Genomic DNA, 72,089 nt, shown 5'->3' with positions numbered 1-72,089 from the left:
AAGGCCCAATGTTGGGCCAATTAATCAAAAAGCACCCCTGCCTCAGTTGCCGGGTTTGTACGAGCCATAAGTGTCCCTTTTTCGCACCCTCGCACCCTCGAAAGTCCCTCAAAGGGATACAAAAACCATTAAAAACAAATCAGTCTCTGCAAGGGCTCCAGAATTACCAAAATCAAAAATCGACTTCCTTAAATTCTTGAAATTTGGAATAAAATTTTAGAATTTCGGCTGAAATTTTGGAAAAATAATCTCTCTAAGGGTGGCAAAAGCGTAGAAAAATGGATAAAATTTTCGAAATTCTGTCTGCTCTCTAAGGGTCGATTTTCGAACTTTTGTTCGGACATAATCGTTATCTCACAAACCTAGCCCCACCGGATAGACATGGGCAATTTCATTGTAGTGTGAATTTTGGCCATGCAACCATTTGTCAATGCAATTTTTTGAGTTGGAAAGTTATATCATGAGAAAACTCAGATTTGACCTCCGAAATATGCCAACAATGCTTTGCGCGGAAAAAAGTTCACGGTGAAATTTTTCCCGCACAAAGCATTGTGGGGAATTCTCGGAGGTCAAATCTGAGTTTCCAAGTTAAGCCGATATCGTTTATTGAAAAAAAGAAAAAGAATCGAAATATACATAATCATAGATTTAATTAAGCATGCCAACTCTTAATGATATTGAAAGCAATTAATCTTATGATAATTGCTGTTTAAGGAGAATTGAAATGAGGCCAGTAACTATACCACTAATTAATACGTCTAATGACCCTTAATGACTTTTTTATGACCGCCAGGTATAATTACAAAGGCAACCTTGGAACAATAGAATTTCTATCCACATTAGGATTTCAATAGGAATTTCACTGTGAGAGAGGGGTGTAATATCTAGTTTAACATATATCTCTTTTACACTATCTCTTCTTCAGGAATCATTAGCCGTTTTGGTCATTTTCATCCAAGTCATATCTCCAGCATACATTTTCCACAAACAACAAAAGGTTGATGAAGATAATTTTGATAACGGTCCTGGTCAAGTTATAAGAATCAAACCAGCCATCAAAAGTGCATCTCCGTGTCATATGACCAAAATTAGTTTGCCAATCTCTATCGATAACCAACCATATGTGTTTGTCGAAGTCAATGCTTGTTCAGGCAGCTGTCTATATCTCAACATTCCCTCTTCCAATGATACATTCATCAGTCCTTTATGTCGACGATGTAGAGACACTGGGTTTGTTATGAAGTCTGTGACTTTCCCCAACCAAAAGTCAAACTACACTAAAACAGAACTCAAATCTGTGACTGGATGTAAATGCCAAAAGTGTAATTAGAGACAATGTTTACTGGTTCAACCAAAGGATAACGTAACACATTTTTTTGATGAATTGATTTATTCAGATTTTTTATTATCAGGCTTTATCATACTTGGGGATCCCGTCTTCAGTAAGATCTGACCATAAAATTTAATGAATTCTTAGCCCAAATTCTACGAGTCATTATTATGGCTTACTGAATCTTGCCATCCCTAACCTGATCTTCAAGCGAGACATAGTTGTAATCTTTGAATCTCGTCATCGTAAAAGAAAGAGGTTTTCTATTTTCATTGATAACACGCCTGTCTCACAGCCCCTGTGGAACTTTTTCCCTCAGTAGGGATAAAAATTCCTATTGAAATCCCAATGGGGATAGGAATCCTGAAAAATCCAGTTGGGATGGTTTTGGATTGCAATTTTTAAACATGGAATTTCGAGTGGGGCTGAAATTCCAGAGTATTTTCCTACCGGGAACGAAATTTTTGCCAGATTTTCCAGCAGGTCTGTGACACGGGGGTGTTTCATATTTAGTTCATTCATACTTAAGTTGTAAATAATTTTTATTTTATCAGACGTTCTTTAAGATTTTATATTGTAAATTTTTATTTTTCTATTTTACATTGAAAACATATATCATTGGTGATAATTTGAATATATGCATTTTGACCTTTAGATAAATCTGTCTCAGTACCCCATGAGATAGATAAGGTGGAACTCGACGAGAGCTCTTTTAATGAAATCTATAAAATTCTAAACCTGGACATAAGTTGGTTGAATTTTATTGTTTTGAAGGATATCGATTGAGAGATGAGAATGTCTGAAGACAGTTTCAAAATTATCTGTATTGGAAACATAAGTGCTGTAACTTTGGATGGATTTAGAATTTGAGACCTGCTCGTTGAAAATATAGTCAGGAGTGGAATATCAACAAATTGGAAAATGAAGATAAAAATTGATAAGGGAAAACCAACTTCTTGTGCCATAGTTATCATGCTTACAAGAGGAATTCTTATATCTTCGGCCATCATCAATGGTGGGAAAACAAACCTTCAAAACTATTAAATTCAATCATATAGGGTGTCCGGTGTATTGAGTCGTAGCATTTCTATAGAAAGAAAGCTCTTGTGTGTGTATGAACATATAAACGACTGGACATCTATCTTTTATTGTCTCTTTGAAGTTAGCTTCGTTGCCGCCTGTATTTCAAAATTGGTATGAGAAATCCGACAATTTAGCGTCATAATTTCATTTCTTTGAATTATTTAGGTAGTAAAAGGATTGATAGAGCTTGAACATTACTCCTAATGCATAAAAAAATTATTTTCAAATTTGTTCACAAGTTTGCAATATATTTTATCAACATTTTTCAACTCTGAAATTAGCCTGGATATCCAGACCGTAAACTTTTTCACCGTCTAGTTCTTTTTCATATTTTTTCTCTGGTTTACGGTCTGGTCAAAGTAACTTGTCTGCAGGGATATCTGTCCCTGCATATGCGAGTGTCTCTAATTGGTCAGTACGCGCCCAGTCACTGAGTAGAATTTTCGCGGGGTTTGTGATATTTTTCGATGCGCTCGCATAATTTATGGAAAAAGCTGACCTTGCAAAAAAAGATAAACAAATGAAAATGAAAACGCAGGTTCATTTCTAAACAAAATGGCCGCTGGAAAAGAACCTTTATAAATGTGGCTGATGTTTTGATGTAGCTTAAATTAGTTTTGAAAGGTTTTTGAGTTTGTAAAAGAGGTTTTATAGTAAGTTAATTATGTGTGTCTGTCTGGGTTTCCAAAGTTTTGAGATTCTGTCAACAAGGGTTCACTCACAGACTGTGTCATTCAAAACTGTATCAGACTTTTTTAGTTGCACCAGACTCTAAAATTTTAGAAACTTTGTATGTAAGAGTGTTTTTTTCTGAAATTTTGAGTCTGGATACCCAGGCTACTCTGAAATGCAAAATTTCAACTGCGTGTATACTTTTGAATCCCTTTTGTCACTACAATAATTTTTTTATGACTTGAAAAAAATAGCTTGCCAAAGTTGAGAGCTTGTGTCAAAATTTAGAAATATTAGTCGGAGTTTTGAAAAGCTTTGCCTCTGTTATCCTTGTTATGATAGATAAAAGACTTGAGAAGAGTAGAACAACAGAGACATTTGTCGAAGTTTTGACGTTGTTAGCAAGTTATTGTCAAGTGGTATATCATCAAAATCTATTGTTTCATTTTATGCTTATAACGAGGCGGCAACGAAGCTAGCAGCCCTTTTTATAAAAAGACAAAGGAGATGGATGTCCAGTCGTTTATATGTTCATGGTAATATTAACTGTCATGGGGCATCTTTTATTAATAACTTTAAAGAAAAAAAATCTCAATAACTTTAACGTCATGAAAATTGTAAAGAAAGTTAATTCTTTTTAATCATAATGACTGTTGTGAAAACAATTGTTGTGTTGGTATACAGGGTGTCCCTAATTAAAGTATCGAGTTTGAACATGCGATTGAGTAGAAAAGTTTGTGTGTGTTATCGCTAAAATATAAGAACGTTCTCCATCACACAGGCTTATTACAAAAGGTAGTTTACAACGTATAAATTAATCGTAATGACAAAGAAAAAAGAGGGAGAGCATAAAATACAATTTTGTGAACACGCACATAAAACTTTCTACTCAATCGCATGTTCAAACTCGATACTTTAATTAGGGACACCCTGTATATTTTCTTACATTTAGTTAAACACATGCAACAACCTTCTACTCAGAATCATGTTCGAACTCGATACTTTTTTTGGGACACCCTGACTAGCTGAGTTTGAATCTCTGAGGAAAGCTTAAATTCTCTTTTGGGAATTTGATAAGTGCTCCATGATGAGGAACTGCGATAAAAATACTACGAAAAAATCATTTAATGGTGGAAGGAAGAGGGTGAACAATAATGTCATTACTGCGGACAAGGCTTTTACATGAGAAATTGGCAAAAGTCAGCCAGTTGTTTTTCCAGTGTCTATAATAATTCCTTGGATACATCTTTGAAAGTTTGAAGACAATAAGATAGTCCATTCTTGAGAAATTGAATTTTCAGTTTTTTTATGATTGTCATCGATTATATATCTTTTATCCATCCGTCCGTTTACAGTGATAATAAATGCGAGAAAAATTGGCGGTATGGCATTATGGTGGTATACGGGAAAAAAATCGGCGGGACAGTTTCGAAGGCCGGCAAACTCTACCGACTGTAAACTTTTTTCGGCAAAAAAAACCGTTTGCAAATTTTCTTCGGCTTTGGGCTTTTTCTTGGATAGTGATTTGTCTTAGACCATCTAGTCATTATAAAAACACTAGTCTTGAAAGATTTTGTCTCTTTTTATTGTTAAAAGATGGAGCTTACGTACCAAAATCGGTTTATTTTGCAAACCTTTTGATCATGTGATTAGAAAATAGACCAATCCCAAGAGAAGATATTGGCAACGTGATCAAAAAGTATACCAATCGCAACTTGTCTTTTTGTTACTTGTTGTAACAAAAAAAATTGAACAAAAAGCTAAAACGATACATGCCAGACCGGGGTTTTTTATAATGACTATGCTTAGATTATAGCATAGTCTCGGATTCATCAAGTAAACTTACAAAAGGATAAATTATATTTAAGAAAATTTTATACAACAATCGTAGAAATATATCACCTAAAACATTTTATACAAAAAAAAGTCATAAATCTTAGAATCGTGTTGAATTAAAATTTCACACTTAAAATTTAAGTTTGTTGATTTTTTCATCCCTAACTTGAACATTTTTTGTATTTACATCAAAAAGCCATTTTGCTGGGTCATGTCCAGGAAGAAAACTATTAAAAGTTTTTTGGTCAGATGTGTCTAGACTAATTAAAGCACGTACATTTAACATATCGGAAACCTTAAACATATTTTAAGCATATTTCAACGGAATTTAATAATAGGTGGTGGATTATCTGTGGATTAGGTTGATAGTCGAATCATTTAGAGTGAAATCGCTTCCGCTTGCGTGACAAGCAAACAATTAGATTCTGCACTATGATGTACGTGATGGAAAAAAAAATGTGATTCACTCTTCACCTAAACAATCTATATAAAGATTGTTGAACCAAAATGAAATCATTACATTAATTCTCCCTTATGGAGTATCAGCAAGTTGGTTGGGACCAAATTATTCATGATTGATACTTCATTCATAATAATGATATTGAAACCACACAGGTCATAAGGTCAACCTATTGTTACATCATTTTTGGCAACTGGTTCTTAACCAAGATATCATTATCACAAAATAACGCATCAGCATAAAAACTATGTTCGTAGAAAATATCATTACTTCAAGTGGGTCATTGAAAATTCTTCTCAACAGTCCCAGGGCAAGAACAAACGTAACATCATGAATATTGGTCATATATGAGTCATGGTAGCAGGTAGGTATTGATACGATATTATTGTAAATCTATTTGAAGTTTAGGTCCAATCTAGTAAACCGCCCGTGAACGAGGGTGCCCGCCCAAATTACATACATTATCAAATTAATCACGTGATTATTCATTTTGAACAGTATATGTAACAACTAATTCGTCTTTATTGTTAAACGCATTATTATTGACGCCGTTCTCCGCCGTATCTTTATGCGTATGCCAATCTACGCCGTTTTCTTTCCCTGTCTCTGGAACGTAAGCTAAGTCTGCCTTGACGTCGTTTGGGTTATCACCGTTTTGCGTAGGGACGTGTATATTTTTTAAAGTGCTCTGACGGTATTTCATTGACTGTCGTCGTTTTTGTGTTTCCGACATATGCGACATACGTCTTTTGGATTTACTACGTTCTTCTTCGTCGTGTTTTTTAATGAATTCTTCCATATCTTCACGTAAGTCACGACGTACGAAAACTGTGGAAATAAGAAAAAAAGTAGATTTGAAATAGTAAAATGCCTGTAATTCGAATAGTTAGTTACTTATTTATTTTCACTGAAGATTTCAAACTCAACAACCGTAAGAGAGTTTAGTTTTATTTAAACTGCTTGAACTTTTTTTGTATAAACCATGGATTTATCATAGAACTCTGGATACACAACGAGCTGGTTATCTTCAGTGATTTCTCATGTTTTAGCCTTGTCCGCAGTACTGACATTATTGTTCACCCTCCACCATTCACTAATCATTGTTTCGTAAATTTTTTTATTGCATTTTTCATCAAAGCACAGCTATACAATTCCCAAATGAGACTTAAAGATCTCTCAAGAGAGTCAAATGCATCAAATTAATTGTTAATAATATGTCGTTATGACGTTTCAAGCTATGAGAAAGATGCGACAAACATGCTATGTATAAGAAATTGAATGTTGACACCAGAAAATTTCAAACTTCCACCTCGCCAAAACCACCGTGCCACTGTGTGCCTCCAAAAGATTTTCATATCACTATGAAGCCAAGATACTCCAGTCTAACATATGTCAATCCTAGCTCTTCCCAGGAAAAAAATGGAAATTTATTGGCAACCTTATTTTCAGCATCATTCTAGGCTTTTTACTCTATTTTTCTTGTTTGATGATGTTTTTGTCACATTTGATTTCATAAATGTATTCGTTAAGCTTTCTTGCTTTCATTTTCAAAGTTTCATCCAGTAAATATGCAAAAACAAGAAGTTACAGGACTTTTTTAGAAACGGGATTTTTAATCATTTTTCAAAATCAGAGACCTTCGAGCCGCCATGACAGTTGTCCTTTGCGGACAAAGCTAGATCCTCGATTGTTTTCTAAAACAATGGAAAGACAATGGTTCGCTCTCCACCGTTTTATTTGATGTTTATCCAGAGTTCTATGATAAAACCATGGTATAAACGTATCATTTTTTGGGCTCAAGCAAACCGTATTAATGATTTCACCATGGATCAATCCAGTCAGATGGTGCAAAATGCCTTAAACTCCAGAAAAACCTTAAAAAATCCGTCATTTTGATGACGTCGCACGTCCTAGAAAATCTTGAATAACTTTTTCAATATTTATATGGGAAAGATTTACTCAGTTTAAAAAACTGAATTAGATTGGCTTACGGCCATTGAGATACTTTACATATATTTGAAGTTTTAATAAAAAATATTTCAGAGGATGCTGTATCTTACTTTGAAAATTCTCCCTGGTAAAAATTACCCTCAAACTGGCACATTATCAGTTTTTTGCAAGGTTGATTGTTTGCCTATCAGAAAATATCAAACAACTTTGATACAGTTATAACTCTAGCTTATTCGAACTTCCAGCTTTCGAATCTTAATAAACTTGTTCCCAGTCCCTGTCAAGGAGAAACACTCTTAAAATACTTTCTATAATTCGAATCTTGTCATTTATAAATCGAATTAGAACGAGTCAACTGAGGGATGAAGAAAAGCAGGAATCTATAGTCCTTTTCTTAAATTACGTCACGAACATCACTCACCTCGTTTTGAAATTATTGCCATGGTGATTAACTCCCAGCGGATTTTATTAAAACTACTTCCTATTCATAAAAGAATCATATAATGTCTGAAGGACATAATCACCATTGTAATTGTTTGAATACGAGGCAAGTGATGTTCATGACGTAACTTATGAAAAGGTCTATCTGATACTTACTTGTTAATAACACTGGTAGGAATATCAGACCATGAATTAATCCCAACACAACAATACCGAAAACCATTTTGAAGAAAATACGGAACCCCTCAGCTTGTGAGAAAGCGGTGATTAACATACCAAGGAATGTACTCACGCCTGTATATAAAAAAAAAGAAAAAAAATATATCATTACTTTGGTTGGTAAAAATACAATCAAACACTGGACGAAATAAGAGATTTCCAATCCTTGAAATATCTTGAAAATGTGATATTCCCATATAATACATTTGAAAATATGAAATATGACTTTTCTATGTTTCCAAAGTTTAGGAAATATCATATTTCCAAAAGTTGGAAATATTTTGAAAATATGATATTTCAATAAATTTCAGATTTGGAAATATCATGAAATATGATTCCTAAACTTTGGAAATATAGAAAAGTCATATTTCCATATATACTAATGTATATGGGAATATAATATTTTCAAGATGTTTTAAGGATTGGAAGATGGCATGCTTTAAGCTTTTCCAAGCAAAAAAAAATTGAATATTGCAAAAACTACTATTGGTGCTATTGTTTTCAAAAACCCGCAAAGATTCTGATTGGTCAAGCGCTGAAATTCTATTGTACTGTCACGTGGTCTAGGTAATTTTCTACTTAACCACGACCCACGAAAATCTGGCAAAGATTTCGTTGGAAAATAGGTAGGAAAATACCCTGGAATTTTAGCCCCACTGGGAAATTGACTTATATTTCATCCCCACTCGAAATTAAATGTTTAAAAATTGTACTCTAAAACCATCCTGCCACTGAATTTTTTATCCTTTGAACAATAGAATTTCTATCCCCATTGGGATTTCTAGTGGGATTTCAATAGGAATTTTTATCCCAACTGAGGAAAAGATTTCCATCGGGGCTGTGAGACAGGGGTGTTCCTAAGGACGATTAAATGAAAATGACTTTTCATCTTCTAAAATACTGACCTCCATTCAACACACTGGTTCCCATAGTAGTCAACGCATCTATAGCTCTTTTATTTGGTGTATCTTTACGTGAAATCATATACGCATGCGCAATATGACACGTGTAATCTACTGAAAACCCAACCGCCATAATGATAATGATCATAGCAATCACATCCAGTGAAACGTCCCATGCTGTCATCAAGCCTAGCAACTCAAACAACAAACTACTGAAACTAAGGAAAACTAATCCCGTAATTCCAGGATGCATCAGGTATGGAATTGTTATGACAACGATTGTTGCACCACAAATGGCCAAATTCAAAATGGTAGCATCAACTACAGCAGCGAACTGTTCGGCATAAATAAACATTATAGTTGCAGCGTAGATTTCCTTCGATTTATCTTTTTCACCATTCTTAAGTGGCGTAAGTTTATCAAGCTCGTCTCGTAAATCCTGCATTGCCGTAGCTTGATTAGTCGCATCATTATCATTCACGTAAAACATAACAATACGAGCAGCTTTTATTTTTCCAGTTGTGCTATCAAAAATAATATCAGGTGCGAACATTTTCTGTGCATTCAAGAACATGGGTAGTGTTTGATAGAAATAATCCCCAGTAGTGTTTTGGGAAGCTTGAATTCCCCATTTTCTATATTGATCCATCCAATTGATGATATTCGGTGGGTCCTGATATCGTGTTAAATTCTTCGCAATATCATTCAAACTGATGATTTTGTCCTGAATTTCAACTTCTCCAAAATCGTCTCCACTGTACGGAAGTATAATTGAAACACCATATCCGGCCGGGAAATTATCATCCCGGACAGCAGCGTATTGTCGGAAATAAGAGCCATCTGGTGCGGTTTTTTTCCATTCAAATTTTTGTGTGATTTGGGTGGTTCCGTAGATACCAGCTGCGAGAGTTCCGCAAGCGACAAAACAAACAATGATTTTCATTGGCATTGTCATCAGAATTTCACCCCATTTACGCATGAACTAAAAAAGGAAAGAAAAATGCACATTTAGTTTGATAATATATGCTTTGAAAAGTGTCTTTGCATCTACGGTAATGAAGGAGTGTAAAATCGTGGGGCTCTAAAGTAGCCATGTAAAGAATCGTTATCAAAGACTCCAGTCTATAATTTGGAGACTTGCAATCGTTCCACTGCTAAATGATGTTTGTTTCTTGTAGAGTTGACCTTGAAATGAAGGGGTTTCCCTTACAACTATTTAATCAAGCATGTATCTCGGGTAAGTTATGGTATGTCTGAAAAACTGAAAATTACCATAATTTTTAGATCGCATTAGCCGAAAGAAAACGACCAAACAAATGACTGAACATGAAGGGTACTATGATGTAGTTTCTAACCTGATGTGTAACCTAATTGTTTTTTCGCTAATTTTCGCGAAAAACCGTAAAAAACCGATTATGACGTCATGCTCAGTCATTTGTTTGGTCATTTTCTGTCGACTAATGCGATCTAAAAATTATGGTAATTTTCAGCTTTTCAGACATACCATAACTTACCATAGATCTAAAAAACATTTCTTATTTTAGTATAAAAAACAGTTTAAAGTTGAGACGAGGCATTATTGAATACAGAACCGATGAAAAAAGAAAAGAAAACAACATCAACTTACACACAACGTTGTTTTAAAGTTTATCTAACGTTCACAACGTCCATATAACGTTGAATGAACGTTGAAACAACGTTGTGTGCCAGCTGGGATCAACTTACAATCTTCGTAAAGTCTTCTTTCTCTTTTAACCACGGGTTAACATCTTCGCCCTGTTCAATTGGCGCCCGACATGGACAAATATCTCTCCCTCCACGCTCGATGCGATGTACATCCCATGTAAGGAGCGCCAAAAAGAGTGTAATCAACATCAAGTAGGCGAATACAATCGATAAAGCGGCATAAATACAGAACAACTTAACAGCCGGGAAATCACTAACAGCTGATACAGCGAACGCCACAAGATCAGTACTGGTTGTCATGGTGATAGAACCACCAATGTGTTTCATAGCAACAACCAATCGTTCTTCTCCTTGGATGTCAGGATCAGCTGATTCCATGGCGTCGACGATGATAAACATGTTATCCATACCTGCATGATGAAATAGAGGAGCTTTGATGTATACTCTGTAGTTTCTGGGTTGTGCTGTTAAACATTTTCTTTCAAAAATATACACCTCTGTGTCACAGACCTGCTGGGACCCCAGCCTTACTGGAAAATTTCGAAAACTTCGTCCCCGGTATTTACCCACTCTGGAATAATTTCAGTTCCACTGGGAAATTGACTTTAACTTGATCCCCATTCGATATTCAATGTTTAAAAGTTGTACTTCAAAACCACCCCCACTGGAATTTTTAACCTTGAGACAATAAAATTTATATCCCCATTGGGATTTCAATAGGAATTTTTATCCCCACTAAGGAAAAATTATGATTTTTCCCACTTCGTTTATTTAGCACCTAAGAGTAATCAAAATATTTGTAAAATTATTGTTGCATCATATCAGCGCACCTATTCATATTTTCTAGATGCCCCTTATTACTATCTTAACCCTATTCATACTAGGCTTTTAGGGGCGGTTCAGTTAATTTTTGATCTAGTTGGTATTTTTGAATGAAATTAGGCACCCATGACCCTTATTATATAAGGTTACTTTTGACAAAAGTTTTTTTGATGACGTCACTCATCATGCTCAGAGTGAGAAAAAAATATTTCCTTTGCTCTCCTAAATAGCTAATGTTTTTTTGAAGGTAAATGAAAGTTGAGAATTTAAAGAAAACTTCGTGTCCAAAGCTCTACTATTTCAGGAGCTATTAACATTAATTTCACCACCGAACAGAAACAGTCCCCTTAGTACGAATAGGGTTAAAGCCTGGTATACACAAGGACCGGGTTACGAGGCTTAATAATAGCTTAATTTTTATTTTGTTGTATCCCCGGGATATTGCGTAAGTTGGAGTCTAACCAGCCGGCACACAACTTTGTTTCAACGTTTATCTAATGTTCCCAACGTCCATATAACGTTCGTTAATCGTTAAAACAACGTTTTGCGTCAGCTGGGTAAAGAATTAACTTTATTCTATCCACTTTTTCGTGTTGAATCGAAAGTCAAACTGTAAAGTGAAAAAGTTTGAAAAGAAATTCATATGCTTACCAATACCCAAGATTAAGAAAAGTAGAATTCCAGTAAACGCAACAAAATCCGTACGAATCCACATGGCGAGTCCAAAACCACACCCAACACCCAACATGATGACACAAATACCACAGATGGCCACCGTTAGATGACCTGTTACTAGATTCTTCCATCGCGAGAACACCAAGAGACAAAAAGCAACCATTAATATGAAAGCTACGCTGAATAACGGTAGATCACCAACTGTGCTTTCAAGAATAGCATCTGCAGTCGTGCGGCCAGCGAAATAATTCACTTTCAAGCTGCTTCCAGCATGGTCTAGGCTGGTACCAAAACTTTTACAGATATCAATAAAATAATCCTTCTCCCAGTCTATAACGGTATCATAATCACTATCCCACGTATTTACGTATTTTGTGTAATATGTAATACGTATGGCGTTAGCAGATATAACAGATGAATCGGTATCATTAGATTTGTATGTCCCAAAAATATTTGGATAATTCAGAAAAGCTGGTCTGCCATTGGAAAATAATCGGTTCGGGTTTTGAAGCCATTGGTTTAAACTTGTTTTAATGTTCGCCGGAGTATCCCCGATCATTGATTCGTTGTACCCGAAGACTTGTAGTGACGTCACCACCAAACATTCTTCTATGCCTTGTTCATTTTTAGCTTTAAAGCAAACATCTTCGTAACCGTTTGAAGCGTTAATCCTTTTGTGCAGTTTCAAAGCTTCCTTGAACGCTTCCGGTTTATCAAACATGTTGTCGAAACCGGAAATAATGATATCCTGATTCCTATAATACATGTCTTCAAAACCTTTAGCCTGTGCGCGATCAAGATCTTTAAAAGCCTGACTCCCTTGAGGGATGAATAACTCTTCATTACGTTGAAGGGCGTTAAACCAAACCGCCCCAATCGCCATGAGGGCGGTGAATACGAAACATGCAATGATGACTTTTGAATGATGTGACGTAATGAATCGAGTGTGCTTTTCGAACATGTTTTCTATGAAATCGTTGATCTTGCGACAGATTTTGATCCATCCTATCCATGTTCGGTGGATGCAGCTCCTATGGGTGAAAAAAAATACAATCTTTAAAAGTTTTCTCTAGAAATTGAAAAATGATAAATTCTCTCAAAAAATACGAATCAAATCATCATGGCAAAAGGAAAAGTCCTCAAGTTTGACATCGTTTGATAGCTGCTCCATTTTTTAATAAAAACTACCTTATAAGCCCTTTTTACACCGGCACTTATTGGCGTTATTTTTGGGGTAATATGGGCCGGCGTAAAAAGCGCCAAGATTTTGCAATTTTGACTTAAAGCGGAGTTAATTTTTATCATTATTTCTCAATTCAAAGGATTTTAGGTATGATTCGAAGACAAAAATTATCCATTGTCTTACTCCATATTTAAAACTTCAGTAAAAGATTTAATATATTTAAAAATCAGTGATTTTCGATGGAATTTTCAGCAGTTTACTACAGAAAAATGACATTTCAATGTAAATTTTAGTCATTATTTACTAATTTGAAGCATAAGTAGCCATTTCTTTTACAAATTTTCGCGTTATTAACGGCCCTAATTGGCGTAAAAACCCAAAATTAGGCTGTGGCGTAATAAGGGCCTGCGTAAAGGGGGCCGGCGTTACATCAGGGCCGGTGCAAAAAGGGCCGATAAGGTACCAAGAACTAAGACTATGTTCAGAAGTTAAGGTTTTGTATCGTTCAGAAACATGTGTAAAGGTCAAAATTCGAAACGCCAAAAAAGAAGACGCCTCAAAACAAAATGAATCAAAACGGTTTCACCGTTTTCTTGCTCTGAAACGTTCCAAAACCAATATGAGCACTTCAATCCGTAACAAAAACTATACACGAGCAATGCAAAACCGTAATGTTTGAACATGGTCTTAGAAATTCTTTGAAATATGTTTTTGTGTAGAAGACATGCCTTGAGCTTATAGCAACAAGGGAAAGGGGCACTAAACAAAAATAATTATGTTTGGCAAGCTTGCAACGTATGGGCAAGCGAAATCGTCGGCTTTTTCAATACACGTCAGGTCTGAATCTGACAGTGAAGTACGTGTGCCTAATGTCTAATTTAATTTGTTTTTAAAAATACATAGTAGTATGTTATACATCATGTTACAACCTTACTACTCTATAGTACGTCTAATGTTTGTGGGAATACGAGCTTGCCACAAAAGTTTTGTTGTGGCCGTAGCATTTTGAAGGATGAGTCATATCGGTGGATGTACAAAACACAAATTTTATACAGATACAACCCCTACTCACAAACCGGGTAATATTTTTACAGCCAGTGGGGATAAAAATAACGGACTGAACTCGATGGGGATTGTGGGGATTGATATTCCTATATTTTTTATAGCTTGGGATTTCAATTCTTTTGTTTTCAGGTCAGAAAGTTCAGTGGGGATTGGAAAAATTACATAATATTTTGGAGTGAGGATTGGTTTATTTGATTATTATTAGCTGGAAAAAAATTGGAGGAAAATTTTCCACCGGGGACACTATTTTGGTCAACTTTTCCAGTGGGAAGGGTTCGCAGTGGGTCTGTGAGAAGGGGGTGTACAGATAAAAGTACCAACCTGTCCTTCGACATCACGTCTGTATTCTTTGTGTCTGGAACAGCAGTAATAGTTGCCTTCTAGAATTCCAACGGAAAGAAATAAAAAAAAATATGATAAAATCTCAACTCTACCTGCTATCAAGAAATGCTTACAAACGCAGTTCTCGTGTTAACAAGATGAGATACGGCTGATTAGGATCAACATAAAGCGCGACTGGGGTAAACAAAAAAGCAATTAATCAAAAATCCGAATATGTCAGAAAGCTTTTATGGGTGATGCTGAGAGTGAGAGTATAGCTGATCAATAGATGTTTAGACAGTATTTCGTAATATAATAGCTTACAGAACAAATAAGAGAGGGAAATAAGGTGTTTATAGTTTCTAGCATCTTGAAAGAACGTCTGTACATTGTGAGAAGCGGCCAATGAAATAGATTTGATGATTTAGTATGAGTTAAAAGCCAAAAGACTTATATTCAAATAAAATACTTTGGCTAAGCATATTCTTATAATTGATATGTGCGAGGAAAAATGATAAACAGACGTCATGTCGGGGATGCTAATTATCTCAAATAGAATTGTTTTCCTGATTGAAAGAGGATCAAATGCGTCATGTAATGCAGGCTTTGCATGAGAGATTTCCTACTTGCTTGAAAATGACATTCAAACCTTAGCTTTTACATAGCTTTCGAAAGTTGGTGATATATTTCACATTGAAGTCGGCGTTTGTGTGAAAACCACGCAAATAACCCGTTTCGAATGTAAAATAGATGAGGCCACCCAGTCACCTTTCCAATCACGCTAGCATGCAAAAAAATTTCAATCACACAATCACGCATTTTAAATCTTAAATCACGAAATCACGAACTTGAAATCACGCCAATCATGCCATAACGAAAACCGCTGGGGCTTATATATTGCTTCAATTTCCTTCCAGAAGTTTCACATCTAGCCAATTTATGGCTTTAAACTCAATGAATGACTACTAGTAACTCGAAAATGGGCTATTCAAGAAATAGTCTGTACCCCCTATGTTGAGGAGGTGTGACGGCCAGGGTGGTCTGGAAAATAAAAAATCCAGGGTCTGGTCTTGTTTTTTGAATGATAAAATCTAGGGTGGTCAGTATAACGAGGTCGAAAATCCAGGGTGTCCAAAGAGAAAAAAATCCAAGGGGGTCCTGAAAAAATCCACCTCTTTAAAAAAAGATCTCCTCAACATAAGGGGTACAAATTTTTTCTGGAATAGCCCAATAGACTAGACAAAATGAAACAAAAAATACTCAGCCCTCATAGTGGAAAATTATCAGCAGAAATATATTGAGATTTATCAAAAATATTCCAATATTCAACACAACACAAGCCTACGCACTTTCCTTCATAACTTGTCTTGGAAAAGTGGGGATAGAAAAAACAACCCATTTCCTATTTTCAAAAAACAAAAAAATCTAATGGATCCAAATATATAAACGATTGAAGAAAGCTATGAAATTTAAAAGAATAAACTAAAGATAAGAAGCTACCATTTTTTAATGTTCGGGCTTCAAACTATGCGCTATATTTCAGTTTGTCAACACCATATCTAAGTTTACCAACTATCAGACAAAATAACGAAATATTTAGTTTCCCTGATTTCTGATTATCTCACATGTATTCTTAATTGTTCTGTTGAAAACCATCAATTAGTGTGGGTGAATACATCCCCTTCATCAATAACGTCATCGTACGTCACGTCAACAAAACACGGAACACTTTGTCCAAAACTTAAAAATTTTCTTTTCTTGAAAACTGTCAAGTTTTTCCTGATTGGTTCAATAACAATTCATTATCGAACCTAATTAATTTTAATATATTTGCTGATTTTGTTGAATTTATGGACGTTTCTACGCAAGTAATCGCTCTTTGAAACATATTGAAACCACTTCAGAACGCTTGAAGTATACACATCTTTTTTATAAGAACATCCAAAATTTTTGAAACTTTCGGATGTTCTTAACTTTTTGGGTTTTAAGCCTAAAAATTTTCTTTAGCATGTTCTTATTTTGACTATTTTGTGAGTATATTTTGGACATTTTCTTAAATGCACCACAAAGGCTTAAAATTTTCTTAGCTTGTTCTTAACATTTTGACCATTAAAGCCCCATGTTATTATATAGTAGTATATATAGTAGTATAAAAACATAAGACTTCGATGGCCAAAATATTAAGAAAAAGTCGTAAGGCTTCAAAAATTTTGGATGTTCTTATAAAAAAATGTGTAATTGCTTTGGATACCCAAGAGGGTTATAATTCATTTTTGGGCTGAAACCTTATGCATTGGAGAATGCTGAAACTATCATTGAAAATCAGTAAAATCTGGTAATTAAGGCTTATGTTTTTTTATAAGAACATTCAAAATTTTTGAAATCTTAGGATGTTCTTAAGTGTTTTTTTTTTTATTTCACCAAAATTTTTCACATTCACCAAAATGAGGAGTGTGGCCAGATACTTTAACCTTGACAAGGACGTGTTATCCGACCCATTAACTACAACCCAGCTGGCACACAACGTTGTTTTAACGTTTATCTAACGTTCACAACGTCCATATAACGTTTTAGATGAACGTTGAAACAACGTTGTGTGCCAACTGGGAAGAGCTTATCAATTTCTAAGAATAAACATTTCCCTCCTTCTTTTAATCTCACCCCATCTTAATCTCCATTACCTTATCAAAAAAATATAAGCCAGGCTACGTGAACGAATTTGGCTTTGAAGTACAGTTGACGCTCTCTAATTCGACGTTCTACTATTCTTCCTTCTTCAATAATATTGAAAGTCGTCGTCAACAAGAAACTGTCATTAACTTATTCGATGAAAATCCAATTCCCCTTGAAGATCGAATTAGAGAGCGTCAACTGTAACTTTAAGACTATTTATCTCTCTGATAACGTATTTCTAAATAATCAAAAAGTCGTCAATTATCCATGACCTTAGCTTACGCCTTTTTTATATCATAAAAATCATCAACATAAAATTTATTTTGATTCATAAAATCTCAAGCAAACACTACAAACCTTATAAACCATAGTAATTGAAATACAAACAAAACAATCTTCCGTACGGAGGTGCTAAATACCGAAGACTCTATCTTTCATTTCATCAAAGAATTATGCGTTGGTTTATTTGTCTCTTTTATTTATTCTCGATTATCCAAAATTTTTTGTGAATCATTCAAAATCAAAAAAAGTCAAAATAAAAACGGTGTGGTAAACCAATTATTATCAAAGTATCTCCGTACGATCACAATGTTGAATGATTTAAATATACAATTATTGTTGTCACTTTCACATTGGCATTTTAACTAATCCGTCAACAGCCTATATCATGTATTATTCATCAGTAAGTGTCTTCAAAAGTCAATGCAATCAATATTACGCTTTTAAACAAATTTTAGAAATCTCGATACTACGTATTTCGAGTGGTATTTTACAAACGTTTCATTACAGTAATTCGAATTTTATAATGAATTATGAATCGAAAAATATCAATCTTATCAATAACCAATATCTAGACTACAGAAATATCAGAAATCTTAAAAATAGAAAAAAAGAGAAAAAAAATGAGAAAAAATCGCACTTACGGTTTAAAAAACAATCTTCGCTGATCGGCAAAAAGTTACTTCACACTGAGGTGAATGTATTTCTATCTGAAACAAGCTATTTCAATATTTGAAAAATGCACCAATAAAATACCGATTCCCTTTCGCGCCTAGTCTCCTGAACTTTATTAAAAAATCCCCCTCTTTTTGATATGGTTGCGTCATAATATAGTCCCATTATCCAATCAAATAGAAACTTTAAAAAATGTTTATCAACGGCTCAGCAAATTTCAAACTATCATAAGTGATAAATGAACGAAATTAATTCTAGCATATCTCTAACAAGACTTCGGACCTTTCATCAACATATAAAGACTTGACATTAGGCTGCTATCTTTTTATATCTGATATATTCAGCCATTAATCAATTGTTTTGATCTCATTATTGATGATCCAGTTTTTTATTGATCATCAGATTCGATGTCTAAAAACCAGATTTAAACTAAGCAGGCTTGGTATACGATCAAGATGCTATACACGTCTTTTTTTATAAGGAACCTTAACTTTGCTCTGAGCCTGGAGTTCCTTATTTTTACAGAGAATTTTAGCCTCAAAGTTCCTTATCGAGTTCCTTATTTACGTAGCTGCTAAGTTTGGATTCGCAAAAATTGGATTCCTTAAAACTAGTATTCTTATTCTCAGCCTGAGCAGTTACTTAACAATTCCTTATTTTTTGGACCATTTTCAGCCTCGAGTTCCTTATAAACGTGTTCCTTATTAAAAAAAAAACGTGTATACAGGGTAGCCTCCCAGAAGGGGGCCCCCAGCAGTTTGCGTGAATGCGTGAATGGGCATTTTCGGTTGCGTGAATGCGTGAAAATTGAAAAAAAATGCGTGAATGAGTGAATTGAAACTTGCGTGAACGTGAAAATCTACTTTTTGACTGCGTGAATGCGTGAATCTGGGCTATTTTGTGCGTGAATATACGTGGATTTTCCCTTTTTTCCACTGATTGTGTGCAGTGTTCCTGGTTTTCCAATGTTTCCCCGATTTTTCCAAGAGTTTTCCGATTTTCTGAAAAATTGGGTTATTGCGTGAAACTCTAGGAAAATTTGCGTGAATGCGTGAATTTCGAAAAAAAATTGCGTGATTGCGTGAATTGAGGGTCCGCTGGGGGGCCTCCAGTAGCGTAGACAGGGGTGAAGAGACAGTTTCTTAGGAGAGCATATTTAAACGACACAGTAATTATGTTTTTATACCACGAATAAAGTAAGTACTCTGTCATAAAAATCTGCTCTCCTACACAGAACGTTCTTCACCCCTGTCTACGCTACTCTGCCTCCATAACGCACCGTTATTCTATAACTCGAATGACTCCTTAGTTAGCTGGTCCCTTCAGTTAACGATAAAACTTACTCCATAAATCAAAATTCCCTTAACTAGAACCAATTTGTGTATTCCCCATGAGGGTTTCGAGTACAAATAAAACATCTTGTCACATACATGGTAGGACCCCCCTTACCCACTGGGAGAGTTAATCAAAAAAAGTATCCTTCGTTTGAGAAAATTACAATCCAAATTTACACTTTTTCACATACTTAACTCCTTCATCCCTATGAAGAAAACACTACTTAGACACCTTCTTGGATTAAATTGTATTTCATCATGAACATATAAACAACTGGACATCTACCTCCTTTGTGTTTTTGTAGAAACATAGAGGTATAAAGAAAACAGGAGTTGAATGTGTCGGTAATTGGTCGTTAAAGTCTTTTGATTTCTTTTATAAAATGTATCAAAAGAAATTCTAAGCTCGCCCGATGAAATAAGACTTTTTAGTAGAACTCAAGTTTGCTCTGAACATTCTAATAATCAGTATTGAAGATTCTAGCCTTTTAATATACGAAAATTAGATAAAACTTCGTCCACGAAACAAATTTATGTTCCATTTCGCTATCCGTTCAATTTTGTTTTGAAAAGATATTTTCTCAAGCCAGAAAATGAAAAGTTCTTTATAAGCACACACGATTTCAGACTCAATTTGTAGACATAAAGTCGCTGGAGAATTTTGGAGGAAAGTATCAAGCAATAGAGTTCACCTGAAAGAAAACATTGATCGAAAAATCTTATCATTTGATGAAGGATTGCCAAGTTTACAGGCCTTTTTTTAGTCCAAATATTTTCTTACACTGATGTCAGAAACAATGAATCTCGTCTCATCTAATTTCTAAAGCTTAAATGAGCCAATAAGATTTAACCTATGGATAAAAGAGCTCATTAAAAATGCACGATATATGAGATTATGAGCATGCATACATCGTAACTTTTTTAATCGTAGGGCGAGCTTGGTTACAATAGCATACTTCTCCTGTCTTTCTTTATACCTCCATGGTAGAAAACACTGCTAGCTTCGTTGCCGTCTCGTCAAAAACATAAAATGAAACATTAATCAATTGCTTTGGATCATCAATTCAGTCTTTTATTGATAATTAGATTTGATGTCTAAAAACCAGATTTAAATTAAACAGGCTAAGGTATACGATCAAGATGCTACATACAGTGTAGCCTCCCAGTAGCGTAGACAGGGGTGAAGGAACATTTGCTGAGTAGAGGAGATTTAAACGACACCGTAATTAAGTTTTTATACCACGAATAGGTAAGTGCATTGTCATAAAAATCTGCTCTCCTACACAGAACTTTCTTCACCCCTGTCTACGCTACTCTGCCTCCATAACGCACCGTTTTTCTATAACTCGAATGACTCCTTAGTTAGCTGGCCCCTTCAGTTAACGATACCTTTTAAAACTTACTCCATAAATCAAAATTCCCTTAACTAGAACGAATTTGTGTTTTCCCCATGAGGGTTTCGAGTACAAATAAAACATCTTGTCACATACATGGTAGGACCCCCCTTACCCACTGGGAGAGTTAATCAAAAAAAGTATCCTTCGTTTGACAGTTTGACACTAGCGTCCCGCCGAAATGCGTATCAATGATTAATGCTGCGAAAGCACTATATCGTTTACCTGACTCGCAGGCAAAAAAATGTGCCGCACAACTTCTAAAGGGATTCATGAAAAAATAACCCGGCGCTTTTTAATAAAATTAACATTCTCATGTGAGAAATTGCCTAAAATTTGAGCTATAGATAAAAAAATTTGAGCCAAGCCAACCTTAGAGAACTAATTTGAAGATCAACTTCCCAAGAAAAAGATCTACGAGGGAGACAAAACCCACCTAGATCCGTGCACTGCCAGGTTTTATTTTGTTTCAAACTTTCAAGTTTTAATTAATTGTCTTGAAAACTTGATTCAGGTGTAACTCTCATCCTTGTTGTTGCAAATACATCCTGTAGATGACTGATGTTTTTTTTTCTGAAAGCTTGATTTCCTAGTGTGACTAACTGGTTTGAGAAAATTACAATCCAAATTTACACTTTTTCACATACTCAACTCCTTCATCCTATATGGTAAACTAAACATAATTCCTACTTAGTTTTATATATACTTAATGTTTTCGAGATTTTAACTTTTATACTGGCAAAAATTCACAAGGACAGGGGTCATATATAAATCATATATTATGTCGATATTATACATCGTCAATTTTCTTACATATAGGCGATGGCATAACCTTTTTTTTCTCCTATTTTTAACCTCTTTTATTCTTAAACATCGACATACGAATCACAGATTGGCTTTGATACTCACGGTTTCATGATGAAAGTGAAAACTAGAAATTTTATTTTATTCATTTCTTGACGTTTCGGTGTCTTCTTTGCACCATGATCACAAGTATTCTTAATATGCGTAAGTCAAGATGGCGTCATATTCTTTAACGGAGAAACTCGTAAAAAGCCGGATTTTGAGCTCCCTGTTTCTATTTTTAGTAACAGAGAGGGGTCAAATCCCGGATTTTTTCGGGTGTTTCCGCTAGAAAAATGACTTACGCACATCAAGAATAGCAAAAAAAAAATTCAAATTGAATTTCAATTTACAACATCAAAAAAAATCACAAAATTAAAAGATTACTACCAGGTAATCACAATTTATTAAATTTTACAAAGGAAATGCATACCTCTTAAAAGAGCTCAAGGGGGGATGAAGGGTGTATTCAAACGTGTCTAGTAAATCTTAAGAACGTTTTGTTGATCGAGTTATGAAAGTCTAGAAAAGAAAACAATTTTTACTATCTCTTGCTGATGTACGTGAAACGTTCAAGCAAGCGAAAGTAATAATCGCCTTTGTTTCTTTTTGGCGTAGGTTTAAATGTTGTAACATAGTATAAGAAAGCCGCGGCTGGAATGATAACATCTGAGTTTCTGTTGTTCTATCTCTGTCGTATTTGATAACTATTTCTTGATCAAGAAATCAGTAATGTAGCATCTTTAATGGTAAATTTTATTAGTTTGTCGTTAATACTTACTTCTCAGTGCGTTTTAAACATTAATGATAAGACCTTGATAATACACTTGTATTATAAAATCATTGTAAAGGAAAAATCAACACTAAGAAATTTAAACAAGCACAAAATGACTGGGCTGAAAGAACTCAAAAATTAATGAGGTGCCTCGAAATGCCTTCACAATATTTCAGTGAAATCTTTTTAGAAATCAATGAAAAGTAAAATCAAGATTTTACTGTGAAAATTTCTAGTCAGCATCTTCAAAATTTATCATTTAAACTAACAGGAAAGTTGTCATCTTGAATATAGTTCTTATAATTTCAATTTTGGCGAAAAACTATTGTTTCCACAAAATACCCCTAAAATAAGTCAAAAATTAGTTCAAGTGTTCTATTGGGTACAGATTCAAAGATGTCTAGAAACATTAAACTTTTTGTGAAGGGAAATAAGAGAAAAATTTCAAAATCTATCAACCAATAATAAACTGAGCATTTTGATGTTCTTATAAAGCTCGGAGACAGAGATGGAACAGCAATTAGCTGAAATGACAATGCGGTACATATTCCAGCCGCGGCTTTCTTATACTATGGTTTTAACAATGAACTTAAATTACCAAACGGTTCAAAATACAACGTGTTCACGTTGATATACACACTTCAACGATTGCTTTCTCACTGATAAAAGTATTACACAAAAAAGTAAAAATAGTTTTCGGAATTCAGACCCTCTAAGGGTCAATTTTCGAACTTTGGCTCAGACATACCCGTCATCTCGCAAACATTATACCCCTGATCAATAGGAATTCCAGTAGAGATATCAGGAGTGTAGGAATCTGACACTGCAGTAATGTACAAAGCACAGATAGCAGCAATAGGTGCATATGCCCTAGCCCGGGGTCACTGATAGCTTTTTGAATAGACTGGATGGCGCCAATAACTGGCCCGGTGGAATTTGGCAACTTCATTTTTTGGCTCTGTTTGATCACATAGAAAATCAATACTAATAGATCCAGTCCCTATTGGAGAAAAAAAAACATATAACCATGATCAATTTGCCATTCTTTTCAAATTTGGGATGTCTTTATTATAATAGTTTCAAAGACTTTGATGTGGTTTGATGTCTGCTTAGAATATTCAATTAGTTTGGTGTTTTTAAATGTGATTTTCGCAAAATTGGTAAAAAGCTTTCAAAATGGCGATTTCCTCTAGTTCACTTTACTCAGGGCTATCAAATCTATCAGAAAACAAAGTTCAGTCTGAAGTAGACTCTAGTCTACGTACGCCCCAGAAATCTGGACGCTACGAGGAAGTGAAAAGCTATATCGGTTGATTTTCGAGATTAAATTTTAGGTTCATCAAAAATTTAATCCTCGGATTAAATCACCATCAGTTTTTGCGACCCACATTTTTCATTAGCTCAGTGTGCAGAAAAGATTTCTACAAATGGTCAAAGGGTGAATTCATCAACTCTAAAACCACCGCTGTCAAAAGCCCGGTTATGGACCGGGCAAAGTTTGACCAAAATTTCGTCGCCGGTGCAAAAATTATCCTACAATTTCAACCCCACTGGGAAAATAACTTTCATTTCATTCTGCTTAGTAATTCAATGTACAAAAGATTTCCAAAACCATCCCAACTGGGTTATTTTTGCTTGGAACAATAAAATTTCCATCCCGTTGAGATTTCGATTTTCGATAGTAATGTTGTTGAGACAGGGGTGTGTTAAAAGACAAATATATAACTTTGGACGTTTGTTGGCTTCTTGAGACCAAATAAGTTCTTGATTAATATGTGAAGACAAACGATCTCGGATTTTTAAGGGACTGGGAATGACAACAAAGTTGCGTGATTGTAGTCAGAAACAGGGTGCTGTATCAGGAAAGAAGTTTGATTTTTGACATTGCAGCACTTGACAAGATTGGTCATTTTCTTTAGATAGTTAGTTTTTCGTTTTTTTAGTTTACCGTGCGCGTAACAAAATCATGGTCATATGTTATCAGGTTACATTTGCTTGATATAAAAAACGTTTGAAATCTCCACAATTCTGATCTTTATCTGCTATGGTTTATACTTTCGCAACACCGCAATACTTTTTCCTTTATTGCTTCAATTTTAATGCATATCTATCCGTATTACGTTCAACGACTTTATAAGTTTTCTCTTAAAACCGTAATAAAACAACCAGTTACGACTTTTTAATATCCTATTGTTCGGAGTGTATGTCATGGTACGAGGTATACTCCGAACTTTGAATAAGTTTATTTTCTTATCAACTAACTAACGATACTGCTATAAAAAATGAAAATACTGCTTTTTAGTTTTACCGGAAAAGTGAAAACCAAAGGCTTACATATGATCATGCAAGCAAAGCTTTTTAAGTTTACTAGGCTATGACTAGAGGCCATGTATCTTATTTTGATCAAATGCCGCCAAATGGACGGCGAAATTTTCCGAGCCAGAAGGACTAGAGTAAAAGCAATACATCTTACCTAAATTGTAATCTTTAATTAAAAGTACAACTTAAGAAGCTGTAAAACTTAAAATGTCCGTACATGGGGGTGGAGGATATATTGTCCGGGGGTAGCCAAAAATCATCAAAATTTACCTTGTCCAGGGGGTAAATTTGCTCTGTCCAGGGGTAGTTTGGGTTGTCCGGGGGTCAACTGATGCTTATCCAGGGGGTAAAACCCGTTGTCCGGGGGGCCAAAAGTCACTTTGTCCGAGGGGTAAATCACTGAAAATTGTTATATCCTCAACCCCCCCCCCAATATTCAATTTTTTTCTGGAAAAGCCCAATAAATCTTCTCTTCTTAATTTTTTAGCAACTTTTGAATATTGTGAGAGGGATAGAGGTAATGTCTGCATGAATAGATATTGGACCTTGGGTCGGATACAATTAGCGAATTGATGTATTTGGTATTTTAAGGACGGTAGAGTGACTGAGCGATTTGCAATAATCCGTGCATTTATGACCCACAAAATCGGTATTTCTAAACTTCAAGTACAAACTTCCCAGAGTATATTTTCTGCTTATAGTTACTCCAGGCATACTTTTCTCCGTACAGAGATTATATATCTGAGATATTCTACGGATACGGTTGCGGGGCTGCCCGTGCGGGTCGTCAACAAAGGTGACATGTCGTTGTCTACTTTGCTCTGTACGGGGAAAACACCAAAACACTGTATAAGCAAAGTCGACATAATGCCGTACGTCAAATATCGAACTTGCTTTCACCCGCTATTACCTGCCTTACTCGCTATTTCCCTCGCCGCTTTAGCCGTAGCCGTAGAGAATTCCAGATACATAACCTTGCTATTGTCTGTTACAAGGGGTACGTGGTGTCTTATTGGAATTTCCCTGGTATGATTGTACACCCCATTCCCACAGACCCACTGGGAACCCTTCCCACTGAAAATGCAAAATATTGTGCTATTTTTTCCACCCCCACTGAATTTTTATTTATTTTTTATTTATTAAAGGATTGAGGTTCAAGGCGCGCCGTGGGCCTCTAAGAATCTTTTTACAAACGCTTGTTGTTACAGTTTTCTTTAGGTATAATTTTGTTCTGAGGTTTCCCCTGACTTTAAATTGAATGTTTTTGTCTTTCATTTGAGCATTGAGCTCGCGTGCTCTCTTGCTAAATTCTTTGATTGTCAATCGTTCAATAATTGTGAGGTCTTCTGTTGCTCGATAGGATGAAGGAGGGCCTTTGTATGTCGTGATGGTTCTCAAAACTTTGTTCTTGTCTTCTTCATTTTCGAAAACTACCTTGATTGGTCGATACCTCCCTTCCCCCTCTCTCTCTCTTCCGTGAATACTCCAATCATCTGTGTGTTTACAATTTTTATGTCCTTGATACCCAGTTGTAATCCAAGGACTCTGTACTTTAAATTTCTCGTCGTAAATTTTTGTTGTATTTTCGGGATCCTCCAAATTTTCTTTGATTCCATGGAAAATTAGATTGCATGCTGTGGATCGTTGTTTGCCGATTGTTTCACTTCGAGCCATTTTCTCCATCTTATTTGATTGTTGATTCATCTGTTTGGATACAGCTTCAGCATAACTAACCTCTTTCAGCTCTTGCTTCTTTTCGATTATGATGTTCTCGATCTTTGTTTCTATCTTCTTCTCGAGTATGCTCATCTTTGTTTCCAGGCTTTCTTTGATTTCTTTTGTAATAACGTTGAGGTCATTTGATTTCAGTTTGGAGATTTCTTCATTTTGAACTGTCATGATGTTTTAACATGTTTTCATTTCCTTTTGAAGTCCTTTGATTTTGGTGTTTCTGCATGTTTCAACTCGTTCCATCAGCTCTGGTGAGATCTTAACGCAACTTTGACATTGGAAACTTCTAGATTTAAACGTTAAGCAAATCTGTATTTGGTAAATTGGTAGCTGGGAACAGTTATAATAAACATCTCGATGGCACTTCCTGCAGGTCAGAGTGTCTTTTGGTGTTGTTTCTTCTCTAAAGTCTGTTCACGATAAGTGTGCACTCTTTTTTCTTTTACCTATAACTTTTGAAGGAATTCTTCAATCTTTATAAGTTTGGTATCATTGGAAAGATAATAGTAAGTGGAACAATTTGAAATAAAAAAGTCTTTAAAAAAATCCTAAAAACGAAGATGAAAATGAAGAAGAAAAAAATGAAGATCTTGTAGAGAAGTGCTATAACTTTCATTTTCACTGGAGAGATTCTTTGATTTTAGGAGATCATCACTGTGAAGAAATTTCACTAAAATATTTATTCAATATAAAGTTATGATACAAAGTTAATAAGTGATTGACCCCAAAAAACAGCAGAAAACAGCAGAAAACAGCGTTTTTAGACGTCAATCAGCTTATAACTTTGCTTGATATCTTTTGACTGAATGATTATTTTTGAGAAATTTTTCACAGTGATGATGTTCGATAATCAAGGATTCACTTCAGTGAAAATGATAGTTATAGCACTTTTCTACAAGGTCTTCATTTTTTTCTTCTTCATTTTCATCTTCATTTTTAGAATTTGTTTAAAGATTTTTTTATTTCAAATTGGTCCACTCACTAATATCTTTCCAATGATACCAAATTTATAAAGATTGAAGAATTCCTTCAAAAGTTATAGGTAAATGAAAAAAGAGTGCACACTTATCGTGAATAGACTTTAATAATGCATTTTGTTGGGGTGCAAACCTCATTTTCAAGCGGCAACTCTTGGTCATTTTCATCGATTTTCTCCTCCATTTTCTGGCTAAAAAACAATGGAATTCAAGTCCCCAGACATAAAAAACATAGCGTCTTGTTCAATGACCTGACTGAGTGCTTTCTGCAGTCGACATCTTTTCCTCGTCAAAGTGGACGGTATCCCAAAGAATCGATCTTGTAGCCGATTAATTCCCCCCTATTGACATAGCCAGCAAGTTGCGATCTCATTTTTTGAATTTAATTGTTTAGTTTTGGCAGCTTCCCATGCAAAACCTTGCTGAAAACCTTTCCAAAATACAAAAACTTGATGGTTTTCACTTCAAGTGTAGGCTACGTCAAGCTTCTTCTTCAGGTGAGTGACCAAGATTCACATGAATAAAGGGGAATGGATTCCACCGTGGATTTGGAAAGAAGAATTTTGGTTTTTGATGACGTACCAGATCTCAATCAATAACTCGGGTTACATCCAAGCCTATGGGGAGAAGGTTCTTAGCTTCCAGCGATTGAATTAATTTGAACGGAGAGATATCCCCTGCAAAATCAAGGTTGGCAATATGAAGACCTGGTCTGCTTCTTCTTTCTTGATACTTATAGTGAATCCATTCGTTGGTCGTCGAGACATTTTGAGAACAAAATCCAGGACTAGGATAAACAGATGAGGTACAAGTGGGTCGTATTGTAGGATGCCAGTTGCCACACCAAAATTTAAATTTAATTCATATTTGAGGGGTTTTCTCATCCCAAAATTAAATTTTGAATAATACTGAAATTCAAATTTCCCCCCTTTAAAACCCCCTTCATACGCTTTTTTTAGGCTATATGACATTCCCAATTAGATCACTACTGGTTGCAGTCTTGGTTGCAGTAGTGTATCTCATTTGTTTGTGCTACTTTGTGATGACTTTTCAAAAGCAGCTGGTGACGCAATCATTTAAAAATATATATCTTTATTTTCTAGGAGAGACGAATTTTCATACATCTCATAAAATTTCTTCCAAATAATTCGCTTTGATTTTAAGTGGAACCCTAAAATACCAAAAACAAAAAGTAAAAAGGGTCGCCGTGCGTCAACTTTTCAACCAAAGGTTCATGCGCAAGCGAATTCCTGTGCCGCTTTTAAACCAGAAGGCCGAATGAAGGCATGGATTAAGGGCTCTGACCATAGTCAACAAATTATTTAAGGGATTTGAAATAAAACTTTTGTTCTGGGTTCCTTGACACTTTAAAAAAAAAACATGCCTCTACAAATTGTTAGGAAATTATTCTATCAAGAATAATTAAGAATTTTATTACAAAAATTTTTATTACAAACTTATTAATTGTTATCACGAACTTTAAAAATATGTTAATATAATGTTATATATAACCTTAGCGTTTTTCTTTCGACAATTTTTTAAGAATTAAAATTTTTGAAATTTTTCGGAAACATTTTTTAAATTGATGCACCAAAAGTTGTAACCGTTTTTTCTACGAAAAATTGGTATGAAAAGTTGGTCCGCCATTTTCAAGATTTTGAGATAAAGTAGCTTTTACAAAAGTTTTCCAAAAACCTTTTTTCTAATTTGGTTAAAGATATACCTTCTAACGCGAAAATCTTTTAAAAACGCTTTTTCTCTGCCACAAAAGTCTTCATTTTCTTCAATCTTCTTCATGAAATGTTTTCATTGTGATTTTTAAATTTTTAGATTCAAGGATAATTGGCCTAACAGGAAATGTATAACATGCCACAGTTTTGTGTGCTACATCAAGTAGAAATTTATATTTTGTACGTGGCAAGTATTGAAAATTCACTGTGGTCCTTAAACCAGAAGGGCGATTGAAAGCATAGCTTAAGTTTTTTTTACGTGATAAATATATATATTTGCCAGGACCACGGTTGACTGGCTAACACGAGCTAGCAAAAAAAAAAAGATATTTTTTTTAACAAACAAATAATCCTATCATAGGCGAAATATATATATTATATTCTAATTGAAGGCTGAGCTCACTTCCGAAGCATCAGTGTCATTTGAGCATGAAGAGACAATATAATTGTCTCGATACCATGGGTGTCTGGTTCCTCGGACACAGTATACCAGCGATTTCATGAGCGAGAGGTTGATCTTTCTCTTAACCCACGACGAAACAAGGCTGACATTAGTTTTTCTTTTGTCAGCGAGAAGTTCAACAAGTCTTTTTATGACCATGCTGCATTCTCTTGCCATCCCACCAAAAGCACTGAATACCATGGGACTAAACGACCCATGCTCCACTCTCAATACTCGTTCATTATACTGCCTTTTCTTTTCACGTTCGTTGATCTCGTAACACTTTTTGATTTCCAAGTCAGCATACCTCCGGGCTGTTGGGTTAAAAACCCTTATGTCAAAAAATGCCCTTTGGTGAGTGACCCAGAAATTGCGAGCGGAGACGTCCAGACGAGCTTCGGGTGTGACATTAGCGGTCGTCTCACGAAATCGTTCACCAGTCAGTTCACTTAATGGTGGTTCAACTTTTACGTCGTTGCACACTTCAGTCATCAGCTTAGCAGTGACATCGCGGAGAGTATTGTGACGTTGGGTTACAAATCCACCTTTTTTGCATGATAAGGCATGCTGGATGTTGAAGGGGGACCCGCATGGACATCTTTCGGGAAGACGTGAGAGTTGATACCCGTAACGTATCTTGAGGAGATCCCAGAATGATTGTTTGTCCAGTTGATACCCCTCGTCCTTGATGGGAAGGGTGGTAAGCCATAATGACGCGCCACATTCACTGTTCAGATTGAGCAACCTAAGTTTCGCCTTTGACATTTCGTCTGATGATTTTATTGTGTTCAAAAGTTCATTTATTCTGCTCTTTTTATGTTCTCGAATGATAGACTTTGCTGTTTTGATTTGTGCTTCGTTCTCGTCGCTGGCCGCAGTGTTTTGATTTGTAATATCGTTTTGAAGTGCCTCGGTAACTAAGCACGAATTGGCGAACTCAAAATTTGCTTGTTCACTGAATATTGGGATTCCAAGTCCTCCTTTGCTTGGCGGGAGAGAGAAAAGTTTGCGCTCAATTTCTGAGGGTACAATTCCACCGGTGATAGCGGGTATAAGCTCAGTTGAAATGACGTTGTCGATCCTATTAAAGTACGCTGAAACATCAGGGATCGTCCGCATATAATAATTGAGCATAGTATGCATAGTATAATAACTTAAGCATAGCTTAAGTTACGTAAGTTGAAACACTTTAACTACTAAAGTTTCAAACTGTGCCGTTATTGATTTTAATTTGGAAGGTAGATAGCCAGTACCTTCTAACTAAATCAAATTTTTTTAAACACGACATTAAATAAGCGATTTTCGTCTACAGGCTGCTAAGAAGGCAGACTGAAGGTATGGCTTGAGTTACGTAAGTTGAAACACTTCGTCAACAAATAAACAAACCAACATATTTTATGGACATAGATACGTCATCAGATAGGTCACATGAAAATGTTATTGAAGGTTCTTGTGTGTGTGTGTGAAAAAAATATTGCATGGATCAGCAAGAAGAGAGGATCTATAACAAGAATTAAGGAATTAAGAGAACACGGAGATCTGTAACCGGATTAATGGGATTCAAAATTTTCTTTAAAGTTTTAGTTAAATTTTTAAAGAATTATCTTAGACTTAGAAGAAATACTCTCTTTTTCTGTAATCCTTGAAAAGTTTAAAAACACATTCTGCCAAAACCTCAAGTTCTTAGCACATTCCCTTACCGAAATAATATTATCCCGGGGGAATAACATCAATGTTCAGTCCCATTGGCAAACTGACACAGAGCTTCACTTTAATGGAAAAAATTGCGGTCCAAGAGCCTCCCACCTGGCCTGAGAACAATAAAATCTCTATCTATTTTGGGATTTCGATAAGAATTTTCACACCCATTCGGAAAGAAGTTCTAAACGGGGCTGTAAGAAAGGTATATACTGGGTGCCAAGAAGTGGGTTAGTGTGCGTGTGTGCACCCGCGGCATCCCCCGTCATTCTGCAACCCTAGTGTGCTACTACCACATTGTACCAGTATGGTCTCCACAGCTTAAGTTTCAGAACGCGCTTTTCCTTATTTTATCTGATATTCCGATGGCGGATTGGCGGCCGCCCACGCTAAAGCTCTAAAGGGAGTGGGCCAATTTCCCATCGGAGAGGAATGATAGCCGGCCTTTGATGTGCCGCATCCTAAGTCGGGTTCAATTCAACAGCCCTTGCCCGTAAACCTAAAAATATTTCGGTTGGACCCGCCAATCCCCGAAAACGAGGGCTGGGTTACCAGACCTCCTGCTGCAAAATTCTTGACGCGGTCTCGCAGAATTCCGTAATGATAATGTAAACCTTCCAGTCCTTCCAGATGTTGAAAATGTTCCCGACCTTCAGAGCTTTAGCACACCTCACCCCTGTCTCAGTGCCCCGGTAGAACTTTTTTCCTCAGTGGGGATGAAAATTTCTATCAAAATGCCAATGGGGATAGAAAATATATTGTTTCCAGCTCGAAAATTCCAGTCGGAATGGTTTTGGAGTGCAATTTTTAACATTCAGTTTTCAATGGGGATAAAATCATAGAGCAATTTTGCAATGGGGTTGAAATTGTAGGATATTTTTTTAACCGGGTACGATTTTTTCTATTTTTCCACCGGGGTGGGGGTCCACCCACCGGGTCTGTGACACAGGGGGTGTTTTAGCGTGTCGGATGAAAATTTCACCATCTGCCTGCGCCTGGGTGCCAGATAATTCCTTATTCCGCCAAGATAGCATGACGCGGTCGCTTCGATACCTTAGTCAAGATATCTACTTTCTTTATTCTCTCTATGGCTAGACCATTCGAGCTAAAGAATTTTTTAGGGCACAAAAAAATTCAAGAGAAAAAAAGTCGGCTTTCATGTTGGCGTTCCATTCATTTTCTGAAGAGGTCAAAGTCCATGATTGTTTCTCATGTTTTTCGACGATCCAACAGAAAATCAAATTTTGTGATGAAAGACAGGAACTAGAAATTCATTTACGTAACTTAGATCTACTTTTACTGCATGATATTTGGAGTTGTGTATGTAAGCTCTTAAAAGATTAAAGATGATTCAAGAAACACTCGATTTTCTATATTTTCAATGGATTCCCATTTGGGAAATTTTTTTGGCAACTGTTGAACCACACTTACCTGAACATCTACACTGGAATGAAATTTGTGTAAGGAACTTTATATTCATATTATTTGATAACCATATAACAAGTAATTACCAAAACCTCAATTAACTAAGGGAAGTTTGTTTTTCAAACTTTGGGCTATTGTTCTGTACAGTAATTTAGTAAGGGAAACCATCATCAAACAAGACGCAAGATCCTGCCTCTATCAATCAGTAGTATCAGCCAGCAGCAAAAAACTAAATGGACACTTGTAAACTCAAGTTGCTTACAATTTGCAATCAAAAACAACCAAAAACATTACCGTGAACTCTGGTAACTTGAGGAAAAGAAATATGGAAGATAACATTTGTCATGGAGTAAACGTCTCAAAAATCGATATTTCCGGTGAAATTTCTTTGCGTCAATTTGTTGTTAGTCCAGTGGTTTTTCCAAGCACTCAAATGCCTCCGTTAGACGGAGGCATTAAACTCAATTCAAATTGAGTTTCAGAAACTCAATTTGAAAGAAAATTTTCAGAAAAGAAGTAAAAGATCAAATTTCACCATAATAAAATACTTTCTCACTCTTTCTTCCCATTATTTAAGCCCATTAAAAGGAATAAAATGAATAAAACTTGTAGTAAAAGTTATTCAGTTATCACAGCTGCAGTTGATTCTCTTAATTGAGTTTTATATACTACCCTCCTTCTATATCTACAATAAAGAAGAATATTTTTAATTGAGTTATTATATACTACCCTCCATCTTTATCTACAATAAAGGAGAAGATTTTTAATTGAGTTATTATATTATTAGAGACATGTTATAATTGGTTTTTTCTTTCCACTTTTTTTTCAATTTTTATGAAGATTGAGTTTTTTCACTAAAATTGACACCATAAGATCTTAATCTATAGTGAGATAAACACGAGAAGAAGCATTGAAGTAAAAAGGGTAAAAGGGTAAAATTTTATCATTTTGTTCACTTTTATCATTAGAATAACAATATAATTGCTAGATATTAAATCCTAATATGGGTAAAACTGGTAATTCATTTGTACATATCTATATTTTTCATTAGTACGTTCAAGTAAAGTAGTGTTCTGGTTTAGAGGCACCACTTCCTTTTTGGCATTTCTTTTATCCCCCATTTTGCTAAAATTAGCTCTAGATATACTGGGTGACCCACGAAAAAGTTCAGACGTTTCTCGACGTCTTGAGGCCGAACAAATGTCCCAAAGTGCTTGGAGTTTAGATATTTAGAAAGTAGATATCCTAACTTAAAATTTGAGCTATAACTTTTTAAATTTGACCAATTTGTTCTCTACTTATGAGCTTTTAAAGTCAAAATTCACTTTTCGGAAAGTGTAAAAAACACGTAAAAAAGGGGTATCAAATTTGGTATTTTTAAACGTTTTTGATATACAGTTTTTGAAAAAAATCTGAAAAATCTACAAAAGCGCCAATTCTTATAAAAACTAGTCATGTTTTAAACAAAAATTACTTTTAAAGGTGTTTTTATTAATTATTAATGTCATAAAACTCGTTAAATAAGTCAATTTGTAAGTGATTTTCTAATTGATTGCATAAATTTAATACCTCTTTTTTATGTGTTTTTTACACTTTCCGAAAAGAGAATTTTGACTTTAAAAGCTCATAAGTAGAGAAAAAATTGGTCAAATTTAAAAAGTGATAGCTCAAATTTTAAGTTAGGATATCTACTTTCTAAATATTTAAACTCCAAGCACTTTGGTACATTTTTTCGGCCTCGGGATGTCGAGAAACGTCTGAACTTTTTCGTGGGTCACCCGGTATATAATTTGTTGTTTTATTTTTTATTTTTTTAAAAGATGAAATTAGTTCATCATCCTCCTCACTTAAGAGCTGGATAGTGAGACCTTTTGAGTTTCTTTTGAAAAACTTTTTTGAAGGTAAAGAACTTAGTTCTATAATGCTAAAAGTGCAAAATACATAAAAAATACATGCACTTCTTCTTCTTTATTTTTGTAACTTTTTTCTAATTCTAGTAGAGTTTTTTTATCATTTGGGCAGTTCTGTACCATTTGTTACACCATTTTATACAGTTTTATTAAATTTGTTAAAAGAGTTGAGAGGACTTTTCAGTAATTCATTCATTTTGTTCATCGCTAAATTCTAGAAATTCATTCACTTTTAACCGTTTTAAAGTGCCAGTTAAGGCCAAATTATGCTCAGCTTTCGGGGGCTTCGCCCCCTGAACCCCCACCAGGGCTAGCCCTGGACCCACTGGGGGGCTCAAGGCGCCCCCCAGACCACCAGCCTTTATTATCCAGCCTTTGGCTGGATATCACGGATTACGCCTTTGATGAAAACTCAATTTGCAAGTACAAACGGAGGCATTGCTTAGTGCTTGGAAAAACCCCTGTAGTCATAGGGGAAGAATTGATATGTGAGTGACCCCTTAGTTTCCGCGTCAGTTGGGTCATTCCAGAATTTGTCTATACAAGGGGCGGTTGACATCAAATTTCAAAGGGCAAAATTTTTTAACAAAATACAAAATTTCCAAGGGGAGAGAAGAAAATGTATGGATTTCTAAGGCAAAAATGAATTTAAAGTAAAAACGGCAAATAAGAGTGGACTTTCTAACGTAATTTGCAAAAAAAAGTACATAGATTTTCATTCAGGCTAGCTCTAAACCAGACCCGATCAATCGAACTTGTCGAACCAATCGAACCATCGAACTAATCGAACTTCATCGAACGATTAAAGTTCGATTAAAAAAATTAATCGAACTTTCCATTTTTTTCAAATATTTTGAGTGTTCGATTAAGTTCGATCACTAATTATGGTTCGATTAGTTCGACAACCTAATCAGTTACATCAAAATGCCTCGAAAATGTCAATATGAAAATTGCGTAATCAGAGAACGTATGTCTCGCTCATTATAAAAAGGCCGAGACAAACTTTCAATAATTGGATTGTAACATCGAGTTAAGTCTCTTTTGTTAAGTCACCAGGGGGTAAATAAAACAGACCTTGATACATTTATCGTTCGTTTCAACTTGACGATTCGTTTAAAACTCAGCCTCCTAAATATTTGGGGTAGGTAAAATATGTACAAAGAAATTCATACTTTTCCAACCCGGCAAATCTTTAAAAAAGAAGCGAACAATAAAATATAATTACCCTTTCCAAATAAACCTCTTCGGTGGCGAGCGTAGTCTACTCTGACGTAATTGTAAAATTTATGTGATGGGAGTTTGACATAGTAATGTAATGTTGTTTGGGGAATTATGAAGTTCTCTGGAATTTCGATTGCATTTATTCAGGTTGATTTTTTATGACTTCTAATGGTACTTTTTCTAACGAGTTTGATTACTCTGTTCTCACACTTATGTCTTTTTTTTCACGTCCTTTTCGGTGATTACTTTTATTTATATTTTTAAAGACAGGTAAGAAGGCATATTGATGTAACTGCTAATTTGTTTGATTAGTTCGCACCATTAATTGAAAATGTTGAAAATGTATTCTCTACAAAGGAGGAGAGAGAGATACAGAATTATTTATATTTGGTCGATACTAGAGGGTATAGTACCAAATTTCAGCCACACTGAAGGAGATGGCACTGTAAAAGGTGGTGTCTCGTCTTCAACTACAAGCCGTCATGGTCGAAAATGCGAACTACGAACAATCGAACGAAGTAGCTTTCGCAAATTTATTTGTGAGAGCTTAGCTGTACAGGGTCCAAAACTCTTCAACAGTATTCCCTCTGACATACGAAATATCACTGGCTGTTCAAAAGATTCCTTCAAGAAACGACTCGATAAATACCTGTGCTCTATACCCGACGAACCTCACACTACGTCGCGACAAACAAGATTGGCTGAATCAAATGCTCTTTTTGATCAAATAATACGTGTTGGGCTCAACGAGCTGGACAGATGAATATCATCAAATCAAACTGAAGTATACTGAAGTAAGTATCAAAAGTCCGATTTTAAAGTAAAAATTGGATTGTATCAGGAAAGCTATTCCCGATATCGGAATTGAACATTTTTCCGAAACCAGGGCTAACATCGCGTCAGCAACGCCTTCGGGCGCACCCGGCCCGGCGTCAATATTACCGCGCGTTTTAAAAGTTCGCTCACGCGGCGTGGGTGGGCAGTCGTGTGGACTAAATATTCGGGTCGGTAAACTTAATATGTCCGGGAGAGCAAAATATCCAGGACTCGGCAAGATAGCAGCTTCACAAAGGTCAAAGAAATGGCGATAAGTTATGCAAAATGAGGTAAGGATTGGAATAACGAACTAATCAAACTAATCCGTAGCTTAACCTACCAAACTAATCGAACTGAAGCAACTTACCGAACTAATCGAACTCCATTTTCCAATAAAATTGTGAGTGTTCGATTAAGTTTGATTAATTTTTGGTCTAATGTCGACACCCCTCCTCTAATTCCGACACCCTTTTTATCAGCTGAAATTTATAGAAAGGTTGAAACTGTTTTTCTTTGCTTAGTGGTCAGAGAGGAATAGTCCTTTTTCAATGAGTGATTTAAGCTTTTATATTATTCCTTTCTCTAAAGAAGGGTGTCGGAATTAGACGAGGGATGTCAATATTAGACCAACTTACGGTAATTAACTCAAAAATGACAAAAATATAGTATTTCTTGAATAACTTGGGAAGTATTTTAAATATAACGTTGAAATTTTATTTACACAAAGAACATATTTTGATTATAGAATGGTACAATGACCAGACGATGTCAATTGAACAACCTTGAACAAAAATCGCAATCAAACCAATCAAACGTAATCAAACGTGATTACGGTTATATTTGATGAGTTTGTTTGGGATTAAATCAAGTTGGATCACTCTGTTCTAGAGCTTTTTAGCGTGGGCAGCTGAGTGCTTGAAGTACCATACTAAAGTGAATAAAATCTAATACAATTGAATCAATCAAACATAATTGAATACAATCGAACGTAATTGAATACAATCGAACGTAATCGAAGCAATCGAACAGCAAATCCTGGGTAATATTCGATTGCGTTCAATTGCATTCGATTGATTCGGCGTTCGATTCGTTCGATTGACACCGTCTGGATTGAGTACCGTCAACTGCTCTAACTTGGGACTATCTGATAAAACATGGGATGGCAATTCGGCCACCATTTCACCGAGCCTCCAAAGCCATTTGATTTGAGTTAATGAACGGCGTATTAAAAAATACACAATTTCTCTTTCGCACCCAATAGGCTTTTAAATCGAAATATGAAAAAAATTTGTAGTGGAACACACGCGAGTGTCTGTGCACTCTCACAGGAATGAAGAAGTATGATTGATAAACTTGGTGGAGTTATCAAAACAAATTTGTTGTCAAAGAGATTTAACAGTAAGTGAAAATAGAGACCAGATATCAACCAGTCCCATTTTTCGACCAATCGTCCCAAGTTAGAGTCCAAATATGTCCAATATGTCCAAAGTCCAAATATGTGTTTTTTCAGCCACCTCAAAGGAGGAAATGGTTTGTTTGGTTAATCATTCTACTTGTTCTTGGTGAAAAAATACTCATTTTATTAACATAATCGTCAGCCACTTTGAAAATGTCACAGGCCTTTATTTTTGAACACGATCAAAACCAGAATATGATTTTTCAATGGGAATCAAGACTTATAAAGTACACTTACACACATCAGATATGTTAGATCATAGTATAAGAAAGCCGCGGCTGGAATATGTACCGCATTGTCTTTTCAGTTAATTAATGTTCTATCTCTGTCTCCGACCTTTATAAGAACATCAAGATTGTCAGTTTATTATTGGTAGATAGTTTTTGAAATTTTCCTTCACAAAAAGTTTTTTTATTGCTAGATATCTTTGAATCTGTACCCAATAGAACACTTGAACTGATTTTGGACATATTTTAGGGGTATTTTGTGGAAACGATAGTTTTTCGCCAAAATTAAAATTATAAGAACTATATTTAAGATGACAACTTTCCTGTCAGTTTGAATGATAAATTTTGAAGGTGCTGGCTTGAAATTTTCACAGAATTATCTTGATGTACTATTTCATTGATTTCTAAAAAGATTTCACTGAAATATTGTGAAGGCATTTCGAGGCACTTTATCAATTCTTGAGTTCTTTCAGCCCAGCCATTTTGTGCTTGTTTAAATTTCTTATTGTTGATCTTTCCTGCACAATGATCTTATAATGCAAGTGTAATATCTAAAACTCACTGAGAAGTAAGTATTAACGACAAACCAATAAAATTTACCATTATAGATGCTACATTACTTATTTCTTGATCAACAAATAGTCATCAAATACGACAGAGATAGAACAACAGAAATTCAGATGTTATCATTCCAGCCGCGGCTTTCTTATACTATGGTCAGATCTAACAAAATTAATAATGGCACTGTCATCATTGACAATAAAACAAACAATTTTCTGTCAAGAACCTTGTAAACATTCCAACAACTTCCATCGAAATGATCTATCACAGCTAAGTCCACCATTTTTAGCAAGGTCAGAGGATTGAGCTGAGAAAGCCCGCGAGCTCCCGCTTGGGTGAAAAACTTCAATCTGTCAATCATTTTCTCAAGCAAAGAGTACACGCAAAGCGATTCTAGCTTTACGATAGTGCCGCAGATCATCAGTGGATAGTATTCAATTATCATTATATATACCTTTATTTTCATTCCTAGAACTTTGGCAAATAAAAGGAAAAATAGAAAAGTTGTATTTTTACTGCTCTATTCACATACTTAATTTGATGCATAGGGTACAAAGTCCAAATTTGCGTTTCTCGTAGTTTTTGTATGAAGAATTTTAAGTCTATACTGTCATTGGAACTTCCAACCGCCACTGGAAAAAAAATTATTTCTAAGGCTAGAAAATTTTCTAAAATGTACCTCATCTGACGGGGGTAACAAAAGTTTTCTAGAATGGCCCGTTACGTCATAATAGTCTGGCAGAAATAAAAGTTGATCTTGAAAAAAATTCCATGTAAACTTTCTTGGTACTGTTGCAAGTGGAATTTTATGAGGTTTAAACATACTCAGAGCCTCACATTGAGGCCCTTGGGGAAAAATATTGGTGAAATAAAACATTTTAAGGACCCATCTTCGCTATAAAATGCCTTGGAAAGTGCTATCCTTGCAATGGTAGGTGCCTTTTAAAACACTCAATGTATACCCCTGTCTCAAAAATTAGGGGGGGATTTTCCCACAAACATTTCTGAAAACCACAATCAATTAACAGTGTTATCCATGATATGAAATGGGTCAAGTGCAAGGTGAAAGCCTTGAAAGAAAGAAAGAGGCATTGTGGTATAGTGGACATCAACCTTGATTCCTTTACAGGCAACCAAGGTTCGATTCCCACTCACAACGGTTCACTTGGCAAGTGAACAAACCTTCGCCCGGGTCAACACATGCCATGTGAGGGGAATTAGGTAGTCAGTTCAAGGTGCTGACGGGATGCTTACTCAGAGCGTCTATAGTTGCAAGAATGGGCTCCCAGAGCCTCCTGTAACTCAGCCATAATAGAATAGATAGATAGAAGCACTTTGGTGAAAGCACGGTGATAGTGCTGACTTTCAAAGACTTTGAATAGGTTTGATAGGTTTTTAGTGTAGCTGATGACCAGTACAGTGCTCAAAAATGTATCTATTTTAGGGCAAAGAAGTACACTTCAGGCTTGAAGCTTCAGGCTTCCCCAAAGGCCTCATCATGAGGCTCTGAGTATGATAATCTACATAAAATTCTGCTTCCAACGTTACCAAGAAAGTTTACGCGGAATTTTTTTCTACGTTCACCCCTGTTTTATTGTATTTCAGCCAGACTAATACATTTCACTGCAGCGCACAGTGCTTTTTTCCCTTCTCTTTTGTTTTATGTTTGAATGTAATTAACAACCTTGATTAAATTAAATACATTCAAATTCTTTCTTAAAACAAAATATATAAAATAAAATCTAAAATATGTAAAATATAAAAATCAAAACAGTTGTTCAGAACAACAACAATTCACAAGCATCAAAAGGCAATGAAAAGCAGAAGGAAAAATTAGTCAACTTCTTTCTTTGTAAAACAATGTCTTTTAAAAACAAATTCTTTTTTTCGATGGATCAATTTGAATTATGGCTACAATTACGGCTTTATAAAAAGAAATTTAAAAAGTTTTGATAAAAAGAGTTACACTATTATATTTTGTCTATGTGTCTTCCCTGTGTTTTCTTGGAGAATCTAATGCCATGTCAATAAAACCTGAATTTTTCTGAAAAATTATGAAAAATCACTTCCAAAACCACTTAAATCCGACCATATAATAACCACAATCTCGATCAAAACATCACAATGACCTCAACAAATGCTCCATCATACCAGCATATAAGCATTAAACACATGCAATCAAGTGGTTTGCTTGTTAGACCATGACTATTTTCTTCATAATTCTATTCCATGTGGCAAATTCAATTATCAGGCAATTCAGTTAGTCATGCTAGCGTCCGGCAATGAATGTATCAAAATAAGGATGTGTATCGAAAAATGCTGCTAATAAGTGCTTCAACATTTACTTGTGCAGTCTTTCAAATGAATTTATGAAAAATTATTTTGTGCTTTTGTAATGAAATTTTCATTTGATTTAAAAAAATACTTGAGAATTTCCTTACTTTTGAGTCATAAATAAAAAATTGAACCTTGCCAATACCTTAAAAACTAATTTGATGAATGACTTCACAAAAAATAATCCAAGGGGTAGTTGAGTAGACACCCATCTAGATCTACCCACTGCCTGATTGGCTATTTCCAAAATAATCTTACTGGAATTTACCAGACCTCATACACATGACCCATTATTAACATATGCAGAAATTATTCTTGCCCAAGAATAACAATTTTTACCTTAGACTGTAATCAAGGCCTAACACATCAAATTACTATTTTGGTTATGAAATTTACACATTTTGGTTGATAGCTGCTGCTTGTTAGCAATCAGTCAATTTATTTTGTTTCAAGTCTCAATTTTTATGTATATAAAATTGACTTGGGATTTGGAGCTTGAATCAGGTAGACTAGAGTCTACTTCTTGTAATCTGAGAACAGCTGTTCATAATTTTCTTACGTGCACGGTAAACCTCTGAAGGCACTTGAAAATTATACATCTGAGGAAAATAGTTCTCCCGCGGAAAATTCTACAACAAGAATCTTGTTGTGCGCCGGAAAGTTAAAAACTGATACTGGGCCCTATTCATAAACACAATCACGCAACTTTGTTGTCATCCCAGTCCTTTTAGACGAACACGGTCCTTACGATTTCGAGATTGCATATTCGTCAGATTGTATGTTTTCACCCATCCCTTTAGAGCTTCAGTGTGGTGGGCAGAAAACAACCACAATCTGATCTCAGGTTAACTTCTGACTGAACTTTGCTTTTTGATAATTTTTTATGAATCAGGTAATTCTTGTAGATCCTGTAGATGACTGATGTTGTTTTTTTCTGAATCCTAGATTTCCTAGACTAACTGAAGGTAGATTCGTTTTTTTAATGTAAACTAATTCTTAATTTTTTTTTTTTGGAGCTCTGAGTTTTTTCAACAGAATTTTTGAAATTTTTCTCAAAAATTTATAATTTTTGACCAATCTTTCGAAAATTCTTTCACCATCAACCAAGATGAAGAAGATTCTTCGCAGTAGCCGAGTCAGTCCACCATCACCATCACCCTCTGCATCTGGCGAGCTCAATACAAGCATAGAAGAAATTCAAACATGCCGACCATCGCATTGCATCACAGATCGTAAAAAGGACCGTTTTAACTGTACCGAATGCATGAGAAGTGTACATTACTCTTGCACTGAACTTCCAGCTTATTATATACAGCTTATCAAAGATAAAAAGAAGGGCATCAAGTTTATTTGCATAAACTGTGTCGAAATGTCAAAGAATATTGCCAACAAGTATCCTTCTACAAGTCAACAAGTCAAATCATTAAAAAGAGACGTTACGAACTGTGAAAATATCATAAAGGTGAAAGCAGAAAAGGAGAAAGAAATTCTCAAGAAATGTGAAGCTAGCAAGACTGAAGCTGATTCAAAGAAAAAAGAACTTGCAGAACTGAAGAAAAAAATGGACAAGAATCCTGCACTCCATACTTTGGAGTACGTCGAACAAAAAATGGATGCGAACATGGAGAAGTTCAAAGAGGATGTAGAAACACTTATCAAAACTGAGCTAAAATCCATTTTAAATAAGTCGTACGCTGACGCTACTAAGATCTCGGGAACATCCGAATCAAAACAAACAACAATGAAGGAAGCAATTCGTGAAGCATGGCGAGAGGAGGACGCGGAAGAGAACGATAAATTCAAAAGGTCTTCCAACATCATTGTTCACGGATTAACTGAGCAAGAAACTAATGACGACCTCAAGTGGGCAAAAGATCTTGTTAGAGATACACACTCCCGGGTTGAAATCAAGCGTGTCACTCGTCTTGGAAGTCCATCACAAGAGAAGAAGCGACCTCTTTTGGTTTGTCTCTCAAACGAGAGAGAAAAGTCCACACTCTTTGGCAATCTTTGTCTTCTTAAGGGTATTGAAAAATATAGGGCAGTCAGTATCACTGAAGATCTAACACCCGATGAAAGAAACCAATTAAAAAAACTTTCGAACCAAGCTAAAGAACGCAACGCAAAAAATAACTCTGAAAATGAAAAATGGAGAGTGCGGGGAAATTCAAAAAACGGATTCTTCCTCATCAAGATCAAGACGAAACCCCAAATAGAGAATGCAACCAAGAAAGTTGTGTTCAAAAATCTCACTCAAACACAAAAAACAAAAGAACAATAAATCAAAAAAGTCTGAATCAAGTCCCTCGCCATGATCTAACAATAAATGGTATCAAGTTTTATTACTGCAACGCTGATATTCTAACATCAGGCAAAAAGAAAGAACTTATACAAAACGTAGAGAAACAACAACCACACATTGTTGCCATATGTGAAGTAAAACCAAAACATGGAACACTAAGAGAACTACACGAGTACGAATTCAAAGATTATAAAGTTGTTTGTCATACGAATATGGATACCTACATTGGCCGTGGAGTTATCATTCTTGCCCACGCATCAGTTCAGCATTTGATTGTTAATGTGACCAAATCAATAAATCAAGTCAACTTTATTGAAGCTTGTATCATAGAAGTTCGCCTAAGTGGTAAAGACTTACTGGTTTTTGCATGCATGTACCGCAGCCCTACCAGCAGTAACATGTCGAATGAAAACAACATCAGACTTAATAAGCTCATTTACGATATTTCATCCATCTAAAAATATTCCCATAAATGCTTTGTAGGGGATTTCAACTTTCCTACAATTAACTGGGAAAATTGGACGACAAAACATCAGGAAGAAAGCAAAGAAGAGAAGTTCTTAGATACTCTCCGCGACTCTTTCCTCCATCAGAACGTAGACGAACCAACACGATGCCGTGGAACCGATGAACCATCTTTGGTTGATCTCATTCTAACAGGAGAAGCCAACCAAACACAAAATCTTTAGCATAAAGTGCAATGCATATGTAAAGCCCACATCGGAAAGGTACAATTATGATAATGCTGATTTTGAAGCAATGAAGCAAAATCTTGAAACAGGTAACTGGCAAAGGATTTTTCTAGATGCGGCTAATGACAAATCAGTCGAGGAACTTTGGCAAGTTTTCAAGAATAAAGTAAGCGAATTGCAAAACCGTTTCATCCCGCTCAAAACGATTGGAGGCGAGGGTTGGAGAAAGAGAGGAAGAATTCCTATTCCAAAAGATCTCAGAACTGAAATAGCAAAGAAAAAGCGTCTACATAGAAAATGGATGAAATCATCGCCGCGAGAGAAAGACGAGAATCGCGTGAAATACACCCGTGTACGCAACCGAGTGACGAAAATGATGACACAAGCCCATAGAAATTACGAACGGAAAATCTGCAACAATTCAAAAACAAAACCAAAAGTTTTCTGGTCACATGTCAGGAGCAAAATGAAATCTTCCAGTACGGTATCATCATTACTTGAGGCACCAAATGACAAAAATTCTTTGAAACATGAAGACCATGAAAAGGCGAATATACTTCAACGTCAATTCTGCAGTGTTTTCACAAGAGAGCCTCCTGGGGAGCTACCGGACTTCGAGAAAAGAACTGAGTCCGTAATCGATGAAATCCATATAACAAAAGAAATGATCCAGATCGAAATAAAACATCTAAATCAAAATAAATCATTTGGTCCTGATGGAATACATCCTAAGATGCTACTGTCGTTATCTGACTACGTCTCTGAACCTCTTGCAGTAATAATGAACACATCATTAAAGGAAGGGTCTCTACCAAAGGATTGGAAAGAAGCTCACGTAATACCCATATATAAGAACAAAGGTGCTCAAAATCTTGCAGTAAATTATCGACCTGTAAGCTTGACATCAATAGTATGCAAACTGATGGAGTCAATAGTGAGAAAGCATATTATGGAGCATCTTCTTGATCAACATCTTTTATCGAACAAGCAATATGGTTTTATCAAAAATCGATCCACCGTTACGCAACTGTTGTATTACTTGGATACGTGCTGTGAAAGTACATCGGAGGGAAAAGTAATTGATAGTATCTATTTTGATTTCGCAAAGGCCTTTGACACTGTACCTCATCGTCGTTTATGCCAGAAACTATTAGCATACGGCATAGATGGTCCGATAATGTCTTGGGTAAAATCATTTTTAAATGGACGAACCCAATCAGTGAAAGTAAATAAATCATTTTCGACAACGGATCACGTGGTTAGTGGTATCCCACAGGGTAGTGTCCTTGGACCGTTATTGTTCGTTCTTTACATCAACGATCTTCCTGAAAGAGTGATATCATCATTTATACTCCTTTTTGCTGATGACACCAAAATCTTCCAAGAGGTCAACACTATCGAAGACTCTATTTCCATCCAACAGGATATAGACGCGCTAGTTAAGTGGTCGAAAGAATGGTTATTAAATTTCCATCCCGACAAATGTCACGTACTAACTATTGGCAAATTCTCTGACATCAAACATGCCTATCCATATTGTTTGGATGGAAATCAGCTTGAACATGTTTTTGAAGAGAAAGATCTTGGGATTGTGATCGACTCAGAACTTACATTCGAGGAGCATATTGCAAAGCAGGTAAAGAAGGCAAATTCAATACTAGGAGTGATTAACAGGAGCTTTGAACATCTGAATCCATCCATCTTCCTAGTACTATATACTTCGTTTGTCCGTCCGCACTTGGAGTATGCTCAGTCGGTATGGTCACCTAAACTTCGAAAATATGTTAATTTGATCGAGGGTGTACAAAGACGCGCCACAAAACTCGTGCCTATCTGCAAAGATATGTCCTATGAAGAACGCTTGCGCATACTTGACCTCCCCACGCTTGAATTCAGGAGACTCTTTTGTGATATGGTCCAAGTATACAAACATCTCCACTACTACGATAAAAATACTCTTCCAAGTAAATTATCGACTCGAACACGTCCGAACAGGAGACACAAAGATGAGCTGATACCAAATCTTGGTAAAGATGGATTCCGAGGCGCACAAACCAACTCGTTCTTTTACAGGAGTATACCAAACTGGAATAGATTACCAAGATACGTTGTAGAGGCAAAGACTGTCAAAATCTTTAAAGAAAGACTCAACGAAGCTTGGAAAAAACATCCGAAAAGATTCGAGACAAGACAATTGTAATCAAGATCCGGTTCTCAGAGGCCCTCGTGTGCCTTGAACTTGTATACATTATTATTATTATTATTATTATTATTATTAATTTGTTTACCATCTCTCAACCAGATTTAATAAATTTGGTATCATTTAAAAGATATTTCAGATCCCTTTTTTTCAAGAGAAATATTTTAAAAAAAGTAAAAGAAGAATAAAAGAATTGTTTACAATTTCAAATTATAGTTGGATATATTAAAAAAAAGGTGCCACATGAAATTTTTTTTGGGAATAAGAGCTAAGAAGCTGAAGAGGAAGTGATAATTACTTTTCAAGGTCCAAACTCATATTCTACAGCTCAAAATTTAAAACCTTCCTGCAAAGGGGTGTAAGTACACGCCCAAGTCTAATACACTATAAACTCAATTTTTTAAATTAATTGGACAGCCATTCATTTTTGAGGTACCTCACATCTGATGTTTTGTTGCGATAGCAGAAACACCTTATTTTCAGTCTATCCATTTTTGTTAATTTCTTTTTTTTTTACAGTGGAGTTTTGTGTTCTACATGAATGAATTAAGACTATGGATACATCGGAAAACAAACGGCCTGGAAAATTGGGAGGTAAGCTTCCCTTTCTTTGTATATAATTATTTATAAGGATACATTTAACCCTACACATACTAGACTTTTAGGTGCAGTTTAGCAACCCCATCCCTCTTTTAATAAAATTTGGCATATTTCATATATATCATATAAGGAAATTTCAATTTGTTTATTCTAAAATAAGTCTTTAGAATAAAAAGTACCCTGGTTAAAAGGATTAAAATTTATCCTAAGAATTAATCCAGGGTAAGTGGAGAAATCCTGGGGAAAGGAGTGGCACCCTCTCCTACCTCTCCCCCAGTTAAAGAAAAGGGATCCTGGATTATCATTGAAAGCAATTGCAAACTTGGCTTTTACTTAACCCTTACTTTCTTTTTTGTTTTAGATTGTGACAAACACAATGTTATATTGTTTTTATGCGTTTTTGGCGTTTGAAGTGTTGCGGAGAATCATTCCTGTGGTCTTCTTCAACGACGATGGTAAGTTTAGACTGTCTTTTATACCGGGAAGAGGTTCATTTCCACAGATATCGTATTCCATTATACATTAGACAGGCCTACTGCTCACAGATTTCCTGTAGAATTGTACCCGGTATTTAGAGATCAGTAGTTATTACATATTGACAAGAGACTCCCATTTTAAAAACAGGCTTTTTTGATAATCTCAACAACGATCTTGTCTGTTTACATGACAGAATACTTGGCCAAAAACTCTATACTATTTGCAGTTTCGCAAGAAATTTAAAGTATTGCACTTCCAAATGGAAAATACTTTATAATACTAATACAGCAAAACTCAAGAACAAGACTGCTTAAAGTATAAAAGTGTGATGTTTTTAAAAGAAAATTTCTGGTGCTCATTAATTTCTAAAATTAATTCATTTACAAGTTCTTAGTGCAGTAATGCACTTTTCATTTGGTGTAAAAGAGAAATTGCTTCAATTTGACAACCCCAATTTTAAGTTTTGAAAGATTTATATGACGTTTTATAATATTGTATTTATGAAAAATGTTTATAAATATTATACCGAAAGATACCTCAAAAGAGGTATTGGGTTGTCAATAAAACATTATTACTTTAAGACAAAGAGCTCAATAAGAAAAAGTTGGGTTGTCAATAACACATTATTACTTAAAGACAACTCATAGTAAGAAAAATATCACAATACAGTTTTATTCGAACTACATTGTCCATGTTTGCAAAGTATAATAAGGAAAAACGTCAGTGACATTGTAACTGTTTTGACGAATGAAATTTCTAAAGATAGCTCACTTGACGTCAAAAAATATTTGATCCCATGCAGTCAGGCTGACTCACCTCCCATATGAACACAAGAAAATTCATCACCAGAGTGGGTAGCCTGCCTCCATCTGAACAGTCCCGAAGCGTAGGTACCTTGAAAGTTGTTTTCTACCCCAGAAATGAATCTTTTGTATCTGATTCAATCAACGTTTGTCTCACTTAATAACAATGAAACTTCGATCTCTGCTTCGTTGCAATATCGGCTCGTCCCTTATTTAACTCTAGTTTAGACGGCCCACTTTTCGCCCTGCCTATTCTGATTATGAATTAAAGTTGGCATAAAGTGGGCTGACTAAAGTCAATGCAATGCTCTCTATTGACGTCAATGCAATGTCTTCTTTCAACCTTTTCCAAGCAAAGATTTTAGTTGCCAACTTTGCGCCCAACTTCTGTCTACTCTAACAATTAGAATAGACAGGACAGAAAGTCGGCCGTCTAAACTAGAGCTTATGCTTCCTTCTCAGAGAATAGAGACCATCGAAACACACACACAAACAAAATTATTTCGAATCCCTTACCCAGTTTCACAATATTAGCATGTCACATTTTCTACTTCCTTATTTTGTCTGAAACACTCAATGGAACAATTTAAAATAATTCTGTCTGTCAGAACACTTATTATTTAAAGTAAAAAATAAGCCTGAAAATGTGCTAAAGATAGAGCTTTTCGTGTTTGTTAAGTCAATCATCTTACATCATTATCAAAACAAACGTTCGAATCTGTAGAAGTGATCCCTCGCACAAATCAAAGTTTGTTTCGATAATGGCTGAAGCTGCGTAACTTAACAAACATAAAAAAACCTACTTTGATCAACTTTTAATATTGAAATTTTTTATTTTGATAACTTTTTATAAGAAGGTCCTACCGTTTCACAAGTGTGCCTTCTCTTTTCTTCCTTTTCCTCTGTGAGTGTTGTTGCACCATAACCTATACAACCCTCAACGACGCGGTCGACTTTTGAGGGGTCTGGTAATGAATGAATAAAAACTTTGAGTTGTCAAATCATCAAATCAAGGAAAAAATCTCCCATTGATCTCATTTCGAATTAGAGATTAAAATCTTAATTAAGATGGCATGGTCTTAATTAAACCTTTATCGTTGAAGATTTTATCAAGGCTCCCTCCCATATTTTAAATTTCGTTAACTGACCGTTTACGTGCATCAGTAAAGTCCAATAGCGAATCCGGAGAAGAGGTTTAACTTCCATATAAGGAGATAGATCAGATACTACTCTCCTGTGTATCAACTTGTTATGAATACCTTTGACTTTTGATTATAATAATCATCGAAAGTGGTCTTTTGAAAACAAAATACTTCTTCATGGTGACTATCTTAATTTATCTCCTCTCAGCTGGCACGCAACGTTGTTTCAACGTTTATCTAACGTACACAACGTCCATATAACGTTAGATGAACGTTGAAACAACGTTGTGTGCCAGCTGGGTACAAACTTTGTCTGGCTTGAGCTTTAATAAAGCCAAATTAAGTTTTAAAACATGTAAAGTCAAGGATACCCATTAAATAAGATCAAAATAAATAATAGGTGACGCGGATGGATATATTCTACTTATAGGGATATATTCACGGAGTGTGCACTTATAGGGATATATATTCTTTGATAGTTAGTAGAGGTAGGTGCTTGTACAAACTTTGTCCGGCTTTAACTTCAATAAAGCCAAATTAAGTTTTTGAACATGTAAAGTCGAGTAAGCTTATTAAAGGAGGTCAAAGCAGAGGAATATAAAGAGATGGAAAAAACAGCTTTTCTGATTACTCAAAGTTCAACGATCACTTCTATTGAAAACTCTATTGTAAAAACGTTGATTAGGTCATTAAATGAAAGTCCAGAAAAGACGGCTCGCCATACAAATCGGACAGTTTCTACATGATTTGACGATAAAAATGAAAATTTGTTTTTCCTTTTTTGCCGATTACTTGTTCAATTTTTAAGAAAAAGGAGCAATATTTTTACCAATGTATAGCAAAAGAAATTCTTAACGCAATGATATTAAATTGGTTCTTGTGAAACTGTCAGAAGTCGAGTAAAATCAAGATGAAGTTATAATTTTCTCGAGCTCTAACTTTCCATATTATGGTGCGGTCATGATGCGGTGATAACAGTAGAATTGCTAGGAATTTCTGAGTAAGAAAATATAGGTACCTTTTTTCGTATAGGAGAGGTGTACCCAAAATATAAGCCCTAAAAGTTTGCGCATAATCAGGCTTGAAACAAAAGAATTTTGTCACAACACGCTAATTATGCAGATTTTTTATAGCGACAACAAAAGAAACCTATTTACTCGACATAAAATCCCTTAAGGGCAAGAGACCTGGTATATGACGAGCCGTTTTTCCATTGTTTTCAAGAAGCTGTTTTTCCATCTCTTTACATTCCTCTGGTCAAAGTGAAACATGCAGAAACACATTGTGATTCAGTGTGATTTATAGTTTTTTTTTCAATACTTTTACAAGTTCTTATTCTAATTTTGTTTCAGGATTTTTCAACATGTTAAAGAAAAAAGCTTTCAAAGTTGCAAGACGACTTCCCATCGTTGGACCCAAGGTATTTCAAACAATACTATTTTATAGGTTTTGTTTTAAAGTAAGAGGGATATCGTTTGCTTACTCATCAATTTTAATTCACAAGCTTTTTGATATTGAATCGACACTGATGTGGAGCAAGATTAACCAGAATAAGGAAAAGAAAACAACATTTTTTTTGCTTATATCAGCATAATATAACAATAGGCAGACACTGTCCTGATATGAAACATGTGTCTGATATAAAACGGGAGCACTTATGTAAAAATAAAACCTTTACAGTAAGCTTATTTATGCCACGTTCTCCTCTGGCTTTCTGGAGACGATAGATGCAAAATCTGAGAACTGCAAAAATAATAGAGAAGATAAGTTAGCTCAGACACACTGGATAAGATCTTTCATTCATAAGAACAATTTGCATACAAAGCTTAGCTTATTTTCAAATCTTTACAATTAACACCAAGGAAAATTTTAATTACCGATACTATTTTTTCAGATTCAAGAAGCGATCGATGATGCAATGAAACAACTTGAAGAAACCGCGTTCAGTGTCGGAGGAAATGAATACATTAAAAAGGTAGCCAGAGATAATCATATTAGACTGTGCCATGCAGAGGTCGGGGAGGGGGCTGGTAGACGAATCTCTCTGTAATTCGAATCTTTCTTTAATTCGAATCTTTCTGTAATTCGAATCTCTCTGTAATTCGAATCTCTCTGTAATTCGAATCTCTCTGTAATTCAAATCTCTCTGTAATTCAAATTTCTCTGTAATTTGAATCTCTCTGTAATTCGAACTAAAACAGCAGTCACTTGGGATGGAAAAGGTATAAAAATTTCCCTATAATTCAAAGTATCTCTGTTCTATGAGAAACTATAGGGTGGGGTTAGACGAACCTTTTCAAGCCAAAAAAATCGAGAAATTTATAACAATGACATGGTTTCTACATTTCGTTTCGTTCTTGACAATTAGTAGATATAGTACACCCCCGTGTGAAAAGTCCATTAAAACAGTCTCTTGTGTCAGCTGAAGAATTGAGTGTTAGTATGTCTAATGTCTTTTCCTGTATTTTTTGACGAATGGATTTTTGATACCGATTTTATTTTTTTTAACTCTTCAGCTGCCGTACAATGGTATGAACAAGGTAAGAATTTCTTTTATCTTCTTGAACTTTTTATTCATCTAGGGGATCCAAATTCCTCCTTCCATAAGGCGAGGCCAATTTAATTTTTTGTTTTACGGGCAAAGCTACCCACAAAAGAAGTAGAATCTCATAGCTATAAAATCTCCTGAAAGGGCAGCAAAAAATACTACATCTTGACAAAAATTCGAAATAGAAAACAAAAAGATACAAAAATGTCGAATTCGTGAATAAAATGAAAATTGGAACATAAAACTCTCAAAACCTTGGAAAAACTTGCAAAATTTGGAAAATTTTAGAGTCTATAAAGAAATGAAAATGAAAATGTACTACCAAAATAAATTTTATTTTTATTTCGATTTTTCGAATTTCAGGGTCGATCGGGCCCGTAAAACAACTAATCGAATTGGTCTCGCCCAACACCTAATTCTCTCTAAGGCTCATGGATCCGTAAGAGAATCTACCCATATTTGCGGACCACTTTGGACGAATATTAATAAGCTTTCGAGCGCGGTGATAGGCTGCAAAACAATCAAATCATACGCCAACCAATCAAATGCTTTCGTTTTCAAGTAAATGGAAATGTTGTTTGTTTTGGCTGAGCAAGCATGTGAGGTCTCACATTCGCCGAGAGCTAAATGGATGATCTGTTATGAAATTGGTTGCAGATGTGGGAGAAAAAGATTTTTAAAGGTTTTTAATGATTTAATAAGTATAAGTTCCGAATACTAATTGCGATCATTTTCTTTGTTTTTGTAGGAAGAAGTATTGAAAGAAATTGACACATATCAAAATATTGGTAAGTTGTTCGAGGAAAAAATGAAAGTTTTTTGGCCTGCTTATCAACCATCTTCTGAAAAAAAGAGGAAGGTTGAATCTCTTTATCGCCACTCCAAGTCCTAACTTTCGAATGCCGAACTGAGTTTCGCAAAATTGCATAAAATGCAATCACAATGAACTTTATTGGAACACCTATCATTAAAGGTCCTCATCTTTTAAAATGCTTTCTATTATTTGGATCTGTCTGTAATTTGTGTAAAATAGAATCCTGGTTCGAATTCGAAGTTTCGAGTTATAGGAAGTATATCTATAGAGGTATGTGATTCAGACTAGATTTTACCTAACTCTTTGAAAGCGAGGCAAGTAAATATTACGTCATCGTTACGTCACCGTTACCTCATTTCTCTTTATAACCATAGGAGGATGTTCTTGGCAAGATGGATACGTTTCTGGTGCAATTTACAGCGATGGAGAACTCACTGAATTGATGACCGATGTAAGTCAAAATTATTAAGAGTGTATCATACTTGTAAACCCTTACCGGTACGGTCCACTTTTGAGTTGACTGGTAATGAAAATACAAGGAACATTTCTTTCTACTACGGTATCGAAAATACAAGTGTAGGAGCGCTGTTGTGAAAAATGTAAAGATACCCAAGATACCCTTGCATTGAAGCGATAAAGTAACGTCAGAATATAGTTGAGGTCATCACAGAAATGGGCTTTGCTAAAAATTTTTATTCTTTATTACAATAGGTTTACAGTCGATATTGTTGGTCGAATCCGTTACACGCCGATGTTTTCCCGGACGGTATGAATCGTTATTTTTTCTCGTTTTTTTTTAAAGTTTCTTTAACTTGAAGTCGAATTCTGCTGCGCGATCAATCTTGTCCTTTAGTAGTTAGATCCTTGAAATTTTTTAATGCAAATCTTTGAAACGGCGCCTGTATTCCTTTTTCCCATGAGCAGATACTATAATGACGAAACATTTGAGAGTCAGAAAAATAGCTGTTAATCTCCTCTCCAAGGGTCCGGTTTTTAGAGAGAGATCAAAAGTTTTGGTTAATTTAGAAATCAACTAAGTTTTTGTTATTTGAATTAACGTAAAAGGGGTTGGGAACGAGTGTTCCGTTCATATAAAACAAAAAAAATGATGATTCTAAAGAACAGTACCTTCTAACGAACGATACCTTAATGAAACATGCACCCCCGCGAATAAATCTTTAGAGAAGATTCTCAAAAAGGTTGGAAATTCTCTCACGCCCACATTTAAATTAGAACCAGACATAAATTTTTATGTGTATAAAAAAACGGCGTTCTTTTTGCTATTTTTGTGTTCGAGCGTTTGTCCCTGAGGACCTAAAAAGAAAAATTTGCTTTCATTCTCTTTCTAGTTCGTAAAATGGAAGCGGAATGTGTTCGAATGGTCATCAATATGTTTAACGGAGATGAGAATTGTTGTGGTCTGGTAAGTTCTAAACCCTATCTGGTTCACAGATATCTTGTATAAAACACTCGATATAGCTACTCGGTCCCTGGCTGAAGTACATTCGCTGATACTTTCGAAAAACAAGCGGATATACATCTGTACATTATTTTCTGAAAAAAGAGCCTGCTACCATTTTGAGAGTTTGACGTTGAGTGCAATATCTTTAACAAGGTAAAAACAACAAGCAAAGACTTGCTAGCTTCTTTTTTAGTGGATTTATTTATCGGAGGATATCGAGGGCGACGGTAAGTGAAGTCGACGCGAAACAAAGTTGATAGTTGATGTACGGCTCTATATCGCCTTTGCTCACCTAAACAGACGACGCTATTTTGGTGTTTTTACCGTCGTCGAGCAAAGTGACCTGCATGTCACCTTTGCTTTATACCGTCTCCTTCGATTCATCTCGAATATAAAAACTCGCATTTAACTTAGCTAGGATTGATAAATCGATCGGTTATTTTTTCTCAATTTTTTTGAAAATGAGGTAAGCGCTCTTCTTGACGTAATTTATGAAAAGGTCTAATCTAGCCCGAGTTAGGTGAAACAATCAATCGGTTATCTTTCTCTCGTTTCAGATGACATCAGGAGGTTCAGAAAGTATCATGATGGCGGTGAAGTGTTATCGTGAATTGGCTCGTGAAAGAGGAATAGAAAAGCCTGAGATGTATGTTAATTTGATACTATGGCTCTAAGCTGTTAATACAGGTTTTCCCGGTTCGAATCCCCGCTTCTTTCAATAAACACTTTCGGAACATTTTCCTTGACTACACAACCATATACGTGAAATATCGACTCTAACATGATTGCTGACATGTAACCACTGATCTCTCATTACTCTTAGGTGCCAAATAAACGCCCCCCCCCCCACTTGTTAATTTTTCGAAAATTTTCTAACCGACCCCCTCGTTTATTAATTTTTAAGAGTATTTTCAGTTGGCAAAAAGAAGTCCCCTCATTTTGCTCCAAAAAGCCTGATTTTAGCCTGTATTTACCTTATTTTTGGGTTTTCAGAAGTAACAATTTCCGACCCCCCCCCCGGCGATTAGGTCCCCCCCACCCCGGCGATTAGCCCCCCCCCCCGTTTATTAGAATTTCGAAAATTTTCCAACCCCTTCCCCATTTATTTGGCACCTAAGAGTACCTCACTGGATAGGGCTACTCGTATAAATGGAAACTTTACAGATTTAGGATTAATTAGTCCGCCATCATGTTTTCAATTTTGGTCGTCAACAACATGATTATGAAAATGAACCCTTTGATTCAAATACATTTTTTTACCTTTTTAGTGTTGCGCCTTACAGTGTGCACCCAGCTTTCGATAAAGGATGTCATTATTTCGGAATCAAATTAACGCACGTTCCTGTTGATAAGAAGACTGGCAAAGCTAATACTAAGGTATTTTAATTCTGCATTCCTACAAAAACAAAAAGAACTTCAATAAATAATCATAATTCATTCCACAATTTAAAAAAAAAATGAGCATTTATTTACACCTCAAAAGGAATCCTTCCTCAACCAAATGATACCCCGACCACCCCCTGATACCCCGACCACCCCCTGATACTCCGACCACCCCCTGATACCGATAATGTATTCTTCTTGCAGACCTAATTTATAATAATAATAATAATGATATATCTCCGGCATTTCCAAAATTTACATTTGGCTCTTCACCTGAAAATCATGTATATAATATATTAGTCTGGAGATCCATACTTTCTCATTGAGAGTATGGTATTTTTGACCCAGTTTGAATTTGTTTACATTTGGCTTGAATTTCGTGCCAAAAAAGCCGTTGATAAGGTTAGCTATACTTCGAAATCACACGAACAGAGTAGACGGGTCTCCCAGCTAATAATATATATGCAATGTCTAGAAATTTATGAAAATAAGCTGCTGGTTTACTAAGAAATTTTATTGATGGGCCGTATTCTTGATATGCGTAAGTCATTTTTATAGCGGAAACACCCTAAAAAAGCCGGGATTTGACCTCTCTCTGTTACTAAAAATAGAAACACAGAGGTCAAAAACCGGCTTTTTTGGGTGCTTCCGTTAAAAAAATATGACATCATCTTGACTTACGCATATCAAGAATAAGACTTGATTTCTAATGTCTTAACGCATTTAATATGAAACGTTTATTTTGATATTTTCTACAATTAAACCGATTTTTCATCCTCCAGTTGATATACATAATACACAGTATACACAAAAAATTCAATTAAATTTGAATTTGAAGAAAGTTACTTTTGATCAAGATTTCTTTAATTTTTCATTATTTAGGCAATGGAAAGGGCTATTTCCAAGCGAACAATTTTGGTAAGTCAACAAAGATTTAGCCTAATGAAGGTTCCCAGCTGACACAGAAAGTCTTTTCAATGTTTATTTACCGTTCACCACGTCCATATAACGTTAGATGAACGTTGAAAGAACGTTGTATGTCAGTTGGGTTTATTCATTACATAGCTCATAATTTTAGAATTTTGTTAACGCGAAAACCGGTGTGAAAATACTTAGAACAGTGAATGAAATACTCCTTTCCAGTCATCGTTAACTCCCCATTATGACTTTCCTAAATTTTGTACCCCCTTGTGCTGGTGGTCGAACCTTGTGTAACATTCCCCCCCTTCGAACACCTGCTGAAAATACTCTAAATCCTTTAATTCCAGGTTTTTAACTCCTCTAGAATTCTGAATTTTTAACAGGATTAGAAAAATACCCACAGAATTCCACGGATTTTTGTAAACTACCATAGAATTAAGCTGCAATTCAAATCTTACCTCTTTGGAACGTTAATGGACCTCCTCAACAGAGGTTACATGGATTTTCCTGGAAAGTAAAATTCCGATTTTTCTTCTCTTTACTATAGATTGTTGGTTCAGTTCCAAGTTATCCTCACGGATGTATCGATGATTTGGTGGAATTATCAAGAGTAAATATCCCTTTATTTCTTTACAGCTTTAATTTCAGCGGCCTGCTTACTAGTCTCGTTTTCGTATTTAGAGACCCTTAATCCATGAAACAAATATCAAACGGTTGTTAGGGAAGACTAACGTTATGATTTTGAGGTAATATCCCATGCCTACTCATGCATTCTTAATTTCCAGACAGTTAGAATTCTAAGCGCCAAAGCACGTTGCTACGGTTGGTGGAGTGAATTTCTGAGTAAAAATACTCCAGATCTATAGGTGTAGTTGCTTTTGTAGCCGATTTTGACTCTAAGCTATAAAGCTTTTTTGTTTTTTTCAGATCGCGCTGAAGAAAAATGTATATTTGCATGCTGATGCCTGTCTTGGTGGCTTCATTGTTGCTTTCATGAATAAAGCTGGGTAAGAGAAATGGTTTATGCTTGCCAGTCTTCGTGTCTATCGGTAACACGAAAAGATGTGCCTCTAATGTCTTTTGATTGTAATAGATTGGGTCTTTTACCAACAGTATAAAAGTGTAAAACAGTATAAAACACTATATAGAGCTTTTACATCCCTAACTGAAACAGAATAATTCCATCTTTAATAAGTAGCCGACAGTTCGCCACTTTCTCTTGCCTCTTGGCTTCGCGCCATGCTATGTTTCTTAAGAAATCAGCCTTTTGAGCCTTAAATGGTTCTTACATGTTTTTAAACTTTTCGACATAATCAGCCTCATGAAAGGCTGGATTGGAAGGTTCGTAAAAAAAAACGAATTAAAAAATGGTTATTTTCTCATTCTAAGCCTCAGCATGTTTCTTAGATGTTTCTTAGTTTTTAGGCATTCTGAGCCTCATGTTTCTTAAAAGTGTGTTTCTCACATTATTTTGCTTCATTGTCGTGGCTTTGGCAATGCAGGGTGGTTCTATCTAGTGTTTTATATGAAATTTCCTTACTTCTATCATTTGCAATGCAAAACATGAAGTCGTGAATATCATGAACAATCTCTTACTCTTCTCTTTGTAGATATGATTTACCGCCTTTCGATTTCCGCCTACCCGGCATCACCAGTATTTCTTGCGACACCCACAAATACGGGTACACCCCTAAAGGTTCATCAGTTGTTATGTACCGAAGTAAAGATATCAGGAAACACCAGGTATACAGGAATTCTTAATAAAGTAAAATCTTCGCATCAAATTAAAACGAAATATATCGCATCTAAATCTTTCTTTGTGTGATTTGATGGATCTTCAGAGCTTCAGAGAATGTGAATTTATTCCTTGGTTTTAGTCCCATATATTATTCTTCCTTAGATATCAATTTTCATTTCCAACCTTTTAAAGTCTCAAGGTTTTAAGTACCTCTAATTAAAAAGTAATTAGCAGCATCACCCTTAAAGCCATGAAATACTGACGAGACAAAGTAACCATTTTAGAAACCCACATAACTTTCCTGAGCCTCTGGAAGTCAAATCTTTCTCATATCGTGTAAGCTTTGTGACCTAATCTTTTAAGATTAAAATGTAATTCTTGTCAAATCTTCATTTGCTTTAGTACTACACACAACCCAACTGGAGTGGAGGTGTATACGCTGCAGCCTCCTTCCCAGGAAGTCGCCCTGGAAACACCATAGCAACCACTTGGGCTACCATGATGCATTTAGGAGAAAAAGGTTTGAATGAAGTTTTCCCTTTCAAAAATCACCAAATCACCAAATCTTAGAATTTTTGATCCACTCAAAATCCTCCACCTGCATCAAAACAAAGCTTTCCGATAGGAATTCTAAGCGTTTGTTAAAATTATAAAATTTACATATTATTTCGCATATTACAGGATACGTCGAACGAACCAAACTAATCATCAAAACTGCAAATGACATCGGTAAAAGGTATCGTGTATAATGATATGTACCGTCGTTTTGTGTAAGATTTCACCTCCCGGACTGAGCTTCCACTACTACTTTTCTAGCGGAAAAAAGACTAGGATTCCGGATAGTTGAAAAAATTAGCTAATGAGTTAGTTAATGAAAAAATTAATAGGAATGAATCTTAGTCCGGTAGTTAGAATCTTATGCAAAACGACGATAATTTTGTTGATTCTTCATAAGAGTTCATTGACTTTATCATCCCGGTTTTTAATAGAAACTCGCAGTGTATTTATTTAAAAAAGAGGGAAAAAGCCATTTAGATAGTAAAACAATTTTTATTGGAGAATAATTCTAGTCGAAAAGTTGCTAGTTGCTACTTTCGAGCTGGGGAGTTGCTAGTTTCAGTTTGGAAGTTGAAAAATTACCGGCTACCGAAAAAGAATAAACATACATCAAAAGTACAATTTTGAAAGTAAATGTAATATGAGAGTAATATATCACACATAATAATACGTATAATACATATAACACCTGTCATATGCTCATTTGCTCTCACGTGCACTGAGAGCATGAAAAGCCATTTCCACCTTCAATTCATATCCATTTATATTTCCTGCATCACATTGAGTATAAATGTAATTCTTGATTAAAGTGACCTGAGAACCATTGTATTTTATAATGCCATCAAAATTTTTATTAAAAAGTGTCAATTCCAATGATAAAATGACAAAAGAAATTGTCATTATTTTTCTAGCTCTATGAACTATCTCTACGATTTTTTTGAGGCTAAAATGACTGTCAACTCATATTCTTTTATACAATAAGCATCGATCAATATTTTTTGGGGAATTTTGTTTGACAATCGTTATATTTAAAGATTTTGTCAATATTTTTACAAGAACGTGTCATGTTGTCAGCCAATGACGATGGCATAGCAGTACTAATTATTTTGGCTTTGCTAGCCAGCACCTTACCATTTTCAGGGTCTTAAAAGCTAATAATATGTTTGGTACTGGCTAATTTGATTCTTTTGAGCTACATTAATTTAATTTTAAAATTATCGGTTGCCGTAGATTTCATAACAACTCGGCAACTTCTCAACTCGAAAGTAGCAACTAGCAACTTCTCAACTTGAAAAATACCCTGCCTCTTTTTATTGTAAATGGATTTTGTTCTATTTTCTCTTTTAGAGTTTCCAAGATCCCTGGATTATACTTATTAGCGAATGTCGATGTTTGTATTGTTGCTTTTGCATCGAATGATTTTGACATTTTCTTGATGTCAGATGATTTAGCCAAGAAAGGATGGCATCTCAACCCCCTACAATTCCCCTCTGGGTAAGTAAGATCGTCCCCTTGTTTATTTCTTTACCTTTCCTGCGCGTGAAAAACCTCAATCTTTGAAACCCACAATTTCAAACCTGCATAAAAGCTTGTAACTTGAGACAATGGGTTTGGTACCATTAGAAAGGTATTTTTGTACTCTTTCTAAAAGCATTACGCCCTTTTAAATTGAGTGATCAGCCTTAAAGTCTTGGACTTGGGATATTGGCAAAATTAGAATGTGTATACACGTCACTCGGGTTTGACGGGTTAAGATTTTTGCTGTTCCGTCGTTTTGTACTATGTATCTAGACTACGACATCACTTCATGTTCTTCTACAGTGCAAATAGTGCGAGATGTTTGAAAATCTCAATAGGTGATATTGACGCGGCCTAGGTCAATTCTTGTCATGCTTTGTGTGTGGAAGCATAATAAGGTTGATTCAAAAGACACAGGCTCTGTAGAAATAAGTTCATGGTATGATCAAGTATCATATCATCAAAACGATCGTACGAATTCACCATGTGTAGGTGAATCAGTGAATGTTAGATGATGTATGATATAGAAAACCACGATCCGTTATATGTATCGATTTCTGGATCAGACATGCTTTATTGATTCTTTGCAAGAAATAAAAAAAACTTTTGACAATATTTCCATTACAGCTTCCACATTGTTGTAACGTATTGACTATAACTATGTTTTGTGTGTGGGTACTGCGGGTTCAGTCAGTAGGCATGAGTGTATTCTCAACTTCAGTTGAGTTAGAATCTGAAATGTGTGGCTTGTGTGTGTCTGTCTGTTTTATAATTTGGGCCCCTGGCCTTCATTTTTCGTTTGGTTTTTCAGGCAAAAACGGAACCTGTTTTTTCGCCTCTGGTTTTGAACTGGGAGACGGTTTTCAAAAAATTGTTGTTGGTTCCTTGGGTGAATCTGGGGGTTGTTTTTTTTTTTTTCATTTTCAAAATTTGATTTTTGGGGCTTGGGGACGAGTTTTTTTTTCGCCAAAACGAGGCTAAATTTTGGGGCATGGAACTTCAAAAATTGTCGATTTGGCTGAAATTTTGCACACTTGTTCCTTGGGTGAATATCTGGGGGTGTTTTTTTCATTTTTTGAAAATTTTGATTTTTGGGGCCTGGGGACGAGTTTTTCGCCAAAACGAGGCTAAAACTTTGGGGCAGCCTGGAGACTTCAAAAATTGTTCGATCTGGCTGAAATTTTGCACACTTGTTCCTTGGGTGAATAGTGGGGTTTTTTTTTTTTTTTCATTTGAAAATTTTGATTTTTGGGCCTGGGACGAGTTTTCGCCAAAAGGCTACCCTTTGGGGCCATGGAGACTTCAAAAATTGTTCGATTTGGAAAATTTTGCACACTTGTTCCTGGGGTGATATGGGGGTGCTTTTTGCATTTTTCAAAAATTTAGATTTTTGGGCCTGGGGACGAGTTTTTTGCAAAACGAGGCTAAAGCTTTGAAGCAGCCTACAGGCCTCCAAAATGGTCGGATTTGGTTGAAATTTGGCACACTTGTTCATTGGGTAAATATCTGGGGGTCTACAATTGGGCCTATGAATAATTTGAAGCCACTGAAGTTGAGCCCAGTGCGTTGCGCACGTTCGACTATGGTAACTTTCGACAATCTTTTCATTACAGCCTTCACATTGCTGTGACGTTGAACCACACTAAACCAGGAGTTGCTGATCGGTTTGTGAACGATATCAAGGGAGTTGCTCAACGTCTCATGAAAAATCCTGGTATCAAAGCTGAAGGAAAGGTACACTATTTTTAGATGAGAAAATTAAGCTTCGATAGCTAAAATATTGAGAACAAGTACATTTATTAAGGCTTTATGGACACTTAAACACTTTGTTCTTTAGGAAATCGGCGCAAAAATAGTAAAAAAATACGAACATTTCTACTTAAATTAAAAAAAGCTAAGACCAAACGAAGGCTTAAAATGTTTATAAAAAGATCTTTTAGCTGAAAACTTATTTATGAATAAAGTAGCCTATGATCTCCTCGAAACGCCTGAGGTCGTATGAGGTTATGAGGTCGTAAAAAATGTTAAAGCCACTAAAATTGCAGTTTTTTAGAGGATTATACTTTCTGTGAATTTCATTTTGCTTCATTTTCACTCTCCCATAATACAAGTCTACATCGTACGTTGTCCCAGCTTACCTTCAACCTAGAAGGTAAAATAACATCTGATCTGACCTTACACAGCTTTCATCTTCCAATTGAACTCTAATAAACTTCATCTTTCACTTTTCAGGGAGCGATCTACGGTTTATCCCAACAAATCCCGGACAGGTCAATAATTACGGACATCACCACCGGATTTTTGGACACTTACTACAGTGTGACTGCTGGTTTGAAAAAAATGGAGTGATATTTTTTGATATAATTTAAAAAAAGGGACTACAATATTTTGGTTAAATATGTTTTTTATAGCTGGTAGTTATATAGTATAGTTGGTTTTCTATGTTATGTTTTGCTAACCATGCCGATGTTTAAAAAGTGCACGAATGATAGTGGTGGTTTATGGGATTGGTCAAATGAAGGTTAGCTTAGTCGGCTACATACGTTAGAAGAAAATGAAATTTTGAAAATAAAAGTGCTGTGACGATACGATAGCTTTAGCAAAAACAAGAAAAATCTTAATCCGCGAAAATTGATTTTGCCACTTGAATATCACATGATCTATTTTTAAAGAGCCGTTGTATTGTATTGTCTTCACGCGATTCATTTCACTTTGCCCTGCTAAGCCTTTTTGTCATTGGACTCTAACTAGACAATGCTTTGATTTGGAAATTTAGGATTCTTCAATAATTTCGGTGCCGTGATATTGATGGTAATCATAGTCTCAAATTAGAATAGTTTTCAGTCCTTTACTTTGAAATTACGAGGAATTAGAACGTTGAATGTGTTTCATGTGTTGTAATTGTTGCCTGCTGCTGCCAGTCAATAGAGTATTAAATAATATTAAAAAGGATTAAACTTTTTTTTTACTGCAATAAACTAAAGTTTGTTATATTGACAGTCGAATTTATTTTTTAAACGAATATATAAGTCTCACTAATAATATATTATGTAAAATTTGCATTTAAAGCTGAAAACTTTATCAAGTTTTGTGCTAGTTAGCTGATCAGAACCCATTGAACTAAAAAAGGGCGAAACCCTTGGGGTCACTTTTGGTACGGGGATGTGCCGCTGGTCAGGGTCCCTTTATTAGGCGTTGAAGATATCTGACAGGAGTCTCAAATTAACTGATTTTCAAGAATTGTATCTGACAGGGTCGGCTTTTGGTTATTTTAGACAATTTTCGGAGTGGAAATTACAAAAAATTTAAACTTTTCGTTTACATTTCCACTTTTCACATTTCATGCTTTGATATCTCGTTCTTATATATAGTGTCCCAAAATCATCAAACATTCATATCTGACAGGGTCCACTTTTCGAACTCCAGCGGTACATCCCTGTCGGCTGTCAAGGTCAATGCCGAAGATCCATGGTCAAACATCCTTTAAAGTTTTAAGCTAAATTGATAAATTATCACTAAACTTGATTAGCACATGATTTCTTTAATTTACTAAAAATCGATAATTTTTATGTTGTTTTTTATTTTATTTTTTTTTGTTAAATATTTCATCAACGGACTCGATATTTGGTTTGTTCGAGAAGCTGGAAATGGATTTTGTCTGAATGAAAGAAACATTCGAATTCTTTCTATTTTTTCTTTCAAAAAATTGAAAAAGAATCTCTCAAAATAATCTAGTTTAATAATGAAATTCGACTCTCTATAATTCGATCTTCAACGAAAACCAAAAATCTTCTTGGGATTATGAAAAGATTCGGATTACAGAGTATTTTATATGATACAGTATATGGCCCCCAAAACGGAGACGGCCCCCAAAACGTAGGCTTGTCATTAAAATGAGGATTCTGACCTGTAGATTTATCAGAATTAGACTATTTTTGTTTATTTTGAAAAAATGATGGTTCTTAAAAATGAGTATGTTTTTGATGGTTTGAGACATATTCAAAATAACGTACCGGGTGGGTAAAAAAACGCCCCTATTTTTCGGTTTTTGACGTACACATTTCTATCCAACAAAGACAAATGAAATTTTCAGAGAAGATTTTAAATTTAATTTTTTACCCTTGGTGTAAATTATACATTTGTATGTTCATTTAAAATGACTTTTATGACAATTTCGTTGACTTACGTCAATTTTCCACTGTTCACAGATTTTGATAGTTAAATTTTTCGTTTTACCATCTAAATTTGTCGCGCTACTTTTAAAACATCAAATTTCATAGGTTAAGTTTTGTTCCAAGGTCAATAATTATTTGATAGATTCTAGCTAGTTTCAACCAAGCCATTTCTTAACGTCAATTGCGACGACAAAAAAATACTTTCAAATCGTCAATGATGCAGGAATGAACCGATGTTAACACCTTTTGTACATCAAAATCCTTATTGCTATTGAAAATAAGTTATGAAAATGGGATATAGTAAACTTTCTACACCTAAGGCCTTTCAGAAAATGCAGATACATCGGTGACTTTAGAGGCTGGGTAAAAGATATAGCATCTTAAAAGTCAACCAGTATTTTGGGGACTTAGAATCGGCATTGATAAAACCGAAAATTCTAAATACGAGAAACAACAAAAAATCTTGAAATTCCGTCTCTACCAGCTTGAATTTATAGTTTATGTAACAAAAAATTAACATTATATATAAAAATGTTCGCTGAATCAGCAAAAACGGCAAATTCTATCTTTTTTTTCAAAATATAAGAGAAAAATAACTTTAAAGCTTAATATTTTCAGTTTCAGTTAAGGTGTTTTTCTAATAAATTTTCACAGCATATTCCGTACGTGAATGGAACTATTTTCAATGAGATTGGTTTTCAGAAACTTAATTAAGACGTCGTTAAATCAAAATTGTCATTTTGGAAATTTCTAAATTTTCAGTTTGGACTTTGCATTATCGAAAATCTTGAAATATTTTATAAAATTCATAAATTTTATATCCATCAGGTCGTAAATTTAAGGGAAAACACAAATATGTTCATAGTTTCTCCCCTTGTTACCACTGGGCTTAATAGTAAATAATTTAACTACACCTACGTTTTATGCCTACGTTTTATGGGGCCCAAACCTCAAAAATCTCTAACATTGCAATACGTTTTGGGGGCCATTAGAAAATAGCTACCTATTTTTAAGCGATTGAGAAATTTTGTTGAAATTGAAAATTTTTGAAAAAGAACTTCTGCGAAATAAAGTAAAGATGTTAAAGTTTTGCGTGCAGCAAAAATCTTTGTAAAATCTCCTTTCCTCTAGATTTGAGAACGATTTTAGATTTGGTCGACGTTCTGGGGGCCACATACTGTATTCTATATGATATTCTATATGCACCAATGATGTTATAGACTATGTTCGCACGTGACGGTTCCGTTTCGCCCCGAAACGAAATGAAGCCATTCTATTGGTTACATTCAAGTGTTACGTCACTTCTAATCAATCGTTTCGGAGCGAAACAGAACCGTCACGTGCGAAAATGGTCTTAGTTCAATTACAGAAAAATTCGATTAATAGAGGGTTCGATAATAACAGAGGGTTGATGACTGTATATATTACATAAAAATAATTCAAAAAAGTTTGGAAAATGAAAACGGTTGATCAGAAAAAGGATTCCCGTATTATCTATTTGATGATTTTTAAGGTCGATCAGTGACTTTGGACTTCATATAGTTTATCTATACTATAGAAAGTTCGACTGCAAAAGTGAAGAAAAAATCGTACTATTGTGGCGAATTTTTTTTTCGTTACTTATAACTTCTCTCGAATTTGACTAGCCTCAGTCAGACGGAAAAAATTCATTAGCAAAAACGAGATTTTGACAAAAATATGTTGACAATTTCTTTTGCCGACCTAATTTTCGATAAATAAATATTTTAAAGCCTTTCTCGCTACCAATGATAATGTTCAATGATCAAAGAAAATTTTGCCATGAAATTCACAGTCATATTTTTTAAATCCTGAACCTGAGGACCTCCCGGAGGATATTAGGTTTACAGGATTACACACGGGGATACGTTTTTTGCGAACGTATTGAAAAATGTTGTGAATTTTACGACCCTTATTGAACTACAACAACTTTCAACCTAAAAATTTTCCTATTTTTCTGACCCGCCCTTTGATTTAAGAAGGAAGGGACCTTCACTAAAAGGAGGGGGGGGGGGTAAAAAAAGTTAATTTTTTAATAATTTTTTTTTCGAAATTTTACCGCCCAAAAATCTGCACACAGGGGGTGGTGGCTCCAGGGCGGTTTCATTGTTTATCTTTTCATCGGCGCCGTACAATCAGACATCATAAGATCATTCAAAATCAAGATGGCGACGTCAAGGTGTGCAAAAGTGAAGAATTTTTATGGTTTTCTGCATCACTGAATGGTTACAGACTCCACCATGACAGCTTGGGAAATACTGTGTGTGTTGTTTTGTTTTTGATACAGATCTAAATAAGCTCTCACATTCTTTTAACCCCCCTGCCAGCTAACAAGGCTACAGGCTAGACTATAGTCAGAAAGTCTGCCGTATACTATCTTCGCTTTTTTGATTTGATTGATAGCGCTGCGATAGATCTCTACTTTTTCCCCCATCAGAATTAGCAAAGGCAAAAAGTAGTTGAGCTCCAGCTCCTGGACTAGGCTAGACTTACCTTTTTTTCTTTTCTATTTCAACAATACAATGCTTACTACAAGTTACCCAATCTCACGGTTGGACATGTTCATAAAACATAGGGCGAAATGTTACACTTTGCACCATTGATTTTTAATTTGTTACTGATTTATCTCTCATTCTTTTCAAGACAAAAGACTTTGGTTTTTCAATTGTAAATAGATGATATTTTGTAACTGTCCAGGTTAGATTTCTAAATAGTCTGGGGTCTGAAAAAAATAACTTTTTCCCCGGACTTATGTCCGGGGCTCCAATTTTTGCGCCATAAATTTACAATTTATGCAATGAACAATATTTCAATTAATTAGAAAAAAGCCCGCGCGGTCAGCGATTCTATAAAAAGCGACCGCGCGGGCTGTCTGGGGCGTCCGGGGTAGTCTCTCAAAAACAAATAATACGGACCCCGGGCACGCATCAAAAAAACCCCGGACTGTCCGGGGCATAGGCAGGGTCGTATAATAAGCGAGGCTTAAGATATTAGCTCCCAAAGTCAGGCAAGAAAAATGATAAAAATGTAACAACTGGAAATTTTCCCAAAATGATAAATACATAATATCTCTGGAAGTAATGCATATTTTACTATGAAACTTTCACAGATGATAAAAATGTAACTCAGGAGTGTTTCTAGCTTTTCAAAACTGCTGAAAATGGTTTTATGATAAAACTGTAACAGTTTGAAATTTTAATTTTGTACATTTTTATCACTAATTTCAAGGAAATGGTTTGGGTCTACTTGATTGCAATAAGTTTAAATTGCAAGTCAAATCATTGATAAAACTGAAACATTGGTTTATTTTCCAATAATCAAATAAATTCCTGATAAATAAGTAACAGTTACTTTTTGATCCCATATCTTTTCAGGAAGGGTGTTATATTACTTGCCTAAAGCTACTGCCACATTACCAATGCTTCAAAATTATCTTTGTTTTTACAGAATTGTAAATAATCCATTAGAACCTTAATAATTGATAATTTAGTAACAAAGTTACAATTTTATCATTTTCCTTGTTTGAGGACTGTTGAGGAGTATATTTTTGAAATTTTTTGATGCAGTCCTTTTTGTTACATCATTATCGTCATTTTCACCAATTTTCAGCAAGATTACTGCAATACTTACCAAGTTATTGATAAAAATGTAAAAAAGCCATTTTTCAATGTGTAACATTTCGCCCCAGGGTTGGAATTATAGCTTCGCACTTCGCAAAATGCGAAGTGAATTTTAGATTTAGCGACCCAAAAAGATTTCCCAACTCAAAAATGCGAAGTTAAAAAATTATAAGAAAATGCCTATTTTTCTACACACATTTTTTTATCTATTGCTTTATAAACTTGCCACTTCGCTACTTTATTCATTCGTCTATCTATTGCTTTATCAACTTGTCAATTTGCTACTTCATTCATTCGTTTATCTATTGCTTTATAAACTCGCAACTTTATTCACTCGTTTATCCATTGCTTTATCTAAAACTCGTTACTTCAAAACTTCACTAAACTTTGCTTTGTCTATAATCTCTTACTTCAAATCTAACTTCGAATCTAACTTTTCTCGAGAAATGAATTGAAGATACTTTCGCATTTTCTTCCAAACAACATCGCAAAATACTAAAAATGTTTCGCAAACAGTGAAAAAATTTAGCCTGCGGCGCTCCTCTGTTACCTCGCTTCGCTCGGAAAAATAGCGAAGCTCCTAAAATTTATAATTCGAACCCTGCGCCCTATGTTTTATGAACATGTCCGGTTAGGGTGGTCAGGCCAAAATTTTCCCCTCAAATTTTGAAAACCAAACTAATTTTATTTGAAAGTCCTTACCTTTGTGAGAAAAATGAGGGGTCATTTGTTAAAATTGGTTAAGTAGTTCCAAAGTTATTCCATTTTCAAACCACAAAAAAACCACCTTTTCAAAGAATCCCCTCCTTACACCACGCCAACTAGAAATAATTTTCGGAAGCATCAAAATCGCGCCAAAAATGGCGGATGAAATCTAGTCTTCCGTGTGGCGGGGCGTGAGGAGTTTGGCTGGTGCGGTCTGAAAATCGGAAAATCGGCCCGATGACTGTTAAGCTTTAGCCTATCGCTAATGAGCTGGAAATGGTAGCTAAAAACAAATTTTACCAATGAAAAGCTGAAACCCTTAGCTTTCCAACAATATATGGTAGTCCTGACAAAAATTTCAGGAAAGTGCCAAAAAATCGAAATTTCTTCTTTTTTCTCGATTTAAAGACGGCCCGTAGATTATCGAAAAGGCTACCACTTGACAAACTAAAGTACTATCTTTCCCGCGTTTTATAAAAAAAAACCGTGAGTCTATAACTAATCCAGCTCAATAGCGATAGCCATTTGAAAAATGGTGGTCAAGGTAGACAGTTGTGCCACAAATTCCGAGTCGCCATTTTTTCACCTTGATGTCTAATAAATGGTATATCTTTTTATTGAAGGTAGGTAATGGGATGGGGTTTTTTTCTTTGTTTTCTCTGATAAATTCTGAGTATTAAAAAAAAAAGAATGAACAATTTTGGAGTTGTTAAGGATAAGTTATGATGGATGGAATGTTGTAATTTTGATTTTCGACTTTTTCCACGCAAAAAATCCCGACGAGTGCGCACCCTATCACGGTGGTAGTTCACACATAATATACACATTGACAAAAGTATTCCCATGGCATGCCATTTATGATGATGCGATATGTTTATTGAAAATATGCAAAATATGGCTATTTTTATATAAAAGTTACCTTAATAGTGTTTTCCCTAGTTTTTAACCCTTTTGTTAAATTTTAGTCTCAAGGTTTTATAGAGAAAGGAATAATACCGTGAGATCGACGATCGGGTAACTTGCATCAGTGGGGAGGCACTGCAAACATGCTTAGCCCTCAAGGGCCATTCCAGAAAATTTTTGTTATATACCCCCCCGTCGGACGACGTGCATTTTTTATTTTTTACTATTCTCGGAAATTATTTTCCAGTGGTGGTTGGAAATTCCGATAAAAATACATGTACTTTAGTAAAATGCATCGGAAATTCCACTCTTTTTTGCCTTTTTTAACTCAATTGCCTTGGAAATTCATACATTTTCTTCTCTTGCCTTGGAAATTTCGAATTTTAATGAAAACTTTTACCCTCGGAAATCCTGTGTCGTCCGCCCCCTGTCAGTATAGACTTAAACTCGTATATCAAGATTACGGGATTTTGAGTACGGGTCGATTTTACTTTCATTTTCAGTGGTTTCGCTTTCGATTTCAAGCCAACATCTTAACAACCAGGTGCTTGCCCATAGTTACAGGGAATTGTGCAAAAAAACAAACATAGGAAGTTTTCTAAATCCCCTATTTCAATTGAACCAATGAAAAATGAAACTTTTCCATGTTTCACTTTTTTGCACCAATTCTTCAAATTGAAAATATTAAAGATTTAAAGTTCTTCTTTTATTCAATGATTTTTTACGCAACTTTGTGGACAATCTAACTCTCACATCAAATTCCAGCTCTCTTCAGTAAATTGAAGATTAGAAAAAACCAAAGCCTTAGAATCACAGATTGAAAAATATATATGAAGGGTGGGATTTTACAGCCGCCCGTCGTGCAAGGTACTGAGAGGCCACGGGTGCCAAAAAGAAGGGCCATTTGAAATGTAGCAACCTGATTGATGGAAATTTTATAAACAGATGCGAAGGAGCGCCAGGAAGCAATCAGTAGAAGAGACCACTTTTGTTTTTGTTGCAGATATCAATATAAACTTCTCTCAGTCAGGGATTACTTTTCAATGTGTTGTGTCAACTTGTCAGCATTTTATTGTTGTAAAAGGAAAGATAAAAGAGGTAGGACTAGCCTAGTTTCTAATCCTGATATAGGAGTTTAAGTTTAGACTGCCTGTTACAGACAAATTCTGAATGACCCGTCTCGCGTATGGTCATTAAAATACAAAATTAAATCAAAACAAAAGTGGTAGAGTATAGCTGCAAGTGGAGCTGCGTAGTTCATTTGTTTTGAAATGAAATTTTGCTGCTTTGATTGGTCAGTCATTTGATGGCATGGCTATTATGCAAGTTTCCCTCCGCACTGATGCAAGTTACCTGACTTCACTGTATGAAAGTTAGAATCACTAGTTGAAAAGGAAATTTGAACACTAAGCAAAGAAAAATAGTTTCAACCTGTCAATTTTTTTCAGCCTTGAAAAGAGTGTCGGGATATTAGATGAGGGATGTTGTATGTATGTAGATGTATTGTATGTATGGATAATGGGTCTTAGGACCTTTTGATACTTAAAATATAGATAGATAGATAGGATGTCAAGGCAGGGTGGACAGGGCAAAATTTCCCCTCAATTTTTGAAAACTAAACTAATTTTATTTGTAAGTCTACCTTAGAGAAATTTATTAGAATTGGTTAAGTATTTCCAAAGTTATTCCATATTCCAAGGCTCAAAATAACAATCTCAAGTGGGTCGGACAAAATGCAAATTCGATCAGGGTTGCTTTAGCTTGAAAATTATGACTTTTGGGTTGGACAATGTCTGATGTCAGACCGTTATTTCGAGCCCTGATATTCAAAACATAAAAAATCTTCTTTTGAAAGAATCTTCAGCTTACCCCGTGCCAACAAGAAATAATTTTTCGAAAGCACCAAAAATGGGTTGAAATCTAGCCTTCCGCATAACGGGATATGCAAAGTTTTGCTGGCACGATCTGAAATTCGGCCCGATGACTGTTAAACTTTGGCTTGTCGCTTGAGCTGGAAATGATAGTTAAAAACAAATCTTTGCACA

The 72,089-nt window shown here is 35.3% G+C and overlaps 2 protein-coding genes and 1 long non-coding RNA gene across 8 annotated transcripts in view; 2 read left to right on the top strand and 1 right to left on the bottom strand.

Moving 5' to 3' along the window:
- Positions 1-1,964, top strand: part of LOC136810722 (uncharacterized) — a 49,054-nt gene extending 47,090 nt beyond the window's left edge. For both annotated transcript variants that reach the window (XR_010847143.1, XR_010847144.1), the window contains exon 4: positions 926-1,964. This is a non-coding gene — a long non-coding RNA (uncharacterized lncRNA). The remainder of the gene's footprint in view (positions 1-925) is intronic.
- A 2,683-nt stretch (positions 1,965-4,647) lies between these two features.
- LOC136810721 (patched domain-containing protein 3-like) lies at positions 4,648-21,993 on the bottom strand. Of its 5 annotated transcripts, none has more exons than XM_067067318.1 (7): positions 14,970-15,248; positions 14,646-14,704; positions 12,053-13,107; positions 10,619-10,989; positions 8,897-9,875; positions 7,929-8,066; positions 4,648-6,209 (listed from the first exon to the last, which is right to left on the bottom strand). In XM_067067318.1, exons 1-7 carry the CDS (start codon positions 15,033-15,035, stop codon positions 5,863-5,865), a joined length of 3,015 nt encoding a protein of 1,004 aa, XP_066923419.1. In that variant the 5' UTR covers positions 15,036-15,248; the 3' UTR covers positions 4,648-5,862. The 5 variants fall into 5 exon arrangements, with proteins under 5 accessions (XP_066923419.1, XP_066923422.1, XP_066923423.1 ...); XM_067067321.1 differs by lacking the exon at positions 14,970-15,248 and adding an exon at positions 21,910-21,993 and having other exon boundaries at positions 4,649-6,209; XM_067067322.1 differs by lacking the exon at positions 14,970-15,248 and adding an exon at positions 18,242-18,539 and having other exon boundaries at positions 4,649-6,209.
- A 10,730-nt stretch (positions 21,994-32,723) lies between these two features.
- Positions 32,724-63,665, top strand: LOC136810717 (sphingosine-1-phosphate lyase 1-like). Its single transcript, XM_067067309.1, has 21 exons — positions 32,724-32,975; positions 47,179-47,253; positions 47,621-47,714; positions 51,034-51,101; positions 51,576-51,656; positions 52,198-52,221; positions 52,978-53,017; positions 53,418-53,494; positions 53,755-53,809; positions 54,393-54,466; positions 55,063-55,151; positions 55,774-55,882; positions 56,771-56,806; positions 57,357-57,419; positions 57,737-57,816; positions 58,420-58,552; positions 58,950-59,067; positions 59,229-59,283; positions 60,453-60,599; positions 62,237-62,357; positions 62,856-63,665. The coding sequence occupies exons 1-21, from the start codon at positions 32,862-32,864 to the stop codon at positions 62,970-62,972; spliced, it is 1,770 nt and encodes a 589-aa protein (XP_066923410.1). The 5' UTR covers positions 32,724-32,861; the 3' UTR covers positions 62,973-63,665.
- Positions 63,666-72,089: the final 8,424 nt, after the last annotated feature.

The sequence above is a fragment of the Clytia hemisphaerica genome, unplaced genomic scaffold, assembly GCF_902728285.1.
Source record: "Clytia hemisphaerica strain Z4C2 unplaced genomic scaffold, Clytia hemisphaerica genome assembly, whole genome shotgun sequence".
NCBI classification, from domain to species: domain Eukaryota; kingdom Metazoa; phylum Cnidaria; class Hydrozoa; order Leptothecata; family Clytiidae; genus Clytia; species Clytia hemisphaerica.
The sequence above is the reverse complement of the archived record's forward strand: the minus strand, read 5'-3'. Positions and strand labels throughout refer to the sequence as shown.

Coding starts and splice junctions, on each gene's coding strand:
- LOC136810721 (XM_067067318.1), bottom strand. CDS start 15,035: ATGTACAGACGTTCTTTCAAGATGCTAGAAACTATAAACACCTTATTT. Junction 9,876..10,618: donor AAGAAGACTTTACGAAGATT/GTAAGTTGATCC, acceptor TTCCTTTTTTAG/TTCATGCGTAAATGGGGTGA. Junction 8,067..8,896: donor AACCAGTGTGTTGAATGGAG/GTCAGTATTTTA, acceptor TTTTATATACAG/GCGTGAGTACATTCCTTGGT.
- LOC136810717 (XM_067067309.1), top strand. CDS start 32,862: ATGATTCAAGAAACACTCGATTTTCTATATTTTCAATGGATTCCCATT. Junction 59,284..60,452: donor GCAAATGACATCGGTAAAAG/GTATCGTGTATA, acceptor TTTCTCTTTTAG/AGTTTCCAAGATCCCTGGAT. Junction 60,600..62,236: donor CCCCTACAATTCCCCTCTGG/GTAAGTAAGATC, acceptor TTTTCATTACAG/CCTTCACATTGCTGTGACGT.